Source organism: Dipodomys merriami, unplaced genomic scaffold (assembly GCF_024711535.1).
Source record: "Dipodomys merriami isolate MVZ:Mamm:240054 unplaced genomic scaffold, mDipMer1.0.p SCAF_72, whole genome shotgun sequence".
Taxonomy (NCBI): Eukaryota; Metazoa; Chordata; class Mammalia; order Rodentia; family Heteromyidae; genus Dipodomys; species Dipodomys merriami.
The window spans coordinates 3,373,032-3,426,885 of NW_027206313.1; the positions used below are offsets into that span (position 1 = coordinate 3,373,032).

Consider the following 53,854-nt stretch of genomic DNA (forward strand, 5'->3'; position numbering starts at 1 on the left):
AAGACTTGGAGCAAATGATAGCTTCATCACTCACTAGTATGTGGTTACTCGCAAGCTTTGCAAATCAAAACAACACTGAGATTCCACCTCACTGTAGTCAGTATACCAATTATCAGAAAAACAATAACAAATGCTGGTAAGGCTATGGCCAAAGGGGAACCCTAATATGCTGTTGGTGGGAATGTAAACCACTCAAGATAGCAGAAGGAGGAGTCCTCAAATAACTAAGCATAGAACAATCCTATGATTGCAGTCTCACTCCTGGGCATTTACCCAAACTATTACAAACCAGGAGACAGTGAAGCCACCAGCACAACCATGTTTATTGCAAGGTATGGAATCAGCCTAGATGCTCTTGAATGGATGAATGGGTCAAGAAAATATGGTATCTATACACAATGGAATTTTACTCATCCATTAGCAAGAACGATATTGTACTATCTGTCAAGAAATGGAAAGACTTAGAAAAGATTATGTTAAGTGAAGTCAGTGCCAGAGAGACAAAAGATCCATGGCATTCCCTTCTATATGGAAGCTAAATTTAGCTTACCAACTCATAAATACATTGGGTGGTATGCAAGTGTATACAAATGTATTAAGGGAAATAAGAAAATCAAGGCAGTCCTCAAATAGGGTAATTCCTTAGAAAGCTAAAATTGAAGTTCAGCAACATGAAACACCAGGACACAGCTACTAGAAAGCGGGGGGGGGGGGGAGCGGGGTCAGGGGAAAGGGGTGGAAAATAAAGAGGAGAAGAGAAGAAAAATGCAGACAAGAATCCAATGTGTATCCTACAAAATTAAGAAGACTAAGGGAAGAGGTAGGTAGAGGAGGGATGGGTGACAATGTTGAAAGAGGAGACATTGGTGAAGATGCATTGTATTCATAAACTGCTTTGTTGAGGAGCAACTCCGAAACATAATAAAATAATGAATGTTTGCAAATAATCTTCTTTTCCCAGGGTGCCAGTGGCTGATGCCTTGATCCTAGTTACTCAAGAGGCTGAGATCTGGGATCATGGTTTGAAGCCAGCCTGAGCCTTATATGCAATTAACCACAAAAAAGCCAGAAGTGGAGCTGTGACTTAAATGATAAGAGTGTGGCCTCCAGGAAAACAGCTCAGGGACTGTCCTGAGGCCCTGAGTTCAAGCCTCAGGACTGGCACAAAAAAAAGAAAAAACAATCTTTTTTCCTCAGTTAAGGAAATGGGGAAATAATTTTCTCCTCAAAAGTACCTACTAATATTAACTTAAATACTATTGAAGTCCTATTAAACTCATACCCAAAAAAAAACATAGAAACAGGCAAAAAAGAGCCATAGTCTCTTGTTCAACTTACAGTCTCCAATTAGTTAAAAGGATTTTCAGGGATTTTCTTTTTTTTTCCCTTGGGGAGGGGGGTTAAGTTTATTGTCCTGCATAGAAAGATTTAAAGCAGAGTAAAAGACTGATAGTGTACTAAATAACCTTCTGTTAACAAGGTTCGTGTTAGACTTAATTCACAATAGGAGAGGAATGTCTGCTAGGTCATAAATTAGCCTCTTGTTTTTCTGCACCTTAGAGAGGGAGGGTGCTGTGAGTCTCAGCACCAGGGTGCTGTGAGTCTCAGCGCCATGTATGACAGACAGACAAATATATTTCCAGGGCACACTTTACTAAAAGCCTGACAGATGTCTCATTTTGTCTCTTTGCTCAGCCAACACAACTACAGAGACTGAATGTGCAGTGTGCGCTGTGGAGCCCCCTTCCTGCTCATTACACACACCGCAGGAAGACCAACTGTGTCTCTTCCAAATAAGGCTTAGTGTTGTGGACATAGAATATGAAAGTCAGTATATTTTCCAAGTAGATAATGATTTCACACATTTATTAGCATATAGATGGATATTTTATTTGGTAACTTCCACCATGATTCACTTGTGGCCATAAACGCTATTTGAGCTTTCAAAAAAAAAATCATTTCTAATCAATTGCCTGGCAAGACTTAGTAGCAGTTTGTCTTCATAAAGAACCTTTGCCATGCTATTTTCTCCATTTCAGGCTAGGAAAATTCTCTTGGGACTAAGGTGCACCCATAAAAGGAATGGAACCCATAGAAATACCTCCCTGCCTCTTTTTGTTTGTTTTCAACTAAAGTATGCCATTTTAAAAATAAAATGTAGAAATGTTCAATCCGTTCTTCAGGAGATTTTCTACTTTGATCTGTCTGCTGACACAAGCAGGTGCTTATGAAAGCTTTGAGAATAACACAGCCCTATGTCCTAATGGTCATAACAGCACAGTGGGCAAACACTGCTCAGTGTGCCTTCCCCCAGGACACAGAGGATGAGATCGGAAGCTAAATCTCCCCATGCTTTCAGCCTTTCAATTCTGGGTAACCTATTTTTAGTACATTTAAGATGATAGTATTTCAGAAAGCATGTTATCTGGCTTATATGAAAATTGATATTGCCAAAATGACAGAGTTTTACCACCTTGCTATAATAGACCAAGTTGGACATAGTCTTATATCAAGACTTGCCTGTGTTTTCAGGTTAGTCCGTTTTCTCACGGACTATTCAACGTGAAAAACAATTACTGCCTTCATCACAATAAAAATAGAAAAATAAGGCCAGAGCCAATGCTTGGAAATCCACAGCTGCATTACCTTCTTCATCTCTAGTTGACAGAATATGCCATTTCTTTTTCTCCATTGTCCAATCCCACTTGCAGAGGCAGATTCATGGAGCTCCTGTACCTTTGCCAAATAATCTCTCAACAGATTCCCAATCTGCACACGTTCAGGTTTCATGGCTGACTCTTTCCATTTTTAATGTGTCAGCATAGTTGTCTGAGGTACCTCATGGGAGGGAAACATTTGCCAAATGTTTAAATTGTTGTAAAGGCACAGTCTCAACCTAGTGTTGTGTGCTCGTTATGTTCCGCTCAAACACCAGGCACACAGGTACCTTAGGTAAGAGTTCAGAGACCTGGGTTATGAATTAGGCAATTCATTTCCTTAACTTGTTCAAATTACCCTACCCCTCTAAAATCATAGGCTCTGTTTTATTGAGCTGATTACATGTGTCTACTACAGTCAACCCATATATGTAGGTGATTCAATTTGTATTATGAGTATAAAATTTACCCCAAATTTTCAATTAATCATAGCAGCTATGCCTTTCCTTTATGAGATTCAGAAGATGTACTCCTAAGTGCTTCAGCCAGCAGCTCTGCCTGATCTCTATACATCTTGCCTAAGTGAGCTCCAAAAGGTACTCCTAGATGAACCCAGTATCAGCATGTCTTTCTGGAGGACATAGGTGAGCGTCTTCCATAGCACCATCCACTGCTTCACACCATCCATTCATTGTTCCCATCCCAAAAGACCAAAGTCAAGCACATTTTCTAAGCAGCTTTAAGACTTTCCTAGAATGCTATCCCGAAAAAAGTGTTCCCACCTTCCAGCACACAGCTGTAATTTCAAATATTCAGCACACAGAGATAAGGTGGATCATAGTTGATCTCATCTTAAAAAAAAAACAAAAAACTGGGAGTGAGTCTGGTGGCATGCACCTGTGTTCCCAGCTATGTAAAAGGTTATACATAAAATGCTTATTGTCAGGCCAGACTCCAGTGCTAAAGCCTATAATCCTAACTACTTAGGAGGCTAAGATCTAAGGATAGTGGTTCAAAGCCAGCCCTGTCAGGAAAGACCATGAGACTCTTAACTCTAATTACCCACCAGAAAACTGGAAGTGGCACTGTGGCTCAAAGTGGTAGAGCACTAGCCTTGAGCAAAAGCTCTCAGAGACAGCATCCAGGCCCAGTTTAAGCTCCACGACAGGTAAAAGAAAATAAAAAGATTATTGTCACAGGCTTCCCAGACAAAAGCATGAAGCCCTATCTAAAATATAACTTTAAAAAGGCTGAAGTTATAGCTTAACTGATAGATTCCTGCCTAACAAAAAAGGGGCCTTGATTTCAAAAACTAGTACTATACCATCACAAAGAGTGTTTCCAATAACAGAATTTCATGGAGCTCTGTCCAAATGAAAGGTAAAATGAGGATACTGCTGAGGTAAACATGCTGACTTGGTCCGCACTGATGAGCAAGTAAAATAAGACTTCTGAGAATGAACAAATAAAAAGCAGGTGTGGCCTGGCTAGCCATACTGCATGTATTCAATGAATACAAGCTAATTTTTAGGGAGTCCTGGTAGTGGTTCTACTTGGCTAGTTCTTTCTGCAGAATTGGGATTGGTTGACCTTCTCTTTTTAAATGAATTAGATACTCAGAAATTGATTGGGACTGCAAATCAAGCTTCTGGTAACAGGGGGGAAAAAGCAGTAATAAATGTGTGCAAAGATGTCTCTGTAAAGGGCCAGCACAGTGACCTGCACCCCAGCTGACCTTTGATGGAACAGAATCGGCTGCAAGTGCCAACCAGGATATGAGTTAAAGCAGGAATTAAAGCAGAATTGTGTTTTCTCAGTATATTTCTTCTATTTTCTTTAACAACCCTATTGCGTTATTATGAAGAACAAAAACAAAGGAGAGAAGGTCTTAGAAGGTAGCTTCCAGATAGATAATTTACAAGCCATTCAAAATAAGCACATTTGCAGGCATTTTTCTCTACCTTTCCATTAAATGAAATGTGTCACAAAAAATGCACTCTTTATGCTTACTCATTAGATGCTGTTTTCCTTTAACGGTAGGTATTTAGTAGCTGAAATTCATAATGCACATTCATTTGTTTATAGTCAAAAACTTGCTCTGTGTGTGTGTGGGGGGGGGTGTGTGTGTGTGTGTGTGTGTGGTGTGTGTGTGAGCATGTGTGTGTGTCCACTCTTTCTGACACAGGCCTGACTGACCATCCAAATTCAAAGCCTGGGAGTCACTGCCACTCTTCCCTCCAAGCCCCGCCCTCCTCTTTCAGGAAAGCCTCTCCCTGTCCTCTCTGTCCAGATGCACCAGGCACACTCCCAACTTTCTGGTGATGTCTTCCGTTCCCGGTTCCCAGAGGTCACAAAATAAAGTCAAGTTCTTGGTCAAATTCCAGGTCATGTGATCAGGTCACCACTGTGTCCCCCCATCGCCCCCCCCCAGCTTTTCCCCCACTTTCCCACCCCTCCTCTTCACATCCTGCTGCGCTCCCGCACACCCCTGCACTCTCCACAGAACAGCTAGAGGTAACCTGTCCCGGTAATTCCACGGGGACACCTTCTGGTCACTTCAGACCCTGGCGCCACTTCCCATGTGTGGCAGTCACTCGCCTTTCACGTGTTTTGTGTTGCCATCGCGTTCGCTCTTTGACCTCTGTATTAGAATTCTGGCCAGGATACTATTGTAGCATTTCCATCATTGAAATACTCTGGATATACTAGTACTGTACCTTCTCTACCTCTTTCATCCACAGATAAGAAAAATATTGCCTTAACCTCCGTTTATCCTGTTGCACATAAGTAGTAATATGACACAATGGCATAATGACTCCTTTATTCTACAGGAAGTAATAAACAGAAATTTAAAAATATGGTTGTGATTAGAAACATTATCTTCAGGCTCAGAAAGGACTAAGTAAGAATTTAATTCCACTTTGCCCTGAGTGTTTAGTGCAAAGGTCTGTATTAAATTGATTTAAGATATATTTTCTTACAGTGGTAAAACAAAAAGTGATTATAAAATTATATGATTAATGTTGTATATATCAGGAATAAAATCACAGCAAAAAGGCAACTGATGGAATAGAAATTAGAAAAGCATACCCCAAAGATAATTCTGGAATCCATCTGATAACTAACTTTGATTTCCTCACCAAGGTAACTTTTATTAGATAAGTAGAAAATAGAATTCAGGTGAAACAGAGCAAAAAACAAAGTGTATGGGGGGGAGGGTGTATAGTGTTAGGCAATTAATGAAGTATATAGTTGGTACTGGTGCTTTAACATATATACATATGTGTGTATATATTTTCTCCCAAAATAGTATGCCATACACATCACAACTAAAATAAGGGTTCTCATAATTTTAACAGGTAGAAGTAAGTAAATAGGAATAAAATTATAGTCAACTTACAAAACTGAACTGAAAAATCACTGTTTTCCTAGTTCTTCAAAAACTCTTTTATATGTGCTGTTGATGGTAACAGTTCAATACTTACTGTAAACTTCATTGCAAAATGCTATGATGAAACCAACATGCATACTAAAGGGAAGCCATCTAGACATCTAGTCTTTCAACCCGCAGAGTGTCTGCATTCACTGTATGTTTTCATGATCATTTAGGAACAGTTTAGAAATCCATATAGTAATATCAGATGTAATTTGCTGGGTAATTGTGAAGCAGATGGTTTTGTAATCACATTTCTGTCTGAAGGGTGTTATTCTATTATATAAGGTCCACAGTTACCACGCATGCTCCTTGTTTAGCACAGTGAAAGGTGTCACCTGTCATAGCAACACACACACTTCTTTCTTTGCATCTGTTCTGTAAGTAAGACTCTCTTAGAAGGAAGGATAAATTATACATTTATATGGTGGTAAGGATGGCATTTCACACAATCCTACTTTTCTTATTAACATAAAGACACCAATACAACATGCACTATAGACAACCATGAAAACAGCACAGATGTCTAAAATCTTTAGTACATATATAATGCATACAACCTAACAAGATTGAATGTGAACATTTTCTTCCTTGATGATATTTTTATGCAGTATGCAACATAGACTTGTTTAACCTAGCTCAAAGATACAATGCAATCTGGGAAAAAATCTGCATCAGGGACTATATTCAAGATTATTCTCTGTATACTAAGCTAGTAATGAGACTGTCTAAACCACAACAGAAAATAAATATAACTATTAAATCATCCATGCTCTTCCTTTTTTGTTATTGTTTATTGTTATTGTAAAGGTGATGTACAGAATGGTTAGTTACAGAATTCAGGTACTGAGTACATTTCTTTTTGGACAATATCACCTCTTCCCTTGTTTTCTCCCAGTTTTTTTCCTTGCTGACTCCCTGCCCACATGAGTTGTAAAGTTCATTTTCAACATACTATCTAATGAGTATCACTGCTGCATTTGCTCACCCTTTGATCCAAGCAACTAAGTATTATACCTTTTTCCTCAAGTAATAAATTTGATTTTTCCCTCTTTCTTGGGATGTAATAAAATGCAATAAAAGTGCTCAGAAAGAAAGCCTGCCTGGTTTATAAACTCAACTGCTAAGTCTTTCTGGCCTGGTACTATTCCCTGTCTATTTGTGAAAGTAAACCAATTTTGGATTGAATGATCTAGTGGAAATGCCCTATATTCTGAATTAAGTAGATTAGCTCTACTGTGAGATCACTCAGTTAGCATTTATTTATCACCTACAAATGCTTCTGGCCTAGCCATTGAAGATACAAACATATGTGATTATTGTCTTGCCTTGAAGGGAATGAAGTTAAAGTAGCCACACAAATATTTAATATATACTTTTATATATGGATTTGTGCATGCAAACATATTACAAAGAGAATTACATTTATGCATATCCATATAGCATATGTATAATCTTACAACTATAACAATAATTTATAGCTTTATAGTTATATAAAATATATTATACAGATAATTTAAAATATCAAAGAGTTACTATAATTATAAGTATATTAAATTAGTTTATGATGTTCGTTCTAAGGTAAAAAGGATAAAGTATACTGATTCCTGAAGATATTGATATGGAGAATGGCAGCTGAGTAGAAGATATAGTTACATGAGATAATACAAAAGCAAATATAAAGTGTTAATTAACTTGGTAGACTCCACTTGAAAGGCATATATATGTATATATATGGCATAGGTCTATATACATATATGCTTAACTGTAAAATTTTCAACTTTTCCATTCCATATGTTTGAGAACATTTCCTAATAAAATGATGGAATGGAAAAAGAAAGTAAGGTGCCCAAGAGTGCACGGCTATTTGTGAGTGAAAAATGAAGTAAGTGGAGGAAAGTCGGAGAATTGCAAAAATAGGGCAAGAAACTAGAATCATTTGAGGAGCAGGAAGGTTGCAAGTTCAACCTGTCTGGACTACACGTGAGTTCCAGTCCATCCAGGGCTATGCAGACTCAATCTCTGTCACCTCCACCAAAAAATCAAAATTTAAAAAGTGACAGGAAATCTTTTAAATGTACTAGTACTTCTATTTGTCAGAAACGAATCTGGGGGAAAAAAGGAAGACAGTGGTTGAATGGACTATTAGTAATTTCTGATAGCTACAGAAAATAATATAATCTTGTTTAACATTCTGACTGATTGAATTTCTATCCCATAGAATTACAAAAAAAAAACTTGTAAGTTACTATTACAATTATGTACCAACAGATTGGACAAACTGTAAGAAGTGGATAAATCCCAAGAAATTATACAATCTTCCAAGACTATACTGAGGAGTGAGAGTGCTTTAAATCAATAATTACATATCTTCCCAAAGAAACCAAAGGCCAGAACCAAATAACTTCCAACTGAAGATATACTTGAAGAAGACTAATGCTATGCTTTCCTACGTAACAGGAGGAGGATTCGGAGGAGGAGGAAGAAGAGAAGAACAGTAGGAAAGAAAAGAATATGTGAGGGAGGGGAGGAAGGAGGGAAAATTCAAACTTTTTAGAGAGCAGCACCACCCTGGATGGAAGCCAAACATATCACATAATGGAGACAACATGACCAAAAAATCTGTCACAGAATTTTGAGACCCATTAAAACAAAGTTTAATGAGAAAACAAAGCTACAGGATGGCATAGGATGGAGAAATAGAAGTATCATCCCCAGACATTTGAAAATGAGATTGCACAGGGTATCAAACGAGAAACTATATTCTCAGACAAGAAAGACAGGAAGAGCTCCAGAAATCAGGAAATGGGTGTGACGGCAAAGGGAGAAAGCACCCAGTAAGGAAAGGCAGAGAGAGACTGAAGCAGTCCCCCGCTAGCCCCAGCTCCCCAGGGTGAGGAGAACCACATGGGGGCACAGGGAAGCCCGGGTAGTGGAGGCGGCTCCCAGGATAAGAGCAGACCAGCACCCTAGCCCCAGGAGTCCCACAGTTCCTGGAGCTTTAAAGCACAGTGGTGGGGGGGGGGTGTTGGTGTGAACATGGCTCCTCCTGAATGGCAGCCTGGCTCGGGAGAAAAAAGAAAGACATTCATTCAATAACTCACTCTATATCCCCACAAGCTGTTCAGAAGCCATGGGGGCGGGGAGGGGAGGAAGTAGGGCAATAAAAATGGGGTCAACACAATCAAAGTAAACTATGTGCATGCTTGAATACATTCCAACTTTTTGTCCTATTGACTCATCCTAATAAGAATTATTTTCGCAAGGTAAGGGGCTAATTTGGGGCACTGAGAGATCAGAAAACACGGAAAGGCCTCATAAGGGTCCCTGGGGACGATGTGGCCCTAGTGTCTCACTGGGAGACTGCCACAGAGCCCTGTGGAGATGGCGTTACACCCTTTCCATGTGGCTTGTTCTAGGGCGTGGGGTCCAAGGTAAGCAAACCCGCAGCTCCTATGGGTCCTTACCTCTTGGACAGAACTTGGCGGTCTGACTCCCCTCCACACAGGGGCTTGGACCTTTGCCGTGTGGCTAGGTCCACCTATAACCAAGGCTCATCACGGGCCAGCAGCAGCGCTGGGGGTGCGTTCTGAGAGTCCTCTGCAGAGATCACAGCCCTGCCAAAGGGGGAAAATACACCTTGACCCAGCGCTTCTTGCAGTAAACAATGAGCAGAATTTGTTCAGCCTACATAGAGCCCCCACCTGTTTGGAGAAGACAGAAATGAGAACCTGTTCTAACCTACCAACCCCTACACTGGCAGAGCCAGAAAGATCCTCTAAAAGCCAAGTACCTCAGCTAGGAGGAATATTTTTACTTTCCCTTTCCCTTTCCCCTTTTTCTTTTTCTAATTTCATGGGGGGGGGGGTGATGGTTGGTTGGTTGGTTGGTACCAATCTGGGAGCTTGAACTTAGAGCCTGGGTGCATGTTCTCCCTTTTAGCTTTTTTTTTTTTTTTTAATTTGCTTAAGGATAGCATTCTACCACTTGAACCCCAGCTCCACTTTTGGCTTTTCAGTGGTTAGTTGGAGGTGGGAGTCTCATAGACTCACAGGCTCACACTGTTGCCCAGAGCCAGGTTCCAGCAGTCTCCTAACTAGCTGGAAATGCAGATGCAAAGGGGCATGCCTGACTTTTTGTTAAAATGAGAGTGTCAGTTTTTACTGGGGTTGGCATAGAACCTCGATCCCCTAGATTTCTATGTCTGGGGAGCTGGGATTACGAACGAGCCACTCACTGTTCCCAGGCCAGCTGGGATTTTTTGAACTCAGGACCCCACAGCTTCAAGATGCTAGGAATTTGAGCCAGCCTCCCAGCCCTTTCCACGTTAGTTGTTTGTCAGACAGGGTGTCATGATTTTTGACCAGGCCAACCTCAAAGCATAAACTTCCAACTCTCACTTCCTCCTGGTCTTGCAAATATAAACCACCCACTTGTTCTTTGGGACAGGGTCTCATTAACCTTTTGTCACCGGGCTGGCTGTGAATGAGAGCCTATATCTGCTTCCTACCTAGGAGAGATTACAGACAGAAGCCACCTGGCTGGCCCTGTACTGCTGTTTACTACCCGGTATTTTTTTCTCAACTGATTTCATCTGCTGGGAATTTTCCCTTTACTGAAAAGTTTCCCACTGCTACCATTCAAAACTGCAGTCAAATCCAATCTCCTCCCAGAAGACTTCTAGGCACATTGCTGTCTTATTCCTCTGTGATTCACTACTAGTACTTACGATTAATCTAGCACATAGTAAAATCTGCCTTAGTATTAGAATTGCTGAGCAAATGTTTCATCATTTTTGTATTTCTTCTGAACCTATGATTTACAAAATAGATGTCTAAAATGGTTATTAAAATGAATAAAAGACAATTTCTATGATGCAAATGAATTTGAACTGGGGTTAAATGTTTTATTTTTCTGAACTTAGCATTAAATTATGATACGCTTTGTTGCAAAAACATTGAACTTATATTGGCTAGCTAGTAATTAAAATAATATATATGTGAAGGAATTTATAGCTGATGAAGTTGAATCACTTTATAAATGGTTAGACTACCTCTGCCATCTTGGGCACGTTTGTCACTAGTAGGACAAGAATCCTTCAGATACATCATATCTGTCTCATAAAGTTGCTGTCAAGATCAAATTTGACCATGAAAATAGTATCAGCTCAAGTTGTTGAGAAAAGTGCTTGTTGTATTCTCTTTCAATTTTCAATTCAACATGATAGATACCATTCTCATATTTTTTTTACAATTATATATAATAGCACTGGGTCCCTGTGTTTCTTTTCAAAGACATACAGCTCTTAAAAGATAAATTAGGTCAGGCATCCATGGCTCATGCCTGTGAGCTGCTCAGGGGGCTAAACTCTGAGAATTGTAATGTGAAGCTAGCCCAGGCAGGAAAGTCAATGAGAACCTTATTTCTAATTCACCACCAAGGGATAGTTAGGCTCAAGGGGTAGAGTGCTAGCCTTGAGCTAAAAAAAACTCAGAGAAAATGTCCAGGCCGAGTTTAAGGCTGGGGAGTTGGGGAGAGGAGAGAAGGGAGAAGAGAGAAAGTAGAAAGAGGGGAGAGAGAAGAGAAGGAGGCGAGAGATGGGGGAGAGAGATTGGAAGATTGGAAGCGAGGCTCTATAGTGTCTCAAGCCTATAATACTAGATAGGTGGAGGCTGATATTGTTGAGATTCAGATTTGAGGTAAACTCAAGCAGAAAACTTTGGCCTGGGTCTGTGTTCATAGTTAACTGGAAGCATAACTTCAGTGGATCATGATCAGGCTAGGCCCCAGGCAGGAAGCAAAACCCAATCACAAAAATTACCAGCCAAAGTAGGGCTGCAGGTATGGTCAGGAGGTGAACAAGCATGAAGGTCAGTAAGGGAGAAGGCTTTGCCTTCATTTGGAACCAGATAGTATGGTTTTTGGAGTGAAAACCCTTAGCTAAATTGCTAGATACTAGCTTTCTTTAACTTTTATAAGACTAAATTTGCAAAAGCATTAGCTATTTCAAAATATTAAGATCTAAGATTTCTAAAAGTTTATTTTTAGACTTCCTACAGAAATAATGTAATAAATTTAATCAAAACACTCCATAAAAATTCAAATAGAATTTTACTAAAGGAAAAAAAATGCTGTTGGTAGACTGAACCAGTAGAAATACTAGTGTCTTGCCGATTACCTGTCTTCTGTGTAGCAGCTAGATTCTTTAACATATTATATAGTTTTAAAAATCGAATCTTGATGAGTGCTCTTGGTTTATATCTATAAATCACAGCTACTCATAAGGCAGAGATATGAGAATCTTGCTTCAAAGCCAGCCCAGGCAGGAAAGTCTGTGAGACTCTTGTCTCCAATTAACCACCAAATAGCCAGAAGTGGAGCTATGGCTCAAATGGTAGAGCCTTAAGCCAAAAATGCTAAGAGACAGTGCCCAAGGCCTGAGTTCAAGCCCCAGTAGCAGTATTTAAAATAACAACTGCAACCTTATATAAAATCAATAGTGTTTCAACTGGAGAGTCTGTAATTGTTTTATGACTCAAGGAAAAATCATAACTTCAGGCTGGGGGTGTGGTTCAAGTGGTAGAGTGCTTTTAAGTGCTCTAGTTTATGAAGTGAATCTTGTTAAAGAAAGCCCTAAACTCAAGCCCCAATAATGCCAAAAACTAACTAAATAAGCACTGTATTTTTTAAATCAAAACTTGAAATTTTAAGCCTTATAGTAACATGATACCTGAAAGATCCTTCCATTTACCTCGTATTTCAGCAAATGCTATCTATCACGTGTTCTTCATTTGCTTTCATCTTTGCAGTTCAGCTGGGGTGTGCAAAGTGGAGAACAATGCTGCCACCTAGCGGGTAGAACTGAAGTGTCCAGTCACAACGAAAATCCTCTCTGGGGCCAGCCCTAGGGGTGAAGAGCACACAGTTTGAACGTTGAGATCTCACCTCACTGGGCCTGTATTATGGAGGAAGCACTGTGAGTTTGTCGGTGGCAGCAAGTGAGTTGAATTGCTCAAGTACCAAACACTGGAGTCCATGCTTAAAAAAATGACAGGATTCTCAACAGCGCCTTCTCTTTACCCATTTGTTCAAATACAAATGGGTTAAGATGTCCCACGTTCATAGTGGCAATAGAACTAAAACTATGTGAGGAAAATGTGTTAAATGGAAAAAAAAGTGATCAAAAGCATCAAAATTGGAGTGGTAAATGAGAAACTCAACAACCACTTCTAACCCTTTAAAAAATACCTATTAGACAATAAAATTGAGTTTGACTATTCATTATAACAGGTACCAAGTATCCTTTTAACTACTGAAATATTGAATTTATTCACATTAAAATCATGTTGGGCACTGGAGGCTTTCCTACAATCCTAGCTACTCAGGAGGATGAAATCTGAAGATCTCCGTTCAACGCTAGCTCAGGCAGGACAGTCTGTGAGATTTTTTTCCTTTTTACTCAAAAAAAAAAAAAAAAAAGTCAGAAGTAGATCTGTGGCACTAATGTAGAGAACCAGCCTTGAGAAGAAAGTCTAAGGAACAGTGTCCAGGCCAAGGTATAAAAATACTGTTATTTAACATTGTTTTGGAAGGTCTAACAAAACTAGTAAGACAATACATTAAAATGTTAATGAAGACTGAAAGGAAAGGTAATTATGTAATATGACTAAAATGTTTATAAAATCCCTCCCATTCAGAGAAGCACTTGGAAAAATGATTAGATAATATACTAAACTATTCCCACTTTGTGTTTACATCAACAATAAACATTAGTGTGTATTTCTAGAACTTTGGGAGAGTTACATATTCTTCTTGTTTGGATTATCTCAGTGTAATTATTTTAAAATTCATCCTTGAAATTTATCATTCATCTCTTTTTTGTTGTTGTTGTTGGTTGTGGGGCTTGAACTCTGGGCCGGGGCGCTGTCTCTTAGCTCTTCAGCTCAAGGCGAGCGCTCTACCACTTGAGCCACAGCGTCACTTCCATTTTTCTGGTGGTTTATTGGAGATTAAAGTCTCATAGACTTTCCTGCCTGGGCTGGCTTTGAGCTGCAATCCTCAGATCTGAGTAGCTAGGATTACAGGTGTGAGCCACCAGTGCCCGGCTCTCATTCCCCTTTGTATCCTTTTTGTATCTGATTGTGTTTGTGTATTTATATATAAAAGAGTATATTCCTGTTGTATAGAATTTTAGACTCTGTGTTTTGGTTATTAAAACTGCAGTGGAACTGAAGATGTTTTCAGGGGTAGAGCACCAGGCATGATAGCCTAGCAAGAGGATATAGGATATCAGCACACACACACAAAATACCTTCGTTTATTTTTAATTTTGATATTCTCCTTAAATAGTTGTATGAAGGAGTTTTAATGTGACATGTGTTTGTGAATAGAATGCATCTCAGTCTATGTCAGAAGTTCATAATTTCTCTCATCTCTCCTAACCCTACACATCCCCTCAAGCTAACTAGCTCCATTTTCACATAAGTACATGGACTATGATGCTGGCATTTCCCCACCCTTCCTCTCTCCATTTACCTACCTCCCTCCTTTTAACTCTGTCTCCCTCTCACAACACATGTTCTAGCTTCCTGGCATTTATTTCATTAAACAGGTTTTTCAAAGGAGTTACACCATTGGAATTCTCCCCTGCATGTAACATATTTAATACATTTGAGTATATATGCATACGACCCTCTATACTTTTACATATATGTATTATTTACATATATACTTATACTTATATATGTATTTATAATTTAGATCTAACTTCCACATGAGAGAAAGCATGCCTCTGTCTCTGTGCTTGACTTAGCTCAGTTAACATAATTAAATCAATTTTTAAAACTGCTTTCAATATTCATACACAAGTCTTTATATGGACACATGCTCCATTTCTCTTTTCATTGAGGAGAAATACTGCATCATATGATTCATAGATGCACACTTCCTTGAAAAATGGCCTGAGTATTTCTAAAGTGATTATAACATTTTACATTGTTATCAGTGATATCTGAAAGTTCTAGTTGTCTCATATGCTAGCTTGCACTTAGTATATAATTAGACTCAATTTTAGCCATTCTATGATGCATGTAATATTGTTTTAATTTTTTTGTCAGTCATGGTGCTTGAACTCAGGGGCTGGGCACTGGCCCTGAGCTTTTTCTCCTTAAGCTAGAGCTCTACCGCTTTGAGCCACAGCCTCACTTGGCATTCTCTGGTAGTTAATCGGAGATGAGTCTCATGGACTTTCCTGCCAGGTCTGACCATCAACTGTGATCCTCAGATCTCAGTCTCCTGAGTAGCAGGTGTTGCCAGCATGAGCCATCAGTGCCCAGGTGTTGTTTAATTTCCCTGACAAATACTGGTGTTACATGCATTTTCATGTCGTTATTTCCTATCCAAATATCTCAAGTGAAGTATATGCTCAATATTTTTTTACTAAGTTTTTGCTTTATTGGAGATCTCACACAGACACACACACATTATTTATACAGAACCCCACAAAATTTCTTTGTCCCTATATGGTTTCTTTTTACTTCTAATATGTTGTCCTATCATTGATTGCAAATTGTCAATATATTTTACATGAATTTTGCTTTAGTGTGATGTCCAATAAATCTTTTTCCTAAATCACAAAGTTTTTACCTATAATCTTCTGTAAGTTCTATCTTGCATTTACCCATGAGCCATTTTGCTGCACTGTCTTTAGTGTGTGGGGTAGGATATGTATCAAAGTGATTGTTTTTCATATTCAATGTTGGTTTACAATCAGTTGAAAAGACTTTCTCTCAATGAATTGTGTCCACAAATTTGTCCAAATTCATTTGCCCATGATGACTGAGTCTGTGTGTGTGCTCAAGTGTGTATGCTGGTACTGGGGCTTGAACTCGGGGCCTGGGTACTGTCCCTGTACCCCTTCTTTCAGGATTAGCTCTCTCCACCTTGAGCCACAGCTCCATGTCTGGCTTTTTGTGGTTATGTGAAGAGTTTGATGGACTGCTGCAGGCTGGCTCGGAACTGCAATCCACTGGTCTCCACCTCCTGAGTAGCTGGGATGACAAGCATGAGCCATGGGCGCCCGGCTTGAGTCTATTTCTCGATTCTATTCTGACGCGTAACAGCCACGGGACTGCTGTTTAATAAAAATAAGAAATGGTAGAACCAGAACTAAGAGGGATAAGGCATGATGGCTAGAGGCCATCTGAGGATGAAGGACCAAAGCGTGCCCCTTCCCCCAGTCAAATGTTCGAGCCTTCACCCCCAATGTCATCCACTTTCCCTGGGAAAGGAATGAAGGCTGAAGTTTGTCCAGCTTTGGGACGGTCATCACGGTTGTTTTACTAGAGTAAGAGCCAAGGGTGAGCTCTCCCCGGGAAGGAACGCAGTCGGGGCGGACCCCGCAGGCAGCGGTGAGGCCGGGGAGGGGAGGGGAGGGGAGGGGAGGGGAGAAGGGGAGGGGAGGGAAGGGGAGGGGAGGAGATGGGAGGGGAGGGGAGGAGATGGGAGGAGAGGGGAGGAGAGGAGAGGAGAGGAGGGGAGGAGGGGAGGGGAGAAAAGGAGGGGAGGAGGGGAGGGGATGGGGTAGGGGGGAGGAGGGGAGGGGAGGGGAGGGGGGAGGGGAAGGGAGGGGGAGGGAAGGGGAGGAGGGGAGGGCGCCCCCCCCCGCCGGCTCCCCGCCCAGCGGAGCCCTGTATCACCCCGTCGGGCGCTTCACCTGACTCGTTCGTAACGGGTCCGAGCCCTCCGCCGTCTCCGCTGCCCGCAGACGGAGGTGTCCACAACGTCCACGGCGACGAGTCGCGGCCCGCGAGTCCAGACCGAAGCAGACGTGGCCGCCATCGCTCGGAAGCCACGTCCCCGTGAGGAAGCGAACACCCCGCAAGGCTGTGTCTACAATGACGCGTACCGACCCGAGCGCCGCGCCGGCCGGGGACCCCATCCGCTCCCGCCGACCGCAGCCGGGACCCCCGCGCGCCCCGTCTCCCTGGGAACCAGCAGTTCCGGCCCGGCGGCTCTCGGTGCCGGAAGTTGCCGCCCACTTCTTCCGGCTTAGGCCCCGCCTATCCGGCGGCCGCGGCGCGCCGGAGAATGCATTTTGGGCGGGCGCGGCTGCCGTCGGGGGCGGGGCGGCGCGCCCGCGGCCCGGCCGCCGGACCCACGCGCAGGTTCTCTTCCGGGATCTGTCATGGCTCCGCCCGCCACGCTGAACCTCAACAACGAGGTGGGTACCGCGTCCTCGGGGGCGGCGGGGGCCCCGCGCCGGCCCTCCGGCGGCTCTGCGGGCGGCGGGGCGGCCGCGGCCCCCGTGCTCGGCCCGCCCCGGGAGGAGGCCGCGGCGCCGGGCTCTCGGGGAAGGCCGTCGCCGACGGGTAGGTCGTTGGGCCGGGGTCGGGGCCTCGGCGGCGGTTAACGGCCAGCTCCAGCGCCGCGGGCCGGGGCGGGCCGATCGCCCCGGGAACCCCCAAGCCGTGCGCGCTTCCGGCAGTCCTGCGGCCGCGGCCGATGGAAACCTCGAGAACGACCCCGTGCGGTCGGCCCCCCGCGGGCCCAGTCGTCTCCCAGACCTGGCGGGAAGCGGCCTCCGCCGTCGCGGCCGCTCTGGTCTCGACCCTGATGGAGCCGGCTGGGTGGGAGTGTGTCGGGGGCACCGCGCGAAGGGGGTGTGGTGCCGTGGGCAGTGCCGGGTGTCGGGCCGAACCCTTGCCCCAGCGGGAGCTGCTGTCAAGTGAGGGAACTAGAACTGAGCGGTGCCCCTCCACGCGTGGCGACAGGGAAGCGCGTCCAAGAACCGCGTTGGCAGAATCGTAAACCCCGACGCCATCGTTGGGTGGGACACTGGTGCTTTTTCACGGTGCCTTCCGAGAGCTAGGAAGCAGTCAGGTTCCATCCATACATAAGAAGAGAGCCTTTTTACATTCGCTTCTTAGACTCCAGCCTGGTAAGTTTCGCTAGGTGGCAGCATAGGCTCGAAAATGGCGAAGTGACCGATCATTACCAAACATTTTTTACCCCTCAGAAAAGGAACGCAAGTCCATAGTAAGTCAACGTGGGAATGGCAAGACTAGCATTCTTCATAAAATTATAATTAATGTTGTGAGCTGTAAAGTACTTCGTCTATGGAAAACTTACACAAATAGCTTTGTCATCCACTTCTTACATTTAGCAATTGCCAGTCTTTTGCCGTATAATATTTAATCCCGTCCTTTTACTTTCCTATCTCAGCCTTATTACTCTTTTAGTGTACATTTTTCTCATCTGTACATTCCATAACTTTATAACATGCCTATAGAGTACAGTATTGTATATTTTTAAATTTTGTAGATAGGATATCCTATCAACATGGCATTCTTATCCTGTACATCAAACAGTATTGTTAATGTTTCATACTATATGTAGGTGTTCTGCATTTATTTCAAATACTGCATTGTGTGCATCGCATGTATTAGGAAACATCATGTAAGAATGCTAACATGGAAAGTTTGTGCATCAGCTTTTCTATTGCCTAAAGTGTGTCTTCTAGATAGATCCTTAGTAATTTTGTTAGATGTTGCCAAATTTTCCTTTAGAAGAGGTCCAAAATTTACATTTCTTCAGTGAAATTGTGGAGGGGGTGCTTGTTTCTGCACAGTCTCATGGGCAGAGTGCCTTTTCATAATTTGTTATTTGCCTCTTGGACAGGTGAGTAATGAATATCCAGAGGTTTTCACGAATATCCAGAAGTTTCCATGTATTTTTTTAAACACAGATATATTCACATTTTTCTAACAACAAGTTTTCCTACAGGTTAGTCTAAATTCATTATTTATGATCGTATTTTTGTATTTACCCAAGAAGTGATCCAGCTTCCCCTGACTACTGATTTTACCAGATTAAGAGTATCTGTCTGCCTAAAGTCTAGGTGCACCTCACTGTCAACTCTTGTACCATCAATTGTGAACTCAAAATCTTTTTCTTCTGAATGTCCTAAGTACATTCTTTTGCTGCTTAGAATCTGTCAACTAGATTTATCCATCTTGATCATGTTGGCAACCTACATCTACCTCTTGCGATTCTTCTTCACTTTTTCTTCTATTTTCTCTCACTTTTTACTTCTCTCAGTTTATTTCATTTCCATTATCTCTCCTTTCTCATTTTCCTCACTTTATTTCTCCTTTCTCTTCCAAATAATGTCACTCTTTACAATTCTAAAAATGATAGTTTTGCTTGCTTATGGTTAGAGAAATTGCCTTTAAGTACTGCTTTTGCCTCCTAGAATTAGGGGATGGTTTAGGCCTATCTGTGGACCTGTGATTACCTGTGGGTTTTCATTCAACCCACTTTATAATTCTTTTGACAAATAAATTGAAAACCTTTAAAGGTCTAACTGAAAGACTACTATTCATTAGTTTTGGAAATTTAAAGACGGGTGTTTGGAGTGGGCAATTGTGAGGAAAATTAAATTGTACTTCCATTTGTCTTTCTCAATATTTATTGAGAAAGTTAAGCTAGAAAAGCATTTTTTGGTTTGGTATTGGAATGAAACTATGTTTATGAAGCATTACCTTTGCTTTGAGTTTTCTTTCCCACTAATGATGAACAATACTTGTTAAATTGAAGTTGTAAATTTGGATACTTCTTTCCCCATGGGAGTGTAACTGAATGTCAACTCTGCCCACTGCAGTTTATTATTAGCTGTTCGGTTCAGCTAGTTAGGTATGCTACTATCGCATGCACCTGCAGAGTTCAACCATTAGAAACATTCATTAATATATTTCAATGCATAATTTAAACATTTAGCAGTTTGAGTAGCTTAACTTTACATTGTGTGTCACAAAACTTTTATTACAATTCTGCTTGGGAAATGGGGCAATTCCTTTTTTTCCCACTTAAACCTTGTCTAAAATGCTTTACATTTATCCATAGTATAATTCCTTTTTACCTTAAATAGTTCTGTGTGAAACACAAATTCCAAAGATAATGTGTCTAGGAGAAAAATATTGCACTGTGTGTTTTTTATATGCCGTGTAGTTTATAATAGTAAATGAACAAATGAGTACCACTACCTTCTGCTCATTTATTTAACAAGTACCCGTCAACCTATACTGTATGCCGTGCACTACTTTAGGTGCTAGTGTTAAGTAAATTCAGATACTTGAGTTTCAGGACCTTCTGTCTGGGGGCAGGGGGTAAAAGACACACTAAACAGATTTAAAATGAAATGTTAATGGTTGTGATCATTTCTAAAGGACTAACTCCTTTTTTAAATTGTTATACTAGGGAATTGATGACTTTTAGGAATGCTAGAAAAGATTTAGAATCTTTTCTAAGAGTCTAAGAATTAGCCAACGAGGCTGATGAGGTGCCAACAAGCTAATAAGAGAAGACAGAACTCTTCTGAGGGAGGGGGCAGGTAAAGACTTGTGATAGATGTGCATTAAGGAAAAGGAACTAAAAAGGCCCATGACCATTTTAAGAGTGAGTAGGAGCTGCAAAAGAACATTGAAGGGGCTACGTTATGCCCAGACATTTTCTTCTGACAACATTTAAAAGTGATAGAATGAGGCAAGAATTGGTGTAAAGAAACCAGTAAACTGTTCTGGGGTTCATGCCTGTAATTCTAGTTACTCCAGAGTCTGAGATCTGAGAATCATGATTGAAAGGCAGCCCAGATAGAAAAGTCCAAGAGACTCTCCTTCTAATTACCCATCCGTAAAGCTGCACTGGAAATGTAGCTCAATAATAGAGCCCCAGCAATGTGTGAGAAAGCTGAGAGCCCAAGTAAACAGTACCAAAAAAGAAAAAGAAGGCAAGGAGGGAGTGAGAGAGAGAACCAGTTAACAGCTGCAGTTGCTGAGAGGCAAGTGGGTAAAGATATCTATAATGGAGCCTAGGCTTTGAGTAAATGGGTTTTTATTCTCTAGAGTATGAAAAATGCCAAAAATGATTGAAGGTTTCCTTCCTTTTTTTTGGAAATGATGCTGGTGTGTCTAGTATCACTGGGAAACCAATGCAGTGAAGGAAAGGGCTATCTGGGACAGTGAAAAAAGGAGAGATTGCTCAGATGGACTTGTAAGTCATCCAGAATGATGGGGAAACACAGGGTGGAAAGAAATTAAAAGCTGCTTGTCAGTGCCTTCATTGAAAAGGGGAGATCCGTTGAGATTAATGAAGAATAAGACTTGAAGACACAGGGTGATACCAACAGTGTGTTGTTCAGAAGCATGTGAGGATTCTTTATCAGGCACTCTTGCAGGGCATGGAAAACGCTAATGTTGAATAGTATGTCTATTGACCTGTAGCAGCTCAGAGTGTATAAAAAAGGACAGTTGCATGTGCAGTCAATGGCACTGTAGCAAGATACATGTTTTTATAACAGTCCTTGCATCTGAGGTGAGGGCCCACAAAAAAAGAGCATGGTCCCTCTCGCTGAGGGACAAATGATAAGATACGTGATAGACAAAAGCTTGGGAGTAACATGCCCTTGTACTGAATACTGGACTGTTAGAACATGTGGTTGTTTATAACTAGAGTATTTCCATGTCTTGGCCTATTCTGTTCTTCATCCTTAGAATTTGGCAGTGTTCTCTAGAGGGATGATTTAGCATGTATAGCAGTGTGTGCTCATATGTAGTTCCTCTCTGTGGGTTTTTTTTTAATTATGCTTGAAACAGTTCAGTACTAAAAATAAGAGGGAGGGATGCTTTATAATTGAATTAAATTAAATCTCTTCCATACTTACTTTTGTTAATTCAAACACTCATTTAATAAATTACCACTTACAAATACAAAGATGATTAATAGGATACTCTCTTATCTCAGGGAATTCATATTTTGTAACATTCCAAGTTTTTTATATCCATCAAGATCTAAGAATGGTATTAAAATATTGCTGGAAATGCTGTTTTTATTTTTAAATTATAACTTCTTTCTCTTCAGCCTTCCAGAGTATTTTTAGACTGTTTTTATTCCTTTGCCATTTATGGAAAAAGTTTGGTTTAATCAAACCATGAATAAAAATAAGAACTTAATTAAAGTGGTAGACTTCAGTGTGTAACATTAAGAGTCAAAATAAAGTCTGTCTCTTTCTGAGCTAATTGGCTTGAATTTTGTTTTTTATTCCTCAAAGGTTGTGAAGATGAGAAAAGAAGTGAAGCGAATCCGAGTCTTGGTTATCCGAAAACTTGTGCGCAGTGTGAGCAGATTGAAAGCAAAAAAGTTAGTCATTTGAAATAATACTCCTGAAACAAGTAAAATGTCAACTTTGTTTTGATTTAGTACTGAGAGAGTTGGAGGGTGGGATCTAAAGAATCACACACCATCTTCTTCCTCATTCTTCACTCTGTTTGCCTGGTGATCTGAGCCAAATAGAATGTGCCCTATCAGCATGGCCTTCTATGGTTTGGGGACATATTTGCTTAAAACACTGTTTGAAATGTCTCCTTTTCTCTTCAGAATGAAATTGCCATGGGATTATTTATGTTTTTTTTTGTTGTTGTTATTAGAAGTTATTCTGAAATGAACATATCTAGTAAAATGACTATAATGACTTTTATCACCTTTTTTGTGAATTATTGAGAAATCTGAAGTCTCAGGAGCTTGTGGGTTCATCATGTTATTGTGTGCCCTGTCACTATGAAAAACAGATTATATTTTCAACATTAGCATTTGTGAGTTTCTTGTCTGAGCATGGACATTTAGAAAGCCTGCAAAATGCGTTTGGTCCTGGTTTCTTCTTTGTAAAAATAATCCTACTTGCTGTCCTGGACAGATAGTTAACAATCCTTATGTTTTTTTTTTTTTTTATAATTCCAAGTCTCAATTTTTTGTTTAATAAAAATATACCTAACTTAGTTGTAGCTTGTAACACATTAAATTAAAAGTTCTTTTGATCAGACATGTTACCTTAGTATTTAGGACTAGGGAAGGCAAACATTAATCAGGAATAGTACAATAGGATGATGTGTAAGTTGTCAGTCTATAACTTGTTAGTGTTTATTGGGGCGGAGTGAGAAAGGGGTAGTACATGATGGAGTGTTTTTCACTTAATGCTTTTTTTGTGTGAAAATACTGTACAGAGGGGTTACAATTACATGGGCAAGATAATGAGTACATTTCTTATCAAGCATTGTAGCTTTCTCCTAATGCTTTTTATTATTTAAGAAAAAGACTTTCATCATATTGCTTTAAAATTATTGCTGGGGCTGGGAAGGTGGCTCAGTGGTAGAGCGCTTGCCTTGCATGCATGAGGCCCTGGGTTCAATTCCTCAGCACCACATAAGCAAAAAGAAAAACGCCGGAAGTGGTGCTGTGGCTCAAGTGGTAGAGCGCTAGCCTTGAGCTGAAGAGCTGAGAGACAGCACCCAGGCCCAGAGTTCACGCCCCCATGACTAGACCCCCCAAAAAAAATTATTGCTTAAATATATACCATTGTATATATGTATTTTGCAGGGGAACTGAAGATGCACTGTTAAAAAACCAAAGACGGGTTCAAAGATTGCTTGAAGAAATCCATGCCATGAAGGTGAGCCTGTGAGATGTGTATGCTTGTGTATTTGTGTGTATTTTGGTGTCTCCTGTCAGCCTGAATTCTGTGTTGTATGGTACTTGTTTGAACATTCCTGAGAGTTTCTCAAGGCTTATTTGTGGGTCTTATTTATTGGTGAAGAATGCAGCACATTTAAAAACCTGTAATATGCTTAGGCTTGTTTTTCTTAAAACTGACTTTATTGAAGTGCTAGACTAATTTTGAGTCAAAACTGCCAAGCCAAACTCCTCGATGTTTAATAATACCTCATGCTTGCAGTTTTTATTTTACTGTAACTTTGGGCATACAGCCTAAATTAAGCTCAGGAATTATTTGAGAATGTGTATGATAGCATTGGTGGCTGACATCATGCTTTGCCTAATGCCAACTCAATAAATTGTTATGTGATAGGGTCAACATTTTATTCAGTTCTGTAGTAACTTAAAGTTAGTATTGGACCAACATGGTCCATATGCTTCTTTTTCAACTAGACTCTTTCCTAGCATAACTTTTAGCTCTTCTCATTGCTCTTACTTGGTAGAAACTTTCATTTACCAAATGACATACCATTAAATGTCTGGAAGACAGCTTTATTGCAGAACTTTAAAACAATTGGTACCAGCAATTATTGCAATTACAGGGTAATTTTAAGTGTATGTTTGGCTATTACAATTTTGGCATAACTGCTGACTTGAGTTAAATAAAAAAGTAAGGAAATTCTCGAACAGTATTTTAATTGAGTTATATTATCAAAGTTTCTCGTGTGTGTGTGTGTGTGCGTGCGTGTGTGTGCGTGTGTGTGCGTGTGTGTGTGCGTGTGTGTGCGTATGCGTACGTATGCGTGCATGTGCCTATCAGGCCTGGATTTGAATTCAGGCCTAAACACTGTCCCTGAGCCTTTTTGCTCAAGACTAGCACTCCTTCAGCTTTTTGGTAGTTAATTTTGTTTTGTTTTTTACCAGTCCTGGGGCTTGAACTCTCACTAAGCTTCTTTGGGCCACAGCATCAGTCTGGCTTTTTTACAATAGTTTATTGGAGCCACAGCATCAGTCTGGCTTTTTTAAAATAGTTTATTGGAGATAAGAGTCTCACGGGGATTTTTCTGCCCCTGCTGGCTTCAAACTGTGATACTCAGATCTCAGCCTTCTGAGTAGCTAGGATTATAGCCCTAAGCCACTAGTACCCAGCTTGGTGGTTAATTGGAGATGAACTTTTCTGACTGGGTTGGCTTCAATCCACAGTCCTCAGATCTCAGCCTCTTGAGTAGCTAGGATTACAGGCATGGGCCATTGGTGCCTGTCACACTTAAAAGGATGGTTGAAGTATGGAACAGGATAAAGCTTTCTCAATTAATTTGAATAAAAACCGGTATAGGAAATGATTCTTTGATAAGTATTCTTATATTTGTCCCTCTATACTTATAGGACGGTAAAATTTATGGAATCCATATTTGATCTCTCCTTTCATTCTCAGAGTTGTTACCCTCTTTTTGTTCATACATTCAGAAAAAAAATGCTCTGTATTTGACAGCTAAATATTATTAGTGTTGCTTTCATTTGCAGAACATTGAGCTTTCTTGCAAACCTTCCAATTCATGGTGTACTATGAGACAGAAATCTTGCCCGCCGCCGGTGGCTAACGCCTGTAATCCTAACTACTCAGGAGGCTCAGATCTAAGGATCACGGTTCAAAGCCAGCCCGGGCAGGAAAGTCCATAAGACTCTTACTTCCAATAAACCACTCGAAAGTGGCGCTGTGGCTCAAGCGGAAGCCCACAGTTCAAGCCCCACAACGGACAAAAAAAAAGAAAAAAAGAAATCTTTGCTAGGTGCTGGTGTCTCATGCCTGTAATTCTAGCTACTCAGGAGGCTGAGATCTGAGGATCATGGTTCAAAATCAGCCCAGGCAGAAAACTAAAAGTGGAAGTGTGGGTAAAGCAGTAGAGCGCTCTTCTTGAGCTGAAGAGCTGAGGGTCAGTGCCCAGGCCCAGAGTTTAAGCCCCACAACCAACTAAAAAAAGAAAGAAATCAGGGGCTGGAAGGTGGCTCAGTGGTAGAGCACTTGCCTTGCATGGATGAGGCCCTGGGTTCGATTCCTCAGCACCACATAAGCAAAAAGAAAAAAAGCCGGAAGTGGCGCTGTGGCTCAAGTGGTAGAGCACTAGCCTTGAGCTGAGGGACAGCGCCCAGGCCCAGAGTTCAGGCCCCACAACCGGACAATAAATAAATAAATAGAAATCTTTGGAAAGTTGTACTTTGAGGATAGCACCAAAAGAAAGTTACGATTTATCTCTTTTCACATTCTCAATATCAAAGTTCTTGTCAAAGTACATTGTCTCTTAAATTTTTCTCTAATTCCTTCTGAAGAGTCATTTTTGTAGTCCTACATTATTCATAGCTCTGAGCCACTATATACAATTACTGCTTTTATACTGTTGAAAGAATGCAATATATAGAATAAGCTTATATGCAGTGTTTGAAAAGTTTGAGAATAAAAGAAACTTAGTCTGTTTAATATTTCTGTTTTGTTGTGCTCAATAAAAATACTTCTGTTTTATCTGTGATCAAGCTTATACATTCAGAAAGTTTCTGTGTATGTCAGTATCACAGTCTGGGTTTTTGTTTTCTCATAATTATACAAAACCAATGTGGATGGAATTGCGGCCTTGTAGAGACCAGAATAGAGAGCATATTCTGGGCTCACTAGTCTGACATTCTTTTATAATGCCGTTTAAGCACTAAATTTCAAAATGAAAAATGTACTACAAAGACTGTATGTTTCTTCTTTTTTTTTGGCACATAAATTTCATTTATTGGAAGTAATGTTTGCGTTTCAAATCTTATTTCTTACTTAGATGCTGTGTTGGTGTTTGTGTAGGGGGACACATGCATGTGTTACCAGAACTAGGGCTTGATCAGAGCCTCACACTCTTGCTTAGCTTTTTTCACTCAAGACTGAACTATACCTTCACTTCCAACTAAGCGTTTGACAGATTTGTCTGCTTTGCTGGCTTTAGACCTCTTTCCTCAGATCTCAGCCTCCTGTGCAACTGGGATTGTAGGCACTGGTAAGCCACTGGTGCCCAGCCATTTATGAGAAGCAAATACATGTAACGTTTTTCATAGTTAAAAAGCCATTTGTATAACTTGTGGAGGAGATGGGGAAAAACCAGTTGTCTAAGGATACAGGTGGACCTGTTGCAACAATGAGAAGTACAAGTTATCATGTCCAAAACGAGCTTTACAATGTCGGTGCGGGGGGGGGGGGGGGGAGGGGGGGAAGGGGGGGAAGGAGAAGGATTGGGATTGGGGGGGAGGGGGGAGGCTGGGAAGGGATGTGAAGGGTAAACAAAGGAGGAGGCTACAATGCTTGGTAAGAAATGTACGCATTATCCTGCCCATGTAATTGTAACCCCTCTGTACAGTATGTTCACAAATAAAATTAAATTAAATTAAAAAAATTTAAAAAAAAAGCCATTTGTAATTTTGGAGGAAGGTATTTTTGATGTATATGGGAGTGTGCCAAAACTGTAGACTTAAAAGTCTTAATTAAATTTGGAGGAAAACCTCTGCTTACTCATTTCTTGAAGTAAAAAAAAAAAATTGGCTCATATACCACTACCCATGACATACTGTCCTGTACTCGTTCCCTATGATAATAGGGTATTTTGTTGCCAGATGACATCTTCTTGAAGAAAACCCATGATATTTTTGGAAATGTGAGTTGATTTTTCTAGCCACGATTAAAAATGGTTTGATCTTTATAATACTATAAAATCATAGGTTCTAATTTTATAGGCTGTAATGTGTAAATTCCAAGCCTTTGATACATTTTCAGAAAGTGTTTATACTTTGAATTTTCATATTAATGTGAATACTGACTTGCAAAGAATCCCCTTTCCTTTGGGAGTTAAAATACCTTATCACCACACTAGGATCCCTAAGTTTACTTAGCTGGAGACAAAATTAAAGTAATACACTTGTATTACTCAAAATGTGGAAGAAACCCCTTTGAGAAAGATAACGGCAGTGACTGTGTTTTACTGAGCATTGACTATGTTCCTGGTACAAGTCTCGCTTTGTAGTGCAGCCTGGCCTCCCGTATGCTGGGACTGTAGCATGGCACCATTGTACCGTACCCTGCTACAGTTTGGGGTAGTTTGTTGTTGTTGCTTGTAGTGTTGTATCAGGAACCCGAGACTTGAAAGTTTCTTCATTTTTACAGTCACCTTAGCCAGTGCCCAGCGACTGTGCAGCTCTAAGGCAGAAGTTTCCTTGTTTCCTTGTTTAATAGCCCTCTGTACTCTAGTAACATAGGAAAGGATAACCAATAAGTCTTAAGGGTCTTTTAAGAGATTAGTGTATGCTGCTTTTCTCGCTCACTCAACAACTTTTTTTAAAATATATTTTTATTGTGAAAATACAGTACAGAGGGGTTATAATTACATGGGTAAGATAATGAGCACATTTCTTATCAAGCATTGTAGCCTCCTGCTTTGTTTCCCCTTCCCATCCCTTCCCATCCTCCCCCTCTCCTCATGCCCCCCACCAAAGTTGTAAAGTTCGTTTTTCGACATAACGACTTGTACATCTCGTTGTTGCAATGAGTCCTCCTGTATCCCTGTTTTAACAATTTGTTTTTTCCCTTCCCCTCCACATATACCAACATCATATATAGTGAAAGCAGGGGTTGTACCATGGGGGAGGGACATATAAGGCAACAAAGACATAATCTTATAAATACGTTAGAAACAATCGCATGAAAGATATCTCTCTCTCTCCTTTTTTTTTTTTTTTTGTCAGTCGTGGGGCTTGGGCTCTGGGCCTGGGAGCTGTCCCTGAACAATTCAGCTCAAGGCTCATGCTCTACCACTTGAGCCATCGCGTCACTTCTAGTTTTCTGGGTTTTTTTTTTTTTTTTGTGATTAAGTGACTACATATTTTCCCAAATTTCACAGTATTGTGGAATAATGATGCTCATTTAAAGTCACAAGCTCATTCTAACTTTTCTGGAGCAAATTGTCTATCACAGTCTATAACATATAACGGTGTTCACATGTTATACACCATACATGTGATCAGCAGTATGGGGATATTTAGTAGTGGTTCGACCAGATGAGTGGAAGTTGTTTCTTAAGTCCTGTTAATTTTGTCGTATCACCTAACATTTGGGATTTAACATCCACTTATCAGGGAGACCATGTACCATTTGTCTCTTTGCTCTTGGCTTACCTCGCTCAACATGATTTCTTCTAGCTCCATCCATTTCCCTGCAAATGCCATTATTTTGTCATTTCTAATGGCTGCATAATATTCCATTGTGTATAGATATCACAATTTTTTGATCCATTCATCTGTGGTGGGGCATCTGGGTTATTTCCATATCCTGGCTATTGTGAACAGTGCTGCAATAAACATGGAGGTGCATGTGTCCTTGTATATTGGTTCCTGTTGTTCAGGATAGATGCCTAGAAGTGGTATGACTGGGTCGTAAGGGAGGTCAATCTTTAGCTTTCTGAGGACCCTCCAGACTGCTTTCCAAAGTGGTTGTATAAGTGTACATTCCCACCAGCAGTGCAATAGGGTTCCTCTTTCTCCACATCCCCTCCAGCATTTGTCGTTGGCTGATTTGGCTCACTCAACAACTTTTGAAAACATCATCATAGTGAGATCCCACTTTGCTTCCTAGCATTTGATATCCACAGCTTCACCAATATTTTCAATAGATCATATACCTGAACCGTTAACAGTATTGCATGTGTAATGTGCAACATGTGTTACTCAGTGACATGTAATACATGAGGGTCATGGGTTCATTGTAGATGATACTGCTAGAACACTTCATATAGTTGATGATGTGCTAAAGATACTCTTCTTCTAAAGAGCAGTAGATGTGGCAAATAAGAATGTTGCCCATCCTTGTAGCTTCCTACTTAATTGTGAAAACAAATGTGAGCATGCAGGCCTTTGCTGGCCTGAGTAATGAGAGCGCTGTTACTATAATTCTGGAATTGCTTCTCAGGACAGGCCTACTTCAAAGACTACTCAGTGTGTAAACAAGATTGAGAAGTAAGAAGTATCATATGATATTGGAGTTTTTTTTACCATCCTTGTTTCTTTTTATTTATTTTGATTTGATTTTTTTTAACTTTGTAATGTAGGAGATTTGAACTTTTAACCTTGGTAGGACATTTCCTAATAACTGAATGTATCCAAAGAACTTTTCAACAATTAAAAAGTTTGAGGCAGCCAGTACTACTGTTGAAATAATGTGGTGCTTGAGAAAAGAGGTAAATATTAAAACAGAGTTCCTTGGAAACACAATGGGGTGACAAAGGACCATAGAGAAAAGCAGCTGAGTGATTAGGTCTCAAGAGATGAGAGATTCTTTTTTTTTTTTTTTAATTTGGTATCTCCTCAATGGAAACAAATTATTTTCAAATAATGTACATTCTTGAACTTGAACACATATTACATGATAAAAGCCATGCATTCTTTTCTTGTTTTGTTTTTTGTCGGTTGTGGGGCTTCAACTCTGGGCTTGGGCACTGTCCCTGGGCTCTTCAGCCCTAGGTGAGCATTCTACCACTTGAGCCACAACACCATTTCCAGTTTTCTATTCTCACAGACTTTCCTGCCCGGGCTGGCTTTGAACCATGATCCTCAGATCTCAGCCTCCTGAGTAGCTAGGATTACAGGCTGTTTTCTTACAAAGGAGAAATGTCCAATGATTTAATTTTTCTTAAATACAAAAAATGTATTCCTTCTCTCCATGTTATCAAATTATGAAGCAGAAATAATTCCAGTGGTAATGATTGCTCTAATTAATAAATAATTATAATTTCCAGTGTGTAGTTTTTCTTCTTTCCTTCCTTTTCCTCTATAAAGGTAACCAAACTCTACATGGTATACCAGTCTTATGCATGGGTAAGATCTGGAGAAATTTCTGGTTTATGTTGAAAGTCATATAAAAGTAGAACTGTGCAAGTCAATGCATTCTAATTTAAAACTTTTATATATAGATAGATGGATAAGTAACATTCCTGCTGTCAGTGTACTATTGTGTTGCAAACTACTATCTGAGCCTTTCTGTGGTACCCACTGTACTGATTTTATAATTAAGGAGCTACTAAAGGGATCAATTAATTTAATTTCATGCCTGATCTTATGAAGACTTCACAAAGAAGGAAGCTACTAACTTAGAACTTGAAACCTCAATATGAGCTCCTTGGAAATGGTTATTTTAAATATTTAGAATGCACCATAACCAAAACACACAGGTCTGTAAGTCATGGTGGGTCTGGCAGAGTTGCTTAGTATTCTCTCTAGATCTTTCTTAATATTAGCATTCTTTCAAGATGTAATATCTTCTTAGCGCATGCTTACAGCATTCATTGCAGCCCAAGGCAGGTAAACAGCATGTACTTCCTTAGTAAATTAATGTCATAGTTGGAATGTGGAATAAATACAAAAGTAAGAATAGGGAAGTGACTAAAGTAGTAGGTGAGAAGGAAAACAGAATGGAGGTGAAATATGACTGACTGCCTTGCAGATCCATCTTAATCCTCATTTGTTGATCAGATTTTTTTTTTTTTTTTTTTTTTTTTTGGTCAATCCTGGCGCTTGAACTCAGGGCCTGGCCTGGGCACTGTCTCTGAGCTTTTTTGCTCACGGCTAGCACTTTACCGCTTGAGCCACAGGACCACTTCTGGCTTTTTCTGTTTATATGGTACTGAGGAATTGAACCTCTGGTTCATGCAAGCACTCTACAACGAGGCCACATTCCCAGCCCGAGACTTCTTTTTTAAGTACTGGTGTGCTTGTCATGTAATTCTTAAGATTACTCTAAAAAATCTTACAGTATCAAACAAGGGAGCTGGTTTATACAATTTCTTAAAGCAAAGTCAATAAGGCTGGGAATGTGGCTTAGTGGCAGTGTGCTTGCGTAGCATGCATGAAGCCCTGAGTTCAATTCCTCAGTACCACATACAAAAAACTCAGAAGTTATGACTGTGGCTCAAGTGGTAAGGACAGTGCCCCAGCCTTGAGTTCAAGCCACAGGACTGGCCAAAAAAAAAAACAAAAAACAGTTTTATAAGACCTAGACAATACCACAAATAGTAATCAGGGAAATTTCTTGGAAAATATGACAATTTATACATATTAATTTTACTGCCTGACCAAGTTGATAGGGTTTAATCAAGTTCCAATAAAGAATGTCAAGAATGGTCACCAACTGTTACTTGACTAAAATGGAGACTGATTCCAAAGGGTTAATCACTGTGCCTGAAGTCACAGTATTACAGAAAGCCAAAGCTAGGATTCAGTCCAAATCTATTTTCTAACCCGTTTTCTCAGCATTCCTCTAGCCAAAATCTATTATAAGGAAAAAATAGGAATTATAAAGATATTCGTGTGCTCTCTGCATTATACTTTTAGTGGCCACATAATTCCGAAAGGAAATAATAAAATAATGTGTCATTGCCTTTTAGAATATAAGGTTTGGTTATAATTTGGCATAATTTGAAAAGCTATGCCCTCTTAAAGATAAAGCTTACCTGATTAAAGGACTTTGTGCATGTGTCTAATATTTTAAAATAATGTCATTTAAAAATAATATCTGAAAGCTAAATATGAAAAGTAATTCCTTGCTGGGCAGCAGTGGCTCATGCCTGTAATCCTAGCTACTTCGGAGACTGAGATCTGAGGATCAAAGGTTCAAAGCCACCCTGGGCAGGAAAGTTCATGAAACTCTTATTTCCAATTAGCAACCAAAAAGCTGGAAGTATAGATGTCACCAATTCCCTTTGGTTTCAAAAGAGTTAGCAGCAGAAACTGTATTTCAAATAAGTCAGCCTTTCCTAATTGTTTTGCTGTATTTTAAACAAATGTGAGTAGAACATGGTACTAAACTATTATTAAGTAGTGTAGATTTTACAAATCATATGTGCTCTTGAATAGATTGCTGGAAACTTAAAGGTTCTCAGGAAAATATTTTGAAAGCATTAGCATTTACAGTAACAAATAGATTGAGTTCCCCTAGATTTTGATTTCCTCCGGATTTTTTTCGCTTAAAGACCACTTCCTTGTAATCACTTCTCCATGAAAAAAAAAAAGTCCCTGTTCCTACATCTTAGCCTGGAAGTGTCCCTATTTTTTTTTTAACAGTCTAGTTGATTCACTAAGGAGGGAAAATGGGCTTGCATAATCATTTACTAAACTTGAGGTTTAATTCATTTCCATTTTTTCCTACTCTTTAGAATTTGGTAAGGAAAAATAAATTTGCAGATGTTATAATGAAATCTTTTAGTAAGAAAAGTATAGTAAGTTCATTTTCATGCTGTAATTTGACAGTTTATTTGATAGACTACATAATAACATAATATGTATGTTCCTTTCACTCTATTTGTTTTCATTTTTAATGTACTTTCCTTCCAGGTGACAAAACAAAAGTGGTTTTAAGTATTTTCTTTACTCTTAGAAGTTTGCCACTTATGAGTGTTACATGCTTTTAAAACACTAATGCTCGGATTCCACATCAAAACCATAAACTGCTCTCTCCAGAGCCAGCCTCTTTGTTAGAAAGGAATTTCCAGAATGAGAAGAATCTGTCTGGTCTGCTGTAACTTATTCCTTAGAACTCCAGTGTTCCTTGCAGGGTATTCACTCTGACATAATTCTTGGCTCTCATTTCTCTACCTACCTTTTTTTAAATGACCGTAGAAAGGGATTCTTTTGTGTTTCAGGAACAGTTTATGTTTTTATTTGGCATAAAATATGTGACCGTGTTTAATCTCTTAGGTTAAGCAAGCTGTTCATTTTGTTTTATTTTCTGAAAAGCGTTTCTTTTTGTAAGAGATAGTATATAATACAAAAACAGATTTAGATCTTCATTTGACTAGATTATTTGCTATGTTTATGTTTAATTTCTATGTTAGAAAAGTAAAGATCTTTGGACTGTTGAATTTATAGAAGTATTTCTTGAGCTTTGCTCCCCAAAATAGTATTAATTTTCATAAATTGATGAAAATAAATTGTAGTTGTAAAAGCTCTTCATCTCAGTTTTTAGAGTATGAAGACTTAACTTCTGACATGAAATTCAACTTGGAAGTAAAATGAGACAGCACTCTTGTAGACGTTTAGTAAGTAATTGGCTAAGTGTCTACAATGGCTGCCAGCAAAAAACCTGACAGCAGTAAAATTTCCTAGTAGTAAACTTACTTTATTTTATCACTCTCCTTTTCAAGACCTAAATTAGTTTCCTTCTGCTTGCCAAGACTGATTGTTCTTCATTGTCAGTATAGGCTTTTCTCACCCTCCCATCCTCTTTTCCATTGTATCCCCACAGAGCTTTGTGCACTTTCCTCTCTCTAGTTGAGGAGGTTCTGTTTCATCCTGTTGTATGTTGAAGTAGTTAATGCAGTGGGGTTTCAGAGAGCGTGTCAGTGTATGCGCATAATGCGCCTGGCCAGTGTCACTTGTTTCATCATTCTCTCCCGTCTCTCCCAACCTCACCTGGCCCTTCATTTTCCTAGTTTTCACATATATACATACATTGAATCTTATGATAGCATTTCCCCATTCTCCCACTTTTCATTTCTCTGCTCCCCCTTCCTTCCACCCCTCAGGTTCCAGCTTTCTGGTGTTCGTTTTGTTAGACTGTTAATTAGTCTAATTATACCACTGGAATACTCCCCTGTAAATGCCATACTTTAATACTTTGATGTGTATATATATATATAGGTAACAAATATGTTTTCATATGTGTGGTGTATACATATCTTTATAAACACAAACACACATATAAAAGTCATATGACTTTTACATATGAGAGAAAACATGTATCCTTTATCTCTCTGAACCTGACTTCACTTAACATAGGTTTTTCCTGGTCCATCCATTATATATTCTTCCTAATGGGTGATTGAAATTCCATTGTGTGTTGTACACATGCACAGATACATATCATGTTTCCTTGATCCATTCATCCATTGAACAGTATCTGGGTGGTTTCCATAACTTTTCTGTGGTGAATAGTGCAGGAGTGAACATGGTTGTGCAAATGTCTTTACTATTTGTAATCCTTGAGACAAATGCCCAATAGTGTGGTATTGCTGGATCATAAGATAGATAACTAACAAGGTAACATTTACCACTAATTCACAGGTAGTCTCACAAAACCAAAGTGAATCATTGCCACACACTCACCAACTTCTAAAACTAAAGCAGTTCTAGATAACTGTGAATTCATCCTAGACAAATAGATCATGATCGATAGTTTTGTGCAATTGAAGAACGTTCCTCTGATACATTAGCAGTCTTTTTATTGTTCCCACCATTAAGACCTGCACTAAACAGAGAGTATCATCTTTTTTTCCATATACAGTACTTTGGAAATGTTTTTATCAATCTGTTAATACATTTTATCCATTGTGTTATTATGTCAGGTTACTTTCATGTTACTTCAAAACTTCATTTTGGTTGTGTGGTCACAGTGTCTAATATTAAGCTCTTAGGAATATGTTTTAAATATTAATATAATTGAACACATCTAAAATAGATTGGGAGAGGTCATACAGGGGCTTACTGCTTCACTGCCAGGCTTACTTGCTTGGCTTGCTTGATTGACTGGTGCTCTGCTGAACTGGGTTTTTAGACTCCAGGCCCAGAGTCCATGCCTGGCCCTTGCCTCCTATGTCAGAGTCATGGTGAAAGGCAGAGAAAGACTTATTAAATGATGTAGTACTTCAGTACGTCTTTAGCCATGTTTTGAGGTACAGACATTGGTTTCAAACTAAATAGGGGAACTAAGGACAGAGGACGAGAAAGGATCTCAGCAGGATTACAGGCATAAGCCAGTTGTGCCCAAAGTAGATTAGATGTTTAAAGGAGATTTATGTCAAAGAATCCTTTTAAGTGGCCAAAGTGATGATAAATCTCCAAAGTTGTTTTATGATTTATTTATTTATTTTTTGTCCAGTCCTAGGGCTTGAGCTTCAGACCTGGGTGCTGTCCTTGAGCTTGTTTGTGCCCAAGGATAGTGCTCTACCACTTGAGCCACAGCATCACTTCTGGCTTTTTCTCAATAGTTTATTGGAGATAAGGGTCTCATGGACGTTCCTGCCATTGTTGGTTTCGAACTGCAGTCCTCAGATCTCAGCCTCCTGAGTAGCTAGGATTATAGGTATGAGCCAGTGACACCTGGCTTGCTTTGTGAATTTTTTAGATAGGTGTATATGTGTTCACTTGCACGCACGCATGTGCATTCTTGTGTGTGAGTACTTAGGATTGAACTCAGGGCCTGGGTGCTATCTCTCAGCTTTCTAAATCAAAGCTGGCACTCTCCCAATTGAGCCAGAGCGCCCCCTTCAGATTTTGGTGTGTCAAGGACTTTTCCTCCCTGGGCTGGTTTTGAACCTAGAATTTAAGAGCTTAGCTTCCTGATTACAGGCATGGGCCATTGGTGCCAGTTACATTTCTTTTTCTTATCTCCATCAAGCTGTTAGCTCAGTTTTCATTCATTTCATGTTTATAATTTTTAATTTCAAATGTCAGCTTATTGAATTTAGATGAGCAGATGACTTAAGATGTAGAAAGCTATTATTACAGTAGCAGAGACTAAAATTCCTGAAGTTATTAACAGGTTGCACTGGTCATGTTTTATACCATTATTAATTCAGTCTGTTTCTTCTTTTTAAACTGGAAATACTCCTGTAGACTCATATACTGTAGTATTAAATTCAATAAAATTGATGTTTTTAGCACAGAATAAATTTTTTTGAGAATTTTAATGTCTGCAATCTCCTACTTCATTTAAGTGGTATATAAGATGGCCATTGCTTGCAGTCCTGAAATGTCATTCAGAAGTTAGACCAGAGCCACTGTGACAGGGCAGTCCAGATCAGAGGTTGCCTGTCACGCAGGCCATCAACGCTGCCTAGGTACATTGCGCCTTTAAGAACATAAGATGAAGTAGTTATTTTTTCTAAGAATTAAAAAGTAAAAGTTTTACTTGGTAGTACTTAACCTTGTCCTTAGCTAGTAAACTTCATACACTTGTATGTCATCTCGGAGCCGTTCTTTTGACTGGAACAATTTGTTTGAGCTCAGCAAGAATAGTTTCAGTCTATAATTTGTGTGTCATACATTCTGTGCTCCTTTATATAGAAATTTAAGTTAATATGGTTCTTGCCTTTGGGAAGCCGTACTCCAATGAGACAGAGAGACAAGAACAAGAGAGCTTCAGTGTAGTGTATTTAAAAATCCTAGCTACTACCTGAGAGAAAGGTGCATACTTCAACATGGATGAGAGTGGAGATTAACTGTGTTTCTAACTTAGAAGATTAAGAGAGACAGTTGAATGAGAGAGAGCTGTTAAATGTCCTGTGGACAGGGCAGTGTTCTCACTGGGTCTGCTTTGTGGTGTACCCAGTACTGAGACCTGAGCAGTACAGTGAGACAAGTTATACTGTAGAACACATATAAATTATCTTCATCACAGTCCCTTCTTTCCACAACTGGGAACTAAAATTCTTCGGTTGGATCTTGCTAGTGAGTAACAGTCGTCAATGTAGAGAACCTGAATAATATCAGTTTAGGAAGGAACTGGAGTAATTTCTAAGCTGTGCATGGCATTACATGTCCAGCACTCTGAAAGCTAATGCAAGAGGGTTAGGAATTTGAGGGCAACCTAGACCACATAGTGAAACCTTGTGGAAGAGAGGGAAGGAAGGAAGGAGGGAGGGGGGAAAACTCATCATTGACAACTGGATATGGCAGTAAACAAAATGTGAATAGTCTAGTCCTACCTCTGCTGTGGTGCCTTAGATGGTCTCATGTAGTAATAATTTTCTTTTATAAAAATGAATGGGTCAACAATCCCCAAGACTATTCAGTGAGTGACTAGTAGTGTCCTCAGGACTCAACAAAAGCTGTTGTAGATACAATTAGAGCTTATTGTTCTGCAAGTATACAGACTAGAGTCAGCCACAGGACTCATACATAGGTCTTGGCCCAAGACTTGGCCAAGAGCCTGTCCTATAGAGAGATCTTCTCAGGCTTGTACAGAGGGAGCAACCCAGGCTTCTCCACAGTGGGTGAAACTACAGCTGAAGTGGCAGCTGAAATCATTCTCGGCTCTATTGTTTGTCAGTGGATTAGTAAACTCAAGTATGTACACTTTAAAGAATATTATTGTTTCTTTTATCATTAAAATAGATTGGGGAGTCCTAATACTTGAAAGCTTAAATAAGAGAAACAAATTAGTAATACTACAAGCCTCTAAGTGGCATTAATCTGAGTGAGTTCTCTTTATTTTAACTGAACTGGGACTTTGTGAGTTTTATCCTCAAAGCATGACATCCTTCACCATTCCCCAGCACTCGTATTCACTTATTTCTAATGAAGGGGTTGGTTTGTTGTTGGGTAAGCCTCAAGTCCCAGGCCAGGCATTCTTTTAAAATGGAAAATGACTTCAGATTTTTAAAATTCAGTTCTCATAATATCCTCTACACTTTGAATTACTAATCTGATAGACTAGCGAATTTTGCTGTAATGACTGGCTTTCATAAAATGGGAGTAAATTAATTAAATTGGGAGTAAATTAAAATGGGAGTAAATTAATTAAATTCCTAGCAAGTTATATCCCTGCATTGAAATTTGAATACAATTCCAGAATACAAAGAGTTGTTTTAAGATGTTTTCCTTCAAATATGTATTAAATATTCTCAGTCAAAAGATAGATAAAACTAGGTTTAAGGAAACAATTTGCAAGTCCCAGCAATGTAGCATGAACTTTTCAAGTAGACTCCAGAGCAGACTTCGGAGGATTCAGAAAGGCTATGGGTAAAATTTCCTCTTACTTTTTGAGAAGAAAACTAACATTTACTATAGTATTTGTCCATTTGTAAGAACACACAAACCATGCCTTGTTCTGAGAGGCAGTCTCTTTTATTACTTTTCAGTCTAAAGCAAAGGGAGGAAGAATGATTTCATAATATTTGCATTATATTTGTAGTGTTTATTCCTCAAGGTCTACTTAAAATAGCACTGACAAAAATTTCATGTATAAAACAGGATTCCTATCCATACTTGTTTGCTAAGCTTGACTCGTTTACATTATCTATGAAGCATCTCAATAGATGGCATCCCTTTAAATACACACATAGGTGTATTTAAAGCAAAGTACTTGGCCCAAAGTACTCAAGTATGTGTTCTACGACAAGGACCATTAAGTCAGTCAGGGCATATATATTTTATTAAGTTTGAAAGTGAATATTTAATTGTTGGCATTATCTCTGGTATATACAAATATGCTATGACTACTTTATAATGTGAAGATAGGAAGGAGATAGAAAATATATTCTGTTGTTTTGAATTTTTAGTGGCTTAAAACCACACAGATGTGTAGAGTTGATGTTTTGGAGTTTAGAAGTGTTCAGGCTGCTCAAGACTGAACACCCGTGGGCTCCAGGCAGTATGCCGCCCAGCTTCCGCCCAGGCCCCACCTCCACTCTCAGCCTTCTTTCTTCCAGGCCAGTGCTTACCTTTGTCTTCTCTTTACCTTTCTGGCTTCTGCTTTGTCCTTCCTTCTCGACTCTGCTTCCTTCCACTGTCCTCTGACAAGGAACCTGGGGACTTGGGCCACCTGTATTATCCAGGATCCATGTCTCATTTCAAGGCCCTTATTTACATCTACCAAATAACACACTCACAGTGTGGAAATGGAGAGGTGGACATCTTTGGGAAGGTATTCAGTCCAGCCCAGGGCTGCTTATGCGCTAAGAGTAGAGGTTGTTATTAACATAGGTCATGTGTGTGAAATACCAACCCTGCTACAAATGGTTTTCCCTTCCTCAGTCTAAACATTTGCATTTTAATTTAATATTTGCCGTATATCTGGAGCCTGGACTTTTTTTTAAGAGACTGTTTTATTTTTGTGTGTAGGTACTGGTACTAGGGCTTGAGATCACTTAGCTTGATTTCACACTGTGACCCTCAGATCTCAGCCTCTTGAGTAGCTAGGATTACAAGCAGAAGCCACCAACCTCCTGGCAAGAGATTGTGTTAAATTACAAAAATCTGACAGATGTGTACAATGAGAAAGGATCAAACTGGGGTAATTAACATTTCCTTAAATATATCTCATTTCTGTGCTGGGAATCTTTAAATTTGTATAGTTATTTTGAAATATGCAATAAATTACTATAAGCTGTAATTTCTCTAGTGTGCTATATAGGACATTAGAACTAACTCCTACCTATATTTGATATTTAAGTGTCCAGCCTCACTCTATCCCCTTGCCTCTGCGACCTTTTATAAGCCTCTAGGAACCACTGTTTTTCTCAGTTTAAGAGAGCAGCTATCTTAACTTTTCACTTGTGAGAACGTAACTATTTATATTGCCATGACTAGCTAATATGTTTGGACCTGTCTTCCAATTATTTTATGTTGCCACAAATGTCACGATCTTAATTTTTGTTGTTGCATAAACGCCCTTTGTACATACCCTATTTTCCTTGTGCATGACTGTGTAATGGACAGCGAGGTGGAGTCCTGCAATTCACATGCCCATGCCAGTATCTCTGCAGTGTAATGATTTCATTTCTTTTGGATGCATCTAACATAGTAGGATTACTGAATCTTTGTTTAAAATTTAGATTATACATCATTAAAATAACAATAATAAAATTTAGATTGTAGGCAGGGTACTGGTGGCTGGTTCCTATAATCTTAGCTCCTTAGGAAGCTGAGACTTTGAGGATTGTAGTTCAGAGACAGCACAGGCAGGAAAGTCTGTTAAATTTCATCTCCAAAGAACCAGCCAAAGCCAGGCTACAGGTGTAACAACTCCGGTGGAGGAGCTAGACCCGCCAAACATGCAAGCGGAGCAAATTAGATTGAAAATACTGTGTTTTTTAAAGCAAGATACAGAAGGAATTTAATTCATAATAGTGGCTGTTTAACTTGAACTTCTATACTTTTTTGTCTTTCATAGGAACTGAAACCTGATGAAGTGACTAAATCTGCTCTTGGTGATGACATCAACTTTGAAAAGATCTGCAAAAAGGTATATCCCGTGTAGAGACTTAAGTGCCAGTGTGGAGCATACTGTCTCGCCCTCTTTCCTGGCCTTCAGCCCTAGCCTCCTTCCATTCCTCCTACCCACTTAGACCAGCACCAGCACCAGATTCTAACACACAAATACCTATAAAATAGTGATAAGTATGACAGAACATTAATTTAATTAAATCATGTGACTACTGGAAACTTGAGTTCTCTTAATTCCAGCTCTACCTTCCCCCCTATTCATTTACCTCTGTCATATTATCATCTCCCTGTGTCTTTACATTATTAAAAGAGTAGACGTTTTTAAAAATTGATTTTTCTTACTGAAATAAGGATACAGGTTGACCTATTGTAAGAATGAGATGTACAAGACACTATGTTGAAAACAAGCTTTACAACTTCGGGGTGGCAGGGGAGGGAAGAGGTGGGGAGGTGGGGAGGGAAGGGATGGTAGGGAAAAAACAAGGAGGCGGTATCAATGCTCAATAGGAAATAGACTCATTACCTTACTCATGTAATTGTAACCCCTCTGTACAGTATTTTTACAATAAAAAAAAATTGATTTTCTTGATTAGAGGAAGGAAGGTTCATCCTGGCCTCACTTGCTTAGAATTCATTGCAATTACATGGCGTTAAGCACTGTTTTCCTTTTTTTTCATTATTCGATTTTGTTTAAATATGATTATGCTTCATAAACATGCGGACATGCACATTCTATGTTGTAGGCCCAGTTATCTTAAGAGATTGATCCATGGCTGATTATAGGGCCCAAAGAGGAAAGTAAATGACTTCGTCCCCTAAAAGCTGTCCTGATGGCTTAGGGAAAACTGTATTGATGGAGTCTTCTGTCCTTTCAATCAGAGAAGAAACACAGTTGCTAAAAATGTCCTTACCACAGAGCTCTTACTTTGTCCAGATGATTGAGAATAGCTGGAATGACTAATATTTCTATTAACATGTAAATGGGTGGTTTTAGCATTGATGCTTATCTACATTGCCCAAAGTAATGTATGTATCAGATTAAATTTGTGAGAAGCCTTCTTTGATTTTTTAACACAAAATGGTATTTATACTGGCTTTGTCTTCAGTAGTCTTTAAAATTTCATCTTACATGAGAATTGAGCAAACAGAACATAAGACAGTATGGAAAATATTATCTATTTTATTACCTCCAAAAATGTCAATGTGTAGTTTGCCATAATTCTTCCTGTCCAGCCAAAGGAGCTGTTTCCCATTGTCTTGCTTAATGGATTTGATAAACACAAATGTTAATTTGTTGATTTACATCCTCAGATAAAGCTTAGAATTAATAAGCCAAACTAACTATAACAAGTATTGCTCCTAGCATTCTTCCTGTACCAGTTCATTTAGAGGCAGTTCATTTTAGGCAACATTCCAAAGAATTAATATTACACACAGGAGACCTTTATTATTTTTAGTCTGTTTACATTCAGAGGTACATTTGCAAAATTCTTTTCAAAATTGAACACCAAATGCTTTGTGTTCACAATAAATACCAGTATGCCAAAACAAAATTTTCCCGTTAAAAAATGAGATGTTTTCTACTTTTTTATTTAATTTGTTTGAAATGGAAGAAACTAAAGGTGTGTGAAAACCACAGTTTCCTGAGAATTTTCCATGGCAAACATTGTGTCAGTTTTAAATAAGGAAAGCTGTGGTTTCCTTCATACCTCCTAATATTTTTCATGCAGGTGTAAAAACTGTTCATAGAGACTACTTAGTAGACTTTTAAGCTTTAAAATAGATTTATTTAAATTTCAGATATATCAACATATTTGTTGCTTTTATATCTATCTATAACATTTTCAATCTATCAAATGAAGCTTACCATTTTGAGATCAATGGGGTTAGTAATTTGTACATTTATCTTAGCCTTTTTCATGAAACGCCACCTTGGGAGCCTCCAAAGATGGTGTTTATGTCCTTGGGTAGAAAAAGATAATAAGGCTCAGTATATAGAAAGAGGGATGACGTAGTAAAGAAAGGGTGTGCCCAGGGGTTAAAGGCTCATGGCAGAGACCGCCTCACCCTTTCTTGTGGGTTCCTAAATTTAACCCACAAGTTCCTGCACTTAGCCCAATGCTGGTGAGCAAGACAGAGCATAGCGGACATATGGACATCTTAGGGCCGCAGAACCCTAACCACCATCAAAAGAAGGAGTCTCGGCCCACTTGCTTCATGGCCTCTTTTTACATTTGTATAGCTTTGAAGTAGGCTTTACAAATTTTAGTGAAAAAAAAAAAAAACATTTAGAGGTAAGACTCAATGTTAGAAAAGTTATTCTATAACAAGCAGACCTGTTAGGAATATTACACTAAATTCAGAAATCTGATTTGGAGTTATAGCTTTTTCCTAAGTAAATAATCTTAAAGACAGTCTAGATATCTAATCAGTTGGATAGCAAAAATTTTGACCTAATCACAAAATTAGAGCAAAATTAAAGAAAGGTTTAAAATTGCTTTCCTAAGAATAGACTTAGAACTTAAAATGTTAAGTTCGCTTTCTTAAGAATAAAGTCAAAGCTAGGTGCTGTGGCTCACAACTTACAGTCTTAGTGACCTAGGCGACTGAGATCTGAAGATCACAGTTTACTTGGTTTTGACTGGTTTGGGACTGGAGATCAAACCCAGGACATGGCACTTGCTGGGCAAGCTCTTTGCCATATCCAGCCCTGAAGATCACAAGTTTGAAGCTAGCCTGGGCTGACATGATCAGATTTCCAGTTTGTAGAAGTTAGAAGCTGTAAAATCATTTTGTGTGTGTGTATGTGTGTGTGTGTGTGTATGTGTGTGTGTGTGTGTGTGTGTGTGTGTGTGTGTGTGTGTGTGTGTGTACGCTGCTGTATTGCCTTTGTACTGTAATGGGTGTGTATATATATGTATATATACATATATGTATGTTTATGCATATGTATACACACCATTTTATATTCATATGAACCTGCAAGACAGTGTGTGTGTGTGTGTGTGTGCGTGTGTGTGTGTGTGTGTGTGTGTGTGTGTGTGTGTGTGTGTGTGTGTGTGTGTGTGTGTGTCAGTCAATAGTGGGGGCTTGAACTCCAGAACTCACATTTCTTCCTTCACTCTTTTGCTCAAGGTTGACACTCTATCATTTGAAATACCTCCTCTTCCAACAACATATTTGTTAAATAGATTTCCACTGCTGGAAATATGGCACAGTTGTAGAGTGCTAATGGGCAAATCCCTGGGTTTGATTCACTGAAAAGACGATTAAAAAAAAAAAGAATATCATCAAAATGAATGAGAATATGGAAGCCATGTATCTTTAATCCATTTTTCTTAAACAGAATTATATTGCTACCTAAAAAATAATGTTTTAGCCACCATTAGAGACATGACTAGTGCCCATGATTGAAATTGGACTTCATATTTACAGTTATTCAGAGGCACAAAATGTATTCCCTGATGAAGAATGATTATAGGAAGTCATGTCCAACCTCTTCCTTTTCCTGAATAAACCACATTTTTATCCTGTATTAGCAGTTAGCTAAGAATCTTTTTAAAAATTTCATATTCTCCTTAAAAGTAGCTATCTTTTCAACAAAGTACTTATTCATAGAATGGTGTATTTTATTTTTCTGTGTATTAACTGTTGTTTTTCTTTTAAAAAAATCACAAATTGCATAGTTACTAGCCTAAAGCTGTGATAGTCATAATTTCACATAATTGCTCAGTTTTATGTATGATTTTGTATATGAAAAAACTTCTATGCTGTCTTTGAACTCGATGCACAGTTCCAATTTGACAGCAACATGATGCGTGCTGTGGGATTCTGCAGTAAATACATGATGTCCAGCAGAGATTGCAACTTTGTACAGAGAGACACATATAAATAAGATTAATAAATTCATATAATAATATTTATAATAAAATAATAAATTTTGATTAATGTGTAGTTGTAGAATTGTGGAGCTTATTGTAGAGCCTTTTTAAAAAATAGCACCTATAGAAATAAGATTGCCAAATCAAAGATAGTTCTGGGATAGAGAAGTTATTTGCTGAATAAATTCAGTGATAAAATGATTACAAAGTATAGTGTTTATCCAAAGTTAACAGTAGGCATTCAGGTATTACCACAGTTCTAAAACTACTTGTAACTGACTACAGCAAAAGTATGAAGATACTTGCACTGATATATATTAAATTATGTGAAGTAGATAAAATCAACAGTGGTAGCTTTGTGTTGTTTGTGATGACATTTGAGGCCTGAAGACAGTGAGATGATCAGTCATTTGTGTATTTGAGAGAAAAACATTGCAGATTAAAAAGAGCTTGCACCAGAATAACCTAAACATCTGAAAGCAAGGAGGCTTAGAGAAATGAAAATAAAATGATTTGACATCACTGCCCTGCTCTAGGGAAAAGTGACTATAAAATAGAGTAAAATGTGAAGGAGAGTGATCATGTATGAGTTTACAGTGTTGGTCCAGGTAAAGGAGTTGGTGATTTAATCAAAGGTAGAAAGAGTAGAAATGACTGATTCTATATGTCTTACACATGTAGAGCCATGTGATATGCTGGGGAATGTATTGTGAAATATGAGGGAAAGGGAAATAGAAGACTCCTTAGAATGTTAGGCCTGAGTAATCAGAACTGAAAGTCAGAACAGAACAGAAAAGAAAAGAACAGAGAAGAAAAACAGTAGGAGAAGCATATTGGAGGGGAAACTCAAAAGAGTTCTGACTAGATGTGTCAACTGTATTTCAGTTATGTGGCTGCATACCATTCTGGGCTCATGTGAGAGCTGGAAGTAGAAATTTAGAAGTTGTAGCTACATCATGTACTTAGAGTAGTCTACATCTACTACTAGAGTAATCTAAATTTTCATTGGATTAAATGTTGCATCATAAACTATTCTCATCCAATCATCCTCAAGTCTTTGGTGTTGTTTCAAACAATACACAATACAGCCAAGATAGGAGACATTCAGAATATGAGTATACAGCATTACATTGTTCCTACACCTTAATTAGATGGGACTTCAAATATTGTAGTAATCACAACTTGTCTGTATCAGACAGTTTAGTTCTATACGTTATTAGATTCCTTCATATTGATTTAGCCTTTTTAGATCCTTTAAACGTTTCTAAACGGAGCTGAGTTATTTTTAGCCCCCTATATTTGTGTTTTTTTTTTTTTAATTTTGCAGCCAGATTCTACTGCAACTGAAAGAGCAATTGCCAGACTAGCAGTGCACCCACTTCTTAAGAAAAAAATAGATGTACTGAAAGGTATGGATTAACTGAATTAAAAGTCAGTCTGCTCAGTGCATTTTTCAACCCTTGAAGATGCTTGCTATTATAAACATAGATCCTTCAGTATTTATACATGAGGACAAAAACTATAGAAAATATGCTTTATGAAAAAGCTAACTAAATCTGAGACTTTTTCTTACATTTTAATGTGTTTATATAACATGATCAGGTTATAGTTCTAAATATTGACATATTGCTTTAACCTTCTTTTCTCACATCATTTTTATTTGTATATAATAAAATATATAGGACTAGTTTTGTCACAGATAGTGTTTTATTTTTATGTCTGAAAACACCATAATTCTACCTTATTACCATAGAAATCCAAGGTGCAAATTTGTGTTAGTGACTTCTGCTCTTCATAACTCAGACATGTAAAAAAGGACAATTTTCTTTTTCTTTGGCAGTTTAACAAGACGGTATCTGAGCACATCTGATAAATCTATTTTTCAAGAAGTCAAATTATTTCTTTGTGAATTCAGACCCATTTTACATATTTAGTATAAAGTCCACTTGTTCTCTTACATGTTTCAAATCATTTAAGAAGTTTGGTACTGAAACAGTACTGTTACACTGGTGTTAATGCTGAAACAAGTCCTGCACTATTTTTCCAACAGCTGCTGTCCAGTCCTTTAAAGATGCAAGACAGAATGCTACTGAAGTTCAGCCATCAGAGACCACTTCAGAAGAAAATTTTTCTCAGAGCACTTTGTGTTCAAATGATAAACGGCAGCATGAGAGGACCGTTACAGGTGAGCAGAAGGACAAGGAAGCCAAAGTATCAGCAAAGAAACCCACCCGTGACTCAAAAGAAAAAGTGGCCAAGGTACAACCTGGACCAAAAGCAGTGGACATTTCAGCTTCCCCATCAAAGCCTTCAGGAAAAGGGTCTCTTTGTCCCCCTGGATGCCAGAAGACACCTGCTGAGCCCAGACTGAAATCAGCAAGTGAGAGTTCAAAGAAGGAAGTATCTGAGCACGCACTCAGTGGCAGAAGTGAGTCAGAAGAGGAGGAGGAAAAGGAGTACTTTGATGATAGCACAGAAGAAAGGTTCTACAAGCAGTCCTCCATGTCTGAGGAGAGTGACAGTGGTGATGACTTCTTCATTGGGAAAGCCAGACTGACAAGAAAGAAGCAAAGTGGCCCCCACTCTGCAGCTAAGGAGCAAAGACCTCCCCAAAAGATGGAGCAACCTACCGAGGATGAGCGTGCAGCCCCTTGGGGTAGAGGAGGTAACCAAAGTAAGCCAGCAACAGAAGCCAGGAAGTTAGAGTCTGTGTTTTTCCACTCATTATCTGGATCTAAAAGCTCCAGAAGGTAAGGATGCTTTTGTATTCCTTTTTTAGAAGAAGAAATACCAGTATATTCCCAACAATAAGGGAAGAAATGCCAACCACAAGTCATTGTAGTTTGTACAACCCAAACTAAACTTGTCCCTCTCTAACTTTAAGTGGAAAGGCATACAGAAGTGTGTGACAGTGCCCCAGCTGTCCCAGCTGCAGCCTGAAATGAGATGCTATAACAGCCAAATAACATGCAGCACTGACTTGTTTTAACCTTGAATTATCAGACCTTCAAAACTACCTTTTTTTTTTTTTTTTTTTTTTTGCCAGTCCTGGGGCTTGAACTCAGGGCCTGGGCACTGCTTCTTTTGCTCAAGGCTAGTACTCTACCACTCAAGCCACAGTGCCACTTCTGGCTTTTTCTGTGTATGGTACTGAGGAATTGAACCCAGGACTTCATGCTTGCTAGGCAAGCACTCTACCACTAGGCCACATTCCCAGCCCACAAAACTGCCCGTTTTTGATGAAAAATTTGAAACTTTTTCATGTCTCTGCTTAAACAGAACTTGGTGAAAAGGATGTGGTGGGGAGTTTTGATGACTCAGGACCACTGCTGTAGACATCAGTCATTTGTTCTGTGTCGTTTTTATTCATTATGTAAGGCTGCTGGCCTCACATTGAGTTTTCCCATTGCTCTGTCCTTGTATAAATCATAAAGTTCTTATCTGTTAGAAGATAGCATATTTTAGAGTGAGTCATGTTTAGCAGATTTCTTTAGTAGCTGCTATTTTTCTTTAGTAAATTATTTTACTATAGGTCAAAGATACTCCTTAACAGAATAGAATAATGTTCTAAACACTTAGACAAGAGTATTAAACTGGTAAAGTATTTTATTTTTATTTTTTTAATTTGTGCTGGCCCTAGGACTTGCACTCAGGGACTACTGGGTGCTGTCCTTGATTGTTGCTCAAGGCTAGTGCTCTACCACTTGAACCACAGCTCTTATTTCCAGCTTTGAAGATTAAGTTACATGGACTTTCCTGCCCTGGCTGGCTTCAAACTTCAATCCTCATATCTCAAATTTCTGAGTAGCTAGGATTATATGCCTGAGCAACCAGCACCTGGCTATATCTTCAGAGCCTGAAATTAATTAAAATAACTTAGACTCCTGTCTCAAAAGATGGGTTTTTCCTTCATTTAAAATATGTCACCATTCCTTTCCACAACATGTGGAAATCTTAAATGTGAGATGTTTGAAATCCTTTAGATAGGCCCCAAGAACAGAGAAAAGAAAATTAAATAGTTTGTGTTTGGGTTTTTGTTTTGTTGTTGTTGCTTACAGATACTGGGGTTTGAACTCAGGGCCTGGCTAGTAGACAAGTAGCTGATTTTAATCATGATCCTTTTGCCTGTGAGTTGCTGGCTAAATAAGAGCTACTATGCCCAGCTTGTTTGGGAGATGGGAGTCTTGCTGTCATTTTGTTCAGGCTGGTCTCAAACTGTAGTGTTCCTAGTCTTTGCCTCCTGCCTGACTGGTATTCTGTCGTCTGTAATCCTTAGGCTGCCACCTTCAACTCACTTGGCAGGTTATTTTTAACTTACAAACCGAAGTCTTTGTAAGAATAGATTCATAACTCCTTTATATGTCTGAAGTAATATTGGAATCAAACATTGGATATATAGCTAAAATCCACATTTATGACATGTTGGTTGAATGTGAAACTCTGATAGGCCTGTGGTAAGATTTATCCTGTTATATCATCTGCTTAAGAACAGAGGATTTATTTACCTTTTAAGGTCATATTCATGTTTTTTTCCAGGCACTGGCTGCTCATGCTTATAAGTCTATCCACTCAGAAAGCTGAGATCTGAGTGTCAAGATTTGAAGCCAGCTGGGGCAGGAAAGTTTGTGTGTCTGTCTCTCATCAATTAGCCACCAAAAAGGCCTAAGTGAAGCTGTAGCTTAAGTTACAGAGAGCCAGCCTGGAATGAGAAAGCTTAGGGACAGCACTCAGGTCCTGAGTTAAAACCCCAGTACCAGCACAAAGATAATAATAACAATAACAATGGCATTTTTTTTCTTTTAGGAATTACAAAGAACAAGCTCCAAAGAGCAAAATCTCAGGTATGTGTCCATAGCTACGAATCTCCACATGCAGTAGCAATGCTCTGCCACATGGAAGGATGGAAATCACAATTGCAAATCCATTTCAGCAGGACTTAAGTTCCTTCCTCTTTATATCATGGTTAATAAGGCAGCATAATGTGTATTAGAATCATGGGAAGTATGGATACCAAAATTACCCACTCGGTGTAAAATTTCCATTCCAAGACATTCCCTGTTAGAATCACTTTTTAAGTTATGTATTACTATCTTTAAAGCAGAATTTTTTTAGTTTATTCAAGTAAGATGCAGTCCATTTCTTTCTTTTCTTGTTTATATATGTTTAGTTTTTATTATCTTTGCTTTCTCTTCCAAGATTTCTCAGAAAACAAAGCTCAGGTGAAGAGTCGGTTTAATAAACATGCCCTGAGAGGACCTGAGACCACCAGACCTCATTCACAGCTCCCTCTTCACCCATCCTGGGAAGCCAGCAGGAGACGGAAGGAGCAGCAGGCTAACATCACCGTGTTTCAGGGGAAGAAAATCACATTTGATGATTGATGGCTTTCTCTCTAGACCTTACTTTCCTGTTTTTTCTTACTATTCTATTATAATATAAATGTTAATTGGAATAAATGTCTGGGAAGGTTTTATAGAAGGTTTTTGTCTTTTTTTTAAGTGAATTCAAGTTATGTTTACAAAATCACAAGTACTTACCTACAGATTCCTTTGCAGTAGTGTCTCCTAGCTGTGAATTTGAAGATGATAGCGATCAGCTGTCCTCATTTGTTGTTTATGAAGTATATGTTGAGAGTGTTAGCTTTGTTTTTCACCTTAAAGATAAATGTCAAAATAACTTTTTTTAAAAATGGAAAAATGAGAAGTACATTACTAAATAAAAATCACTTTTGTTAGCAGTTATTCCTAGTTAGCAAAATAAAAATAATAACCTCTATTGAGGGTATACAGATACTGAACTTTATAAGTACAACGTGTTTTATGCTTTAATTACGTGTGAGCATGCATTTTGTCATTGTACTTAGTATTCTGGAACAAATTTAGGTTTCATGATTACATATTCTTTAACTTGTTTAAATATAGAAGTACAACCAAAAATCAGAAACTAAAAATGTACATTGTCTATTTACTTGGCCATATATATATACTCTTCTAGTGTCTCATTATGTAGTTGAGACTGGCTTGGGATTGGGTCAGTCTCCCCAAGCTGGATTTCAAGTCTGACTAGGCCTGACATGGAAGTATTTTTTTTTAAGAATTACAGGTTTTAATTCATAAGAAGAAATTCTAGCGGTAAATAGGTTGAGAGCATTTCCACTAATGGCTGAGCAGAAAAGTAGAGAAATGTTGTTTTGTGCAATATAGTGCTATCACTTAAAAGGGAGGGAGGGGAGGAAGGAAACAGGGCACACTGGCTAACTTTGCTATACTTCGCAAGTGAGAGTGAAGACTGAGGGGGAGTTGTCATCTCCTTGGCTACGTGCTGTGGGTGTGTGCCTACCTACAGAGCCCCGGTACATAGTGTGTTCATCCTCCAGCCAGTGAATGACCAGTCACTGAACCAATGACTAGCCAATGACTAACACTAAGCTAAATGAATCAGAGACTTTAATGACCTTTTTCAACAGAGACTACAGACTTCTCAAAAGTAGTTCAGGGATTGGGAGTGTGGCTTAGTGATAGAATGCTTGCCTAGCATGCATGAAGCCCTGAATTTGATTCCTCAGTACCACATACACAGAAAAAGCCAGAAGTGGTGTTGTGGCTCAAGTGGTAGAGTGCTAGCCTTTGAGCAAAAGAAGCTCAGGTACAATGCCCAGGTCCTGAGTTCAAGCCGCAGGACTGGCACAAAGACAAAGTTGGAAAATCATAAGAACCCAGGAACATCTCGAAACCCTGGGCAGAGGTGGTAGGCTGAAAGTCATTAAAGGAATTTTAAATATGTGCGAAGACATAAGGGAAAATGTTTAAAGACCTAAAAGCCAGGACAAGGTCTCATTAGAGAGTACTGAGAAATTACGAAAAATAGCCAAGAAGAATCTGGAGTTGAAAGTTGTAATTTCTTAAAAAAAAAAAAAAAAAAAAGAATAGAAAGTCTCAATAGTACATTAAAAAAGTAAACAAAATACTTGGTGAGTTTAATTGGCCTATTGAGATGATCCAGTTTGGAGAATAGAGTACACCGATACTCAGAGACCTATAGGATACCATCGGATGTACCAATATAAACATTCTCATGTAGATGAGAATGGATGTGATCTAGAATTCTCACAGTTGTCCCAAACAATTGAAACATGCTCAAATTAGAACTCAAACCCAAATGTCCATGTGAATAAACACAATGTGGTCTACACACAAATATCAAGCCAAAATATGAAATGTCGACACAAAACCTGGAAAAGCCTTGAGAACATCATGCTGACTCTTCAATTGGTATTTAGAAATACTATTGGTTATTGTGCTTTTAATTTTTAATATCTTTAGCCTCTTAAATTTACAATAAGTTTCATTGCTAATGACATCCATTTACCTTTTGTTGCCTAAATACCGTTTACTGAGCTTATTCTGCTTTCCTCTTTCCATCACCCTCCTATTTTTAGTTGCAGTATTTTTAGTACCTAGAGCACTTCACGGAACATTACCACAAAGCCCTGTTCTACCCTTTCCCCATCATAATGTTAATCTCATTTGCAATTAATTAGATATACTAAATTTCTAAGGCTTCACCAAGAATGATAATTGTTTTCTAGTGGACGCCTCCAAAAAAGGTCTCACCTGCTCTTGACTAGGAATCAAGGCAACAGCTACCTTTCCTGCCCTATTTTTCCCTTTTCCAAGCTATGGTGAGCATTTGCCTGTGCCCTAATGATAGTGATTGATTTACTCCAGGGGAACACTTTATTCAGCTTTTGGCAGACAAACTCAAGTAATAGTTAACACCTGATGAGGAGTTTTTTGTTTGTGCAAGACCTTGATAGTTTGACTTGATAGTTTATCTGACAGTGTGATAAATCATGAGTACCTGTCTAGGAAAATGGAGACTGGACAGCAGAGATCAGTCATGCAGACATTCAATAAAATGCAAGGCTCAGGTGTGCATTCACACCAGTTGGATCACATTCTTGCCTGAGAATTACATCATTCCGAGAGGCACGTCTTCAGGAATCATTCTTGGCCAGTCTCTTCGGCCATAGGGTGCCAATTTGTTCAGAGAGTGCTAGCAATTTGATTTATATTACACTTTTCTTTCCTCTCTACCGTGAAATGTAAGTAGCTGAGGTCAGTCATGTTGGGAAACTACCTAGAATACTGAACCCCTATGGAAATCCAGTATTGGGCAAGCTTCACAAATTCGCGTAGTCATTCGTATACGTGCCCTGGCTGCCGGGAGCGTGCGCAGAACCGAACTGCAAGAGCACATCCAGAACTCACACCCGGGGTCTTGGCCACGCACTTGCCCTGTGCTGACCTTAATCTGCATATTCCTTGACTGTAATAAATCCTCTGGCCGTCTCTACCGAGACGTACTGGCTCATGGAACATCAGAGTGGTCCTCAGGACTCGGTACGGGGGAAGCTGGCTCAGGCATGACCACAGGAGAGCTACAGGGTTTGGGGCAATAGTTTCTTGGATTTGTTCTCAGTCTCCAGAGTAGCTCTCAGACCTGAGCCATGGGTACCAACTGTCTTTACTAACTTTAAATGTTATTGTATAATGAGGATATTTGTTGGCTCCCTAATTTTTACTTATCTCTCTCTCATCCAGTATTGTATTTATTATGGCTTTATTTTATTTAGACAGTTCATAGCCCTAGATTACCCATAAGTCTTTTTCTCCCAAATTGTCATGGATATTTTAATTTTACTTTTGAAATCTGCTTGTCAAATTTCACTCAAAAAATTCCATTGGGATATGGCTCTTCATTACTCTCAGAAAGTATTTATAACCTGAGAGGTCACTATATTTCAAATATGTTTCTTTGCACTTCTTTGTATAAAAACTGGATCTGTTTCTGTAAATGGGCTGAAGTTATAGAATTGCAAAACAAATAATATGTAGAAGATCATGGTCTAGCTGAATTATGATATCATCCTGCAGAAATTAAGTAGCCTGAAGCTGGGCACTGGAATGTTATTTGTACTTTGAACATGTGTTTCTCTTCAAGGGAAAACTTGTTTTGAAAGAAAGTGATTCTCCATGTTGTTTTCAGGATAAAATTAAAAGGATGTTTTTCAGTAAAGAGGGCCAAGAATTAGAGGGTCATTGAAGGGAGGAGGATTATTTGTGTTTATTTTTAAACTAAACATGGTCTGAATATTCAATAGTTTTGCTCTATCATGAGCAGAGCTCACAGCCTTCATTCACGTACACGACCAGCAATCTGTTCAGCCCCTGTCTGAAAGAAGCATGTGTTAGTTCTACATTACAACTGTCAGAGACACAACCTAGGATAACAAAAGGAAGGTTATCAGACACTATTGGCTCTTTTAATAT

At 39.1% G+C, this 53,854-nt stretch overlaps 1 protein-coding gene across 2 annotated transcripts; it reads left to right on the plus strand.

The window, feature by feature from the left end:
* Positions 1 to 17,206: 17,206 nt before the first annotated feature.
* LOC138818201 (serum response factor-binding protein 1-like) lies at positions 17,207 to 50,000 on the plus strand. 2 transcript variants are annotated; one of them, XM_070009171.1, is made up of 8 exons: positions 17,207 to 17,311; positions 22,196 to 22,284; positions 23,518 to 23,590; positions 40,589 to 40,660; positions 45,850 to 45,931; positions 46,573 to 47,272; positions 49,326 to 49,363; positions 49,719 to 50,000. In XM_070009171.1, exons 1-8 carry the CDS (start codon positions 17,276 to 17,278, stop codon positions 49,901 to 49,903), a joined length of 1,275 nt encoding a protein of 424 aa, XP_069865272.1. In that variant the 5' UTR covers positions 17,207 to 17,275; the 3' UTR covers positions 49,904 to 50,000. The 2 variants fall into 2 exon arrangements, with proteins under 2 accessions (XP_069865272.1, XP_069865273.1); XM_070009172.1 differs by lacking the exon at positions 17,207 to 17,311 and adding an exon at positions 17,900 to 18,028.
* Positions 50,001 to 53,854: the final 3,854 nt, after the last annotated feature.

Coding starts and splice junctions, on each gene's coding strand:
- LOC138818201 (XM_070009171.1), top strand. CDS start 17,276: ATGGCTCCGCCCGCCACGCTGAACCTCAACAACGAG. Junction 23,591..40,588: donor AAGAAATCCATGCCATGAAG/GTGAGCCTGTGA, acceptor TGTCTTTCATAG/GAACTGAAACCTGATGAAGT. Junction 45,932..46,572: donor AAAAATAGATGTACTGAAAG/GTATGGATTAAC, acceptor TTTTTCCAACAG/CTGCTGTCCAGTCCTTTAAA.